This window comes from Calypte anna, chromosome 2 (assembly GCF_003957555.1).
Source record: "Calypte anna isolate BGI_N300 chromosome 2, bCalAnn1_v1.p, whole genome shotgun sequence".
NCBI classification, from domain to species: Eukaryota; Metazoa; Chordata; class Aves; order Apodiformes; family Trochilidae; genus Calypte; species Calypte anna.
This window is the reverse complement of record NC_044245.1, coordinates 53,920,820-53,992,480: the sequence shown is the minus strand read 5'-3', so window position 1 is coordinate 53,992,480 and position 71,661 is coordinate 53,920,820. Positions and strand designations below refer to the sequence as shown.

The window sequence follows — 71,661 nt, the reverse complement described above, 5'->3', positions numbered from 1 at the left end:
AGGCACAAGGGCAAGCCAGCTTCAGTTACAGATAGCATTGCCCATGAGACCCATCCATAGGTCACAGAAAGTCCAACTTCCTGCCCAGATATGGTGGCCACAAACACAAGATTAGGTCAGTGGAGGTCTTGTGTGGTAATGTCTCAAACACCTCCACAGATGCCTCTCTGGGCAACTAACCCCCCATGGACTTTTTTTTTTCCTTGATGGCCAGCTTGGATGTCCCCAGACATAACCTGTGCCTGTTGCTTCTTCCTGTTCTGGCCATTTCTATAGACCAGAGTTGGCCTCTGTTGCCTCTTTAATTCCTCTACAACCATGTGTTGGATGCTATCAGGTCAGCCTGAGCCTCCCCCTCTTCAACAAGCACACATCCCTCAGTCTCTCCTCACAGGCCCCTGCCATCTGCTTCTGCCAGACCAGTTTCCCAACACCCCTCTGGGGCTGGGGGATCCAGTGCTGGAAACAATACCCCAAGTACAGCCATTGACTTTGACAAGGCCAAGAGGATACCACTAGGACTGACTGCTCCTGCCCCACCACTGGGGCACCCTGCCCGAGGGCCAGGAACTCGTCTGATTTTACAGAAGTTGCTGACCTTTTTTTTTTTTTTTTTTTTGTGCTGAAGTATCTAGAACCAGACTTGCCTTAGAAAGGGCACTGAAACACCTGGCCCAACAACTACCTTCCACATGATGCTCAAATGTGCTGCTTTATAGTCTAAAATTCTTGTGTTTCTTCCTCAGACCAACCCAGGTCTTTCAATCTTTTCCTTTAAAAAGGAGCATGGCACAGCACACAAAATCACAGAATCATCTGAGTTGGAAAGGACCTCTGGGATCATCAAGTCCAACCCTTTATCCACTGCCACTGTGGTTACCAGACTACAGCACTGAGTGCCACATCAGTCTCTTCTTAAAAACCTCCAGGGATGGAAAATCCACCACCTCCCTGGGCAGCCCATTCCAATGTCTGATCCCCTTCTCTGTAAAGAATTTCTTCCTAATATCTAACATAAACATGCACTCCACACATGATTTTTAGAGGCAAGTTCCTGTGACTCCTAGGAAGGCTTTAACCACTGACTTGAGATTATTCCAGATTTTTATCTGAGACCAAGTGAGCTGCAGGCACCACAGAGTTTGCTATGGATGAGTACCCACCCTGACATAACTCCCCTCTGTAGCTCTCCAAAATGAAGTCTTGCTGCTGCTGTTCTGCAGAAAGTGAGCAGAACACTGGCCACAATGAACATGTCTGGATCAGTACCCACTTATTCATGACTCCATGGTTTTTCTGTGACAGCCAAGATAAGGACCATGGCATCACTCTTCTAGTGGTGAGTCACTATGACTTCCTTTTTTGAAAAAAAACCCACCACTTGCAATATTTTATTTGAATTAGGTGTGCATGTGACACCCTTGCTATGTGATTAATATTTGAGGTCTCTGAAGGGTCAAGACAGGGCAATGAATCAAATCTTTTGGAAATATTAAATATACCAAACTTTGCAGAATCATCTACAAATCTTTTATTGCATCCACTTCTACTACTAATAACCTGGGTAAATATACCATCCTTCAAGTTATTTTGATATACGCTGTGACTAAGACATTGTACAAACCTTCTAAGTTTCAGTGGCTCCTTGTCAATCACAACAGTGACACTTCTCAGGTTTTATGTATAGTTCCCTATCTAATCAGTCAAACTATGCTTGAAGGTTCAACTTCAACAATAATTTTATTTGGCTTTGTTCCTTGTAAAAGTATACAAGATACTATTTATCTTAGAACATAATACTCTTGGACCTTGTTTATACAACAGATTTTTTGCAAAATGCTTCTCACCATTAATTCAAGAATACCTAACTTCTATCTCTATGAGCAACTCTGTGATCCTTGCTATTGATAATGACCATGAACTATTTAAAGCATCACATGGTGTTGTGGTTTAACCCCAGACACCAACTAAGCACCACACAGCTGCTCCCTCACTGCCCCGAGTAGAATGGGGGAGAGAATCAAAAGAGTAAAAGTTTAAAGACTCCTGGGCTGAGATACAGTTTAATAGATAAAAAACCCATAATAGATAAAATAGATAAATTAATAGATAAAAACCATGCACACAAGCAAAATAAAACAAGGAATTAATCCACTTTTACTAACTTCCTCGGCCTATCTTCAAAGGAGGTGCTGGGCTGAGGAAATTGGCATCATTTAGCCTGGAGGAGGCTCTGAGGTGACCTTATAGCAGCTTTGCAATACCTCAAGGGGGCTACACATCATAATAAGGTGATAAACAGACCAGCAAGCAGTGAAAGCAAAAAGCAGCCACTAACAAGCATTTGGTCCTCATATACAGTAAGACAAACAAGGCTCGTGGCAAGCACAGGAGCCTGCCAGCTAATAGCTAAACAGCAGTAGCAGCCATAAATTTCATCTAGCACATTTCAATCAATTCAGTTGTTATCTTGGACTTTTTGAGCCCCATGCTGGGCACCAAAAAGGACTCTTGTGGTTTAATCCCAGCCAGCAACAAAGCAACACACAGCTGCTTGCTCACTGCCTCTAGTGGGATGGGGGAGATTTGAAGAGTAAAAGTGAGAAAACTCCTGGGCTGCCTAGCTAGTTAGTAGGTAATGAAAAAACTGTGTGCACAAGCAAGGCACACCAAGGAATTCATTCACCACTTCCCATCATCAGGCAGGTGTTTGGGCACCCCCAGGAAAGCAGTATAAGTTACCATCATGTGTAAGTTACCTGAAAAGATGAACACCACCATTCTTGACTGTTCTCTACTTTCTTCTTCTTCCCTCGGCTTCATATTGCCAAATCCACACCATAGCCCTGTACTGGCTACTATGAAGAAAATTAACTCTGTTACAGCCCAAATCAACGCATGGCTTAGCCCTGCCTGAGGAAAATCTGATGAACAAGATGTTGAAAAAATAGGATTGTGTTTGAGAGAGAGCAAAAGGTACAGGAAAGACTCATTACAGCCAATGCCTGGGAGATATGCAAATAAAAGTGTATTTTGCTGGAATTTGAGCAGAAGTGTGTGCCCAAGACTCTTCTGTAAAAATACACCAGTTGAAGTGTGCAGCAACTCCACACAAGCGCATTACTGTAGTTTCAGCATGAGGATAACCCCTCTTCCTCCCTGGTAAACCAAGGCATTGATCTTCAGTCACCTTGCAAGGTCTACCACATTTGAAATATCCATTCTTCACACATGTAAATCTCACATAAGTTTGGGTATTTGTGTGTGTATGTCTTAAAATACCTGTAAACAATAAATTTCAGCCACTGAGCTCTGAATTGGTTTAATTTGGAAATACCAGCACCACTTTCTGAGATCACCTCCAGCCACATTTTGGATGACCACACATGAAGCACTTACCAGCAGTGCACCACTTTGCTGTAAGTCAATTGCAGTCTTCCCTGCAGCCCTGGCCCCAAGCTGACAGGCAATGCTGGCAGATCTGGGCCAAACCCTGCGTACATAGAGGAGAGGGATTCTGCCAAAAAATGCAGCCTGCTCAGCTATCTTTTCCTCCCACAAGAACTGGAGGAAAACTCATTACTGTTCCCACCTTCAAGTAGTTATGACAGCAAAATTTACAGACATGGTTTACCTTCTTCCACCTTAAAAGTGAGAATCACCAAGTAAATTGCTGCCCGCACTTCCTGCACCTGTGTAAACATCTCCTAGACTTTGATCTCCAACAATGACTGCAATGAAGAAAGGTCAGTTTTGAGACAGTCCATGTTAAAAAACTTTCCAAAAGTCTTGTTAGAAGGAGGGGAAACAGCCAAATTAACCAGAGTAGAGAGTTCTGCTGTTCACACAAAGGCAGCCACAGCTTACAGCTGTCTGAGAGCTAATTACAAGAGCAAACCAATCAGGCTTGCAGCCTTCATTATTTCTCCATCAAGTGCAAAGGTCTAGGGAAATTTGATGTACTTAGAAATGCTAATTCCTGGCTGGTCATGCCCTACTCATTTTTAGCTTTGCTGCTACCCAAAATGCTGCCCAGATGCAAAGATCCATGTTGGTAAGAAGGGAAGGCACTCAGAATGCTCTGTCTTCTTCCCACCACATATGCAGCTCCTCTTTTTTGGAGGGGAAGACCCATAAGCACATTGATGGTAGAGGCAAAAGCTTTGCCTCTTTGGGGACAAGACTGCCAGATGTGATGAGTTAGGATGCTCTCCTGAAGCAGGGGACTTGGAGGTCAGTTCAGTTCCTGGCCTCCTCTGGGGACACTGACTTTTTTTCTGATACAAAGAAGTAAGAGGCACGAACCCAACTCCAGTGGCATTTCCACCCCAAGCCTAATTTTATACTTCTGCTGAACATGGTGCAGCTCTGCCAGTCATGACAAACCTGACAGGTTCTGATATGGAGGCTCACAGAAATGTGTCCTTACGTTTTCTGCACATGCCACCACCGTGACTCATTTTCAGTGGTTAGAAGAAGACAGAGACAACCTGGCAAGCCCCAGAGCAAACAAGTGATATCACCACATGACACATACATTTATTACAGACATCATTATATTTCTTGATCAGGACTGCAACCAAAAAATTTCAAAGTGAAATGAGAGACGTGGGAATGGGAAGGAAATCGATACCTTAGAAATTATGATTCTTGACAGACTGACCATGCTGACAGGTGTCTCACCCTGACCACAGAACAATCACTGACTCAAAATTTAGCACAGGTGTGGATACCAGTGATCTGTCTGATCACATTCCATAACTAGGAATCAGCAACATCCAGAAGTGTTAAAAAAAAAAAGAAAAAAAAAAGTTGCTTGAGAAACTCCATTTTACCAATAGCTAATGCAACTACAGAATCACAGAACTTTCCTGGTTGCAAAAGACCTCCAAGATCACGGTGTCCACAATCGACATCCCCCCCACCTCGTAAAATAAAATGTAACTATCTAATTGCCAACTTAAGTGGGGCCAGGGGATGCACTGAACATGGACATGCAGTGCAAGCAGCTGCCTGTTCACCTACAGCCTGTTTTCTCCCAAAATTACAATTCAACCTAAATAAAGCGGGAATAGTGATCAAAACCCCATTCTGGTTAAGAGTTTAAAGGAAAGAGGAGCAACCTTATAGTGAGTAACACATCAGGAATAGGCGAATGGAAATTACAAGCCTCAGATATAAATGGCAAATTAAGAGGTGCATATGACTGACAGATGAAGCTAAAGGAATTAACGAAGGGCTTGGGCAGGCACAGCGCCATTTCAACAGGCGGAGAGGAAAGTCAGGAACAGCAGAGCACAAACATCAGCTGCCTTCAGCATTTACTTCTGATTGCTCTTCTATTTTGGTACAGCTCCTCTTATGGAAAAGTACTGATGCACAGGCACCTTCCCCAGCCACCATGTTTACTTCCAGCTTTCCCCAAACTGGGAAAGCTCTGGGGCCACAAGGTGTGAAGAAGAGGCGTGGCTGATAAGCCTCTGGCTCTGATTTCCACAACACTGACTCAGAGGGGACCAGCTCCCTCCCAGGCTGTCACTGCCACCACGCCACCGCCAGCCTGCCAGGAAAGATGTGACCAGTGTGACTTTGCAAGTTCAGCAGGTGAGCAGAGGTCAGCGGGTCTGTGGCCAGAAGCAGCCCAGCTCAGGGCGAGGGGTGGCACGGCACTGTGTTTCTTCCCAATCATCATGCTTCCTTCTTCTCTGCTGGCAGCCATGCCGGCTGGGGGACAGCTGTGTGCAGCAACACAAGGCCGCAGAGTATCATGGAGAGGCCGATCCACCACAGAGGTGTCCATGTCTCCCCAAACAGAAGCTTGCCCAGGATGGCCTGAAGGAAAAAACAGAGACAAAAGATCTGCTGGGCTGAGCCACCTCAAGGCCTCTGGTGCTGCCAGAGCCACGGGGACTCCTGCTGGGAGATGATTTCCACCTGACAGGAAAAAATCTACCCGAGAAAATTCCTGTTGGGATGACCAAGAGGAACAGCTGCTGTGGGTGACACCGGAGATGACCTACTCTATCTATCACCCAGCATGAAAGCTCAGCCGTGTCACGGTCCCAGAGCAGGAATTTGGCAGACACGTGTGTGCTTTGATGCCTTCCCAGGTCAGTCACCTGGGTGACTCCCGTCAATAAAACAGAGCCACACTGACTTTATTTTTGGACACCACCATGTGCCAGCTGCAAGTTTCTGAAGCACAGAAACAAGGTGGGGAGCTTCTGAGAAAAAATAGGCAAGTCAAAAATGATCCTGCTGTCACTACAGGTTATCTTCTCACCCAGCTAAGGGTGGCACTGGCCTGCACAGGTGAGGTGTTGCAAAGGAAAAGCAGAACAAAACAAAGGAAATGTCCCATCTCCAACCCTCACTGGAAATCAGAAAAGTTCAGCAAATTGTACAAGCTGCTGCAAGGCACTGCACCCTTCCTCCTGTACCACCCAGAGAAGTCCTGCAGCCTCTGCTGTGAACAACAGGCAGAGCAGCTGGGGTCTGACACAACTACCTCATGCCTGACTGTAGCTCTCCCACCGGCCAGTGATGGCAGTCGTGGTGGCAGATGAGCTACATCCAGTGCAACTGTTCCCTCCTGGCTGTGCTCCTCCAGGGACCTACTCACCGAAGAGATGAAGTTGGAGGCTGTTGTGGTCACTGAGGCAGCGGCTGAAGAGGAGGATAGCCGCAGGGCTTTCGCAAAGATTGTCCACATGACAGCATTGCAGGCAAACACCAAGCCAACACAGCTGACACGAAGCAGCACGGGCAGCTGCGGGATGAAAGGGAAGAACTCAGGTATTTTCACCCTCACCAATTCATGAACACTTTGGAACAAAACCCAACTGCCTGGACTCAACGCTGAATTACAGCTGGTATTAAGACGAAGACGAATCTATTAAATCCCAGAAGGTAACAAAAGCAAGGAGACAGGCCTGGATGGAGTGTGACCCTGTCATGTCTTGGCATGAAATGTTCAATCTTAGACTGCAAGCTGGGAAGTGCTGGGACAGTGCACGGCACCCGCCATGCCTGAAGACAAACTCCAGAAAGCTCTCCCAACTTATGATGAGGTGCACACACAGCATAGTGAAATGCCCCTCACTCATCACCAGATGCATGGAAAAAGGTCAAATTCAGCCTTGCCAGAAACCAATACCAAAGATGTACATCCTGGTGCTGTGTGTAGTGCACGATCTACCTATTGTGAATCTGGGTTGAGACCAGTGTAATCCCAAACCACTGGTCTCACCACCTGCCATGACCTGGTCTGCCTTACTGCTGCAGCAAGGACAGAAAAGGGTCCTCTTGGAGGAAAGTCAGAGCTGAGGAGCTTTGTGCCTTATTCTGCACACTCACTGTGTGTATGCTGAGCTGCTGCACTGGAGCCCCTGCCATCTGCCCGAATCCATGCGCATCACCAACTGTGCTCTGCTCCCACTCAGAAGAAGAAATTAACAACAAGCTAGGGATTTAAGGCCACAAAAATTATAAAAGGGAAGGAACACCTCTCCTGAGAAGACAAGCTGAGAGTTGGGGTTGTTCAGCCTGCAGAAAGCTCCAGTGGCCTTTCAATACTTAAAGAGGGCTTATAAGACAGATGGGGAGAAACATTTTAGCAGGGCCTGTAGTGATAGGACAAGGAGTAATGGTTTTAAAATGTAAGAGGGTAGATTTAAGCTAGGTATTAGAAAGAAATTTTTTTCATAATGAAGGAGACACTGGAACTGGTTGCTCAGAGCCCTGTCCAGCCTCATCTTGAATGTTTCCAGGGAACAGGGAGTTTACCATCTTTCTGGGCAACCAGTTCCAGTTTAAGATGGATCTAGTTTAAGATGTTCCTGCTCACTGCCAGGGGACAGAGTGGGGGTGGGTGTTGGACTAGATGACCTCTGAAGGCCCCTTCCAACTCAAACCATTCTATGACTTCTGAAGCAACTGATGTAGCAAGGACAAAGTCAAAAGGTTCTGAGACATATCAAACAAACAGTAACAGAAGGGTTGGACCAGATCACCTTTGAGGTCCCTTCCAACCTGACATTCTATGATTCTAGGGAAAGACTGTAGAGCAAATCCCTGCTAGATGGCTGGCACAAGCTCTCTGAGGATAACCTTGAGAGAGATGGCTCAAGAGTCCAGCCTCACTTTGCCCTGTTCCTAGCAATGGTCTCCAATTCTATCAGGGCAATAGTAAATGATGCCAAATGATTCCCACCTGTGAAGTATTTTGCTTTTCTACTGCTGCTATGGCAAACTCTGCAGAGAGGGATGAGACAGACAACCATGCCCAGCTGCTACTGGGTTTCTGAGGAAGAAATGTGCTGCTGCTGTGTCACAGCTCACCACCTCATCATTGGGTTTGCCTCCCAGTTTCACCCTCAGCCTGTGTAGCCAGACACTTCTACCTTGCTCAGGGCAGTTGTGTACCTCCATGTATGTCTCTTGTGGATAGGGAGAAAAGAAATGACAGGGGAAAACAATTCTGTATTTTACCTAAATTTGGTATGTTCTTTTCTGGATCAGAAAGAGCATGCCAAGGTAGGCTTCTGGAAAAAACAAAACAACCTTCAGACATCTTGTTACTGTCTTCAAACACACAGCAGAGGGTGTAAGAGAGGATGGAGCCCAGGCTCTTCTCCTAGGTGCATTGGGATATGACAATAGGCAGCAAGTAACGCTGGAAAAACTGACATTTTGATCTGATAAAAGGAAAACCAAAGATGATCAAACACAGGAACAGAGGTCGTGCTCTCTGACCTTAAGAGATATTAAAAACTTGACTGAAGAAGTTCATGAGCAACCTGCTGCAGAGCAGGCTGTGGACTAGAGACCTTTGAAAGTCCTGCCTGACCAAAATCAGTCCATGAGCCTACCATTGCTGGAGCAAAGGTGGTTCCCATGCTATCTTTAAAACTGACCCTGAATCCATGGGTTCCTCTCCCCATCTCCTCCTGCTGCGGAGCCAAGAAAATCAGCTGCAGTCTGCTCTGAAGGTGGCAATTACCCAGAGGAAGATTTTTCCCAAGAAAAGTCAAGTCCCTCTTTATCCTGGGCAGAGGAATGGTCATCGCAATGGCATGCAGGCAGAGAGACAGGAATATCCCCAGGTGTTCCCCACAAGGAAGGAGGCACAAATTCCTCCCCTGTCAAAGGCTCAGCCAAGCCAGCCCAGTGAGTCAAGGATTAGTGTTCTGATTGCTTTTCTTAAAGGAGATTAATTATAGTGTACATTTCAGATAATCCAGAATCACTCCTGAAATGGCAGAAGTAATTTTAGATGACGTTTGACAAGGGAGAGGGGAAAGTAAAGGAAAACTTTTCTTCAAGTGAAATGACCCTTCCTGGTCAGGCTACTCTAGGGCTGGGCCGTAACAACACATCCTTCTGGCCAGGAAATCCATTTCTGTGCTGTCGTAGAGTATCCTGCTAACCCATGTCATAAACCTCTTAGAAGATTCAATACACTTTTAATGTTTGTTGCTGCTTTCCATGCTGCACAAGTGATGATGGCTGCCCTCCTGAGATTTATTTTCAACTTTCTGTAGCTCTTCCTCAAACACTAAGTCCCCGAATTTCTGTCACCCTGTGGCAGCTCTGTAGAAACTTCTTTGTAGCATGCATGCAGGATTTAAACAGCAAGCCCTCTGAAACACTTGTGCAATTCAAGCTACAAGGAAGATTACAGCATCTACTTAAAACTCATTTAGTTTTACTGCTAAACTAATTAATTTAGTTCATAATTATCACCTAAAATGGACCCTGAAAAACTAACTGAAGGTACCACTTTATCAAAAAAAAAAAAAAAAAAAAGCAAATACAAAGACAGCAGCTCAGTATGGTTGAGGATGGAAGGGACTTCTGGAGATCATCTGGTCCACAGCTCCTTCTCCTAGAACCAGCAGCTCAGGTTCATGTCCAGACATCTTTTGAGTATCTACAGGGATGGAGAATCCACAGCCTCTCTGGGTAACCTGTGCAAGTGCTTGGTCAGCCTCACAGTGAAAAGGTGACATTCAGAGGGAACTGTGTTTCAGCTGATGGCCATCACCTTCTGCTTGTGTCACTGGGCACAAGTGAAAAGAGCCTGGATCCATCCTCTCTCCCCTCCCTTCAAGTATTTAAAAACACTGAGCCTTCTCTTCTCCAGGCTGAACCACCCCAGCTTGTTCAACCTCTCCTCACAGGAGGGATGCTCTGGTACCTCCATTATATGGAGTCTCTCTCCAGCAGCTTCATCTCAGTTTTGTACTGGGAACCTCAGCACTGGACATGGTGCTCCAGGTGTGATCTCACCCAGGCTAAGTAGAGGGGAAGGATTATCTCCTTCAACCTGCTTGCAACACTCTACTTCAATGACACGACATGTTGTCATTGCACCTTCAAAAATACCCAACAAGTGGACAATATTTCTACCAATTTCGAAGGAACAAAATACTCAAAATAAATGCTGTCAACTTTTTCAGTAATTTCACGCTCTGATTTTCTGTCGGTGTAAAAATATGATCTTTTTTAGTGGGGAACAGGAAGAGTATCAGGATGTGAAGTTGATTCTCCTTCCTACCATCCTTTCTGATACACTGAAAAGGATCAACAGGACTACTGAGTATCCTGGTTTTGCTTTTTAAACCATCTGTGACTAGCACATAAGTTGATTTTCTTTTGTCCTAAATGCAAGACCATTTGTTTGTTTGTTTTCAGATCTAGTTTCTCTTGTGGGTTGTCCTTTGTATTTCAAGTCCAAATGTGTACTTGCCACAAGAATAACAACCCCTGCTGTATGCCTGAATTGGTCTCCCCACTGTGTTTTTCTAAGACAGGTGCATGCTGCTGACCTCAGGATCACTCCCTTCATGATGCCTGTGTAGGAGTTCACCTCTGCTCGTAAGGACACCATATGCTTGAGGTGAAAGACCAGCAGTCCCATGTAACCTGAAGGACAAGGAGGCCTGATGGAAGATAAAGATCATCCCTTATAAAAGGCAAAAAGAACTCACGAGGTGAACGAGGTGAACACATCGTCTAGAACAGCACAATGGAAATCAACTACTCCACCTCTCCTCTCTTGCCACCAGTGAAATCATAGAATTGTTTTGGTTTCATAGAATCGTTTTGGTTGGACAATATTTTGAAGTTCGAGTCCAAGAGTTAGCAAAGGGCTGAGAACAAAGGTTTAATACACAAGCATACTAACACCCTGCCTTTAAAGTAAAACTGACATAAAACTGCTGTCAATGGGGTTTCACAACAGGATTTGTTTTCAGGCATGCCCATACCGTGCCTGGTTTCTTCTCCTTGGCAATAGCAGCAGCCTTGCTTCCCTCTGCTTGCTGCCTGGTGACATGACTACCACGCACCAAGCCAAGCAGCCCTGCAGCAGCTGCCAGGCCCGGCTCCCGGCTCTCCCAGACGAGGTCGCCGGGGTCAGGCCACCCTCTGGAAGCGCACAAGGAAGAACCACCGTCCCGTTTCCCCGTGACGGAGGCGGCAAGAAGCCAAGCCCTGAGGGCCGCATAACGCCGGTCGGGGAGGCCTCAGACAGAGCCAACACACGGGTTACCTCCCTGCTCCGATTTCCTCCTTCCTTACCCAGCCTCCGGCCGCCTCCCCGCCCGGCCACACCGCCAACTTCGCGGCGGCCGCAGCCAAGGCCCCCAGCAACCCTGCGGCCGCCGCCGCCCCGCCGCCCGCCCGCATCTCGGCGACGGCCCGGTTCGGTTCGGCCCTCCCTTCCCAGCCCGCCACCACCGCCTTCCGGGGAGCGCCCCGCCACAGCACCGCCCCTGGGCGGGGGATGGAGGGAGGAGGGAGGGTGGTGATGTTGGTGAGAGGGGGAAGAAAAATAGTCCTCTGCAATGTTCTTTTATGTACAAAAGATTTATTTAAAAAACAAACAAACAAACAACATCATCAACAACAAAATGAACAAAACCAACAGGATGGAGTAGGAGAACAGTGTAGAAATACAGCACGGAGAAAGGTTCAGGAATAAGCAGCACGCAGCAGGGGCTGTGCCTCCCCCCATCCAGAGCAAGGCAGAAGGCACTGCATGGACTGCATGGGAACGGTCCAGAAACTGTCACACAAGAGACAGGGGCTCTGAGGAACATTTGCAAACGCAGAAGATGGTAATAACAACGTCAAAAAGGCTCATGGAAGACAACGGCTTTGTGGCCAAAGACTTGGTTGGCTCTTAATCACTGTTAATTACTTCTGATCTCTACTGAAAAAAACCCCAAAGCAAAACTGCCAGGTTAGGGTGAAGTGTTTTAACTTTTATACTCCACATCAAACCTCCAGGATTAGGCAACTTTACCCTAGATAAGATGGGGGAAATTCTTTCTCTCAGCCACATACTGAGGAGATTCATTAGAAATCCTGCCTTTTATTTGACATACATCTTCATTCCCTTTTGCCCCCCCACTTGTGGGCACAGGTAGCAAAAACCAGAAAAATTATATCAACAGGAGAAAAAAAAAGAGCTGAACACAAATATTTGATATTGGCATATAAATCAATGTAAGTTTCAGCTATTTGCAATAAATCTTTATGATTAAATGAACTTAAGCTATACTCCTAAAATGTTCTGCATATTTTCAGATCTTGTTTCTTAACATTTCTACTTTTGTATGATAAGAAAATGGTTGCAAAATACTGCAAAAGAATTTCCTACAATGTTAATACACAAATCTGCTGTAAGCTTTTATTTGAGAAAAAGGCTTAAAAAGATTTTGAAATTTTAAATAAAATTGAGAAAATAAAGAAAAAACAGAAAAAGAAAAAGGAAGCAAATCTGTAAGACATAATACTATTTACAAGTATAGTATTACTAATAAGTTCACATTTGTTTTATTGAAGAAAATTCAGTATGAAAATTAAGTAACTCATAAGTATTTTCAGTTAATAAATCTGACAAATTAATTTTAGCCCAATTTTAGTTCATTAAAAAAAAAAAGTCACATAGAAATGTTACTTTTAAAAAGCTAGTTCTGGTGGAATATGTATCATTTCAGAAGAGGTAGGAACCAGAATATAAATCCAGGTGTGTTCCCAGTGAGAAAGCTTTTCCTTGGCAAGATGGAAAAGTTAGAAGGAAGTATCTTCCAGTACCTATACAAAGTAAGTTTTTGAAAAATTATAGGAAGTGTTACTATGTCACTGAAAGCTGCCCACTTAGCTGGATGTCTTCACTAAAAGGTATTACCAGCACAAAATCCAGGAACTAAACTATTTAATTATTATGGAACCACAGCAGAAGTCAGTTTGACAACTGGCTTTTGCTTATTCTGTAGACTTTGAAAACATGGCTCTGCAGTTTTATTTGTGTCATTATAGCTGATCATGATGTCTACATGTGTCACATCTTTTTGATTCTTTCAAAAAAGCATTTTCGACTCGTAGTTTTTCAGTCTCCTGTAAAAAACCAAAAAAATGGGACTATTAAAGAATTAATACTCACTTTCGTATTTCTAAAGAAGTGGTATCTACACTTGAACAAGCATTTGATACACTATGTACTTGAGGAAATAAAACAAAAAATTCTTGTCCGGGGCCTGTGAGGACACAGACCAGCCATGACCTATACAGCTGCATGGAATCAGAGGGTTCTCTTACTCCCCAACATCAGAGCAAGAATTTAATTTTTTTCTCAAACTTTACCTCTATACTATGTCAGGCTATTATTTCATCTGTATTCTACTCTGCAACTTACCTCAGTAAGTTTAGCGTAATCTTTCTTCAGTTTCACAAGATACTGAATCTTCTGGTTTAGGTTTTGATGACCAAGTAACTTCCCATTCTCCTCTGCAAGAGAGTCAACTTGCTTCCTCAGCAAGTCCATTTCCTGTAATTATAAATACATTGTGTACCTCTTAACTGTAGCCCCTCCCTCTCTTTTCCAAAGAAATAACTTCTTTACAGCTCTTAATAAGCTAACATTTCAGTCTGTTGTAACATATGATGCAAGAGCTGGTTCACTCAGGAAATACGTATTTGTCTTGTGCCTCTTTAGGTATTATATTAGATCCCTCTAAAGGGCAAAAGCATAATTTGATTCCTATTACAAATTGCAATATTAATTTCCATAACCAGAGTTCCACTGCTGGAGGAAACAGCATTACAAATATAACTAACTGCAAACCAAAACATTTTCAGAGGAAGTTTTTGAGTGCTAAATAATTCAGAATGTTGTCCAATTACCAATAGCTCTACTTTCGCTGAATAAAATTTTACTGTAAAGACAACAAAAAAATTTATACATATCAAACCTTTCCAATTCTGTCTCTCTCTTCATATGTTTCCTCCAGTTTTGATCTAATTTCTTCTTTTTCATTAAATGCTTTCAATTCCAAAGCTCTTGTTCGCTCCATCTCCAGAGTAATTTCAAAACAAGTATTTTCTTTGATTTTGAGGGTATTTTTGGTCTCTTCTAATCTGCCAACATGAAAGCATCATATAATATTAAAAAACTCAACATAAATGGCATACAACTGAATTAGTAAGTCATCCTTGGACATCTAGGCAGCCTCCTCTAAAAATATCCTTTTAAACAATTTATTTTCCCTAGAACTCACTGCTAAGAGGAGGAAAAATTACATTCTGCTTTACAGCCCTGGAGTTTGATACAATCTGTTAATTAGTCAGTATTTTGGAGTTGCTCTTATTTTTGAGAAATATGCTGTTTCCATGAAAGTCACCTTGCTTCACCTACAAGAACACTAAGAATTCATTTAAGGCCTGCAAATTTGCTAGATGAACTCTGCTGCTCTTCAAGTTTCCCCTAAATTGCTTGTTTATATATGGCTTTTCTCCAATAGCCTTGTTGTCTTAGAAGCATCTCTGAACTTGTTGGGCCTGGTAACAAAAGGACCACTTTACTTTGGACAGACATCTTATTTGCTGATAATGTTTTAGCTCTATCAGGCTCACTGAATATTAGAACACAGCATCAAACTCAGCAGCCTGAATACTGGTTATATGAACTTCAGTAATTTTGCATGTCTGTTCAAAGACTGCATCAAATTAAAATATTATTGTCTCAGTTTTGTTTCACTGAAGACCTACTGTATAAAAAGAATATTCACTTGCTGCATTTGCCGAGACATAGTCTTGATGACAAAAGGATCTTTTTCCTCTGTGTATATTTTTTGTTTGAGACATGGTAGCACTGCTACAAAGTGTATTTCAGAGACCAAACAGGTATGAAAAAACAATGCACCTGACAGCAAAATAACCCCTAATCAAGACTAGGATTTCTGGAAAACTTAATATAAACTATTTTTTAAATGACTGTGTGCATAAAAACCATCTTCATCCTTAAAAGAAGTTACTTATGTAGAAAGCATTTTATTAAATGTATCCAGCTATTTAGCCATTATCAGTCCTGAACAGAGGTTAAGAGAGTATAACAGGAGCAACATTTTCAAACTAATTATCATCTACTAATTTAGTGTATTATTTATTAACTACTATTTGCCCAAGGTGCAACACACTTGAATTTTGAAGACTTACTTGCACAATAGTACAAATACAATCTAGGAATTCTCTAACAATTTGCTCTGAATTTTAAAATTTATATTTTCATTATTCAAGCTGAAGTGCAAAAATTTTAAATAGAGCAAGAAAGCAAAGAATTAGATTGTTTTAAATTATAAAATATTAAAGATACTAAGGCGTGAACAGTGTTTTCCTTTAATTTGAGAAGGAATGTGCTTAGAACTCAATGCATATAATTCAAAATATAGATAATTTTAAACAATTGAAAATGTCCATTCCAATTTAATTTTTTCTATAGTTTTACCTATTTCAGAGTATTTCCCTGATACAGTGCTACACTTCTAGAAAATGTAGCTATAGGTGCTACTACCACCTACTGATGAGAAGAAGTAAGAACAAACTCAATGTATGTTGCAGAAGCGTAAAAAACATTTTCAAAGTACATCCCTTACAGCTTCAGATCTTGCACTTCTATTGCTAAAGTATACCTTTTTTGGTATTAGTTAATTTTAATACAAGTCTCCAGTTCAAGGAGCAATATTTAAACTTACTCTGCTTTGATTTTCAGCATCTCTTCTATTGCTTTATTCTGTAAAAGTTAAAAACAAATTGGTTACATGCTTAATATTTAATCCACATACAGATATTTAAAATTACTTGTCACTTACCTGATGCTATGTATCTCATCCCAGGTCCTACCAAAATCATCCTACTACTCAGTAACTCATAACTCTTTAAATTCACTCTAAGTCCATCTCTTTACCATATGCACATATTTCCAATTTCATGCCAGCAGGAATGACCCACAGCAATATCTCTGTCCATTCATACACAGCAGAGGTCAAACTGAGGGTTTCCTGTCTGGGGGATCCGTGGCAACCACTGCTGCCAGCAGTAACTTCCCTTTGGCAGAGCCATGCCATTAGCAAGTGACACAATCCTCTCTTTCCAGCTCTGTGGAGATGAGTCAGACTCAGTGATCTGAATCTGGTTTTGTTTATTGTGCAATCTGACACCCAGTCCTTTGGTATCAGAGCAAGACAGAAACCTCAAGAAATAAGTACAAGTCTCTGTATCTGTTAGAATTCACTGGAAATCACTGCTTGTTTCACTGCCATGAACAGAAGAAAACATGCAAACACTACAGCAGGGGAAATGGGGGCTGAACATGAGAAGGGTAATATACCTTGGCAAGTCGTTCTTCAGCAATCTCCTCCTCTTTCTCTTTAAGGTACTGAACATCAGGATGTTTCTGATCACTAGGATATCCAAGAATGAGGAAAGTCACTCACAAACAGTGGAAACCAATTGTAAAAACACCAGATTAAACCACTACATGTGCATAGCTTAGCACATGTACTCAAATACTGAAACACCATGGAACAACTCTGAAAGGTTTTAAACTTTCACATTCCAAGAACATCTTCCTTTGTTAGAATATGGAGAAACTAATTTTTAATGGAAAAAATTTAAAATGCCTTGCATGTAGTTCTATAGTTATGACAACTTCGGCATTGAGCTAAATGTTCTATTAATTCATGATGCTCCCACGCATATAGACTGCAGAAAGCAGCTCCTTTCTAAAAGTGTGCTGGTCTTGCCAAGGTTAAAAGGTAAAAGATTTTTGTATACAGAAGATAAGGGTACTTTTTATTTTGTTAGTTTTTAATAAACATGACACTGGATGGCAGGAAGCAAACACCATCAAGAAACCTTCAAGCCAACACACAATTGGAACCACTTCATTCTTGTAGTGTGCCACAAGGGAAGTACCTCACTGACCAGCTGGTATTGTAATTTGATGCAATTATAAAAGACTGCTATTTTCAGTATCTTAATATTTGCCAAGATACCTAGAAAGGGTGATTTATTTTCCACATCTGGTATAAACAGCCTCAGTCAGAGACTAAGTGTGTGTGTGTTCTGGTTTTTTTTTGGTTAATGCTAATTAAATGCCACCTTTAAAAGTCTGATAACTTCTGGGAACTAAAATTAAAAAATCACATCTTTTCCTTTTTAAATTTTGGTACTACCCACTTCCACATCTCAGGGTATCTCCAGTGTGAAGTAAATAGCAGCATGTCACCTTTTCAGAGAAAGTTCATTGCTCAAAACAGGATGAAGAACTGGTTCCATTTATGTGTATGTGAAAAATTGTGTTGAATTCATTAGGACATTTCCTCCTGTCTATTGAATCAACAACTGCACAAATCATATGGCAATATATATAATGCATAGCAATGGCTATACATGTAATTCTTCTACATCCTGTTAATATTTCCTTTATAAAACTTCGCTGTATTTAAGAATTTGTGACTTAAAGACCATAGAGTGAAACAAGCCAGTAAACAATTTTCACAGAAAAGGCTGAATCAAATGCTAATTATGCAAACAATGAGATGGTATTTAATACAAAACTTGTAAATTTATCTGTCTTAATTACTACTAATTGTCATATTTTATTTACCTGTTCTTGTTTGGTCTTTGAGCTTCTACAAGGCTCTGTAAATTCCTGTTGTTCTCCATCAATATCTGCATTTCTGAACGCAAGTTCTCCAACTCATGTAATTGTTCCTAAACAAGTGAAATTTGAAACATTTTATTTGAAAAGCAAATGGTAATTTCTGTTTTCATTTCTAGTTCAACTTGCTTTTGAGTAAGAAAGAAGACAAAAAAACACTCCCAAAACCAGTTCTCTGGCAAAGACCTATATCACTCTTCCCTTTACAGTTTCATTAGAAACTTGAACTAGAATAAGTTAGAACAGTTTCATCAGCAAAAATGTTATAATTTGATATTCATGAATATGAAAAAACTCAGTCCTTGGAAAAACTAAACACACACAGTACACTTCATACAAATTGTCACCATTTGTTACCAGCCTAACTGAAGAGAAGAACAAGAACTGCCTTCCTGGATTCATGGACAGACTACTAAGTCAAGAGCTCATTAAAAATCTGGACTCTTCTCAGTCTTACTGTAATCTTACAAGTTGCCTGTAGAGTTTAACTTTCAGTACCTTCAGCCTTAGAATTTCATCATTTTTAGCTCTTCGTTCTTCATTCAACTCATGGACAAGATGCTCCAGATTTATTGCAGAAGCTCTCCGATCAGCTATTTCTTGCTCATGAGTTTCCAAGAGCTTTGCCAAATTGACATCAAAATTAGGGGGAGTTTTTGGACACTGGCAAGTTGAAAAAAACCACAAAACAAAGCCCACAGATTATTAGTAAAGAACTGTTTCCCCTATGTATTGGTTACATGTTTTAATACGTAGTTAATTTATTTAATAAATTCCTGGCAGACAAATAATCAATAACAGATTTAAGTTACAAACTAGGTGACTGGGATTTGACCATTCTGGACATTGTTATTGCTGCTCCCAATCTGAAGCTATGCTGTAAAGTTTTACTCCTCTTCAACGAGTTCTGACAGAAAATGATTCTCTCACAAATGCCATACCTGAGGAAATGTCACTGATGCTGAGTCCACAAAGCAATCAATCTGCTTCATTTTTAGCTCATATTCATTCTTCCTCTTCTCCATTTCTTCTGTCATTTTGTCCAACTATTAAGAAAGCCCAAAGAGAATTAAGTTAAGAATTAATAGACAAAATATTTAAGAAAACAGAAGCCAGATCTCCGTTTCCAGCAAGCTTCGGTACACCACAAATGATTTTAGATTACTTTAGACTTCACTTTCTTAAATGTGTTCTACATTTATCTAGTAACTTTTACTAATGTAAAATTTGCACATAATAAGCCTTTTAAAAAAACATCCTACCCTCTATACTGTATAGTTAATCTAAACTGTGTTCTTGTTGGTATTTGATTCTTTTGCCTTGCTAATACAATTTACCTTTCAAAGAGCTTGCTAGCACAGAAAAATTGTTATGAACTCTGTTGACAAGCATTGCTGCTCAAAATATGATTTGATACAAACGATTTTACTGGTATAGACCAGTTTCCTCACAGATTATGCTAACATGACAAAAGGACTCTTCTTTCCAAAATAACTGGAGTTTTTACTAACACAAATACATTATTTAGCACTATGACTAATAATTGTAATTATTGTAATAACTAAAGCTTAAATTTGAACGAAGTCTTAACAGTAGCTATTTGGTCTGCAAAACCTCCAAATCACTCTCACACTACATAATTTATAGAGATCAACAATTATCTCAATCACCTAAAGATATAGTTTGTGGGTAAGTGTTAAGCAAAGCAAAAAGTAATTCTGTAGGTTCCATTGTGTATAACAACTCAGGTTGCTGTGGTATTATAAGCACTGATATTTTGAAAGCAGAGGGAAATTAAGTATTTTCATTATCTCTAGATACCACCTCCAAACTATTCTAAAGTTATCTAGCCTTTTTCCAGAAGCTTTTGAACTAGTACTTTGCTTTTATAGGAAGGAGCATTGGTGTTCCCCAAGAGTACTGCATACAAGATGCTCTAGAATTTATTACAAGTAAAACATTTTCTGGAAGCTACAATTAACCATAGCTTCATCCCAAGAATTTCCTTGTTTTACCTGTTCCCTGAGTTCCTGGATTAGAGCTTCTTTCTTTATTATGTCTTCTTGTGCACACTGAAGTAAAGAGTTATGTTTCTTGGAAGCCTCTGTCAGTCTCATCAGCTGATCAGTGGTGTGATGTAAGTCTTCACACAGCAGGTCTCTCTATTTTATTAGATGAGTAAAGAAAGAAACATTAAAGTTATTACTCTAAAGCAGTTGATTCAAGATGTTTTGTTGTTTCTGAGATTGTTAACAGCTACAAGCATATCCTTTTTCACTCCACTTTTTCATCACGAATTTTAGCAAGTATTCATCTATAGATTCCTTATCTTAGCACACTTTCTGTCCCTTGTCTTGGTGGCAGAACAAAAATAAGGACTTTCATACAGTGTAGTTACAGTTAGATACTTATAGGAGATATTTGGAATCAACAACTGTTTTAAAGTATATCTAAAACCAAATCCAATTCTTGAAGAATCCAGAGAGGAATGTCTAGATTTTAATCCATGCTAAGACAGTGATTCCAGTTTTTTAGTGCACTGCTACTCTGTAGATACCTCTGGATTTATTCTAGGATCTAGACTCCCACTGTGATAGGGCATCATACCTACAACAAGGTGTGTGAACCTAGAAGAAGAAACAGTGCTTAGTACTTTAAATGCCACCTTGGCCTAGTTCTTCTTCTCCAGTCAAGAAAGCATTAAGGAAACTAATAACTGATGTACAAAGTCAAAGAGGGAGAAACACTATGATTTTATCAGGAATCAGATACACCCAAGGACAAAAACAATGAGAATTGTTACTTTAGCTGAAAAATCCAGCAAAAACTAACACCAAAACACGGGCGCAATCCCCTTGGCAAGCAGCTCAGTTTAGGATTTCAGAATATCAAATTCAGATGTGATTATTAATTAAGATAGTTTATTAAACAGTGGAAATCTATTTAAGCTTGTTTTTGAGACTACTCTGAAAGACTTAATTGGTGCTATATGATTGGAATAGACATAGTAATATGACAGATGATCTTCTAGAAATTACTTGTAATTGAAGAGGCTGGTGGTTTGAACTAATGGACATATTCATCAATGTAAGAGCAGTAACAGGGAAAACAAAGTTTAAAAAGATACAATTTTATAAAGCAAAACCACAGCTGAATCAACCATGCATCCTAGATCTGTTTCCAGCAGGTGGAGCTTTTAGTTAAAATTATGAGTAAAGATGTTACTGAATATAATAGCAGTGGGGAAAGAGATAATATTGAACATAATATATTCTTCTGCCTATTTTAATTTCTTAGCAGCATCATCTAATTTGCCATTAAATTCAGCTGATGACTCCTTAGTGGCCTTAGTGAAATTAAACCAGGCTTTTAGCATAGGTTTTTATGAAGTAGCTTATAAAATATTTATGACAAGTAATGTGATAATTTAACAGAATTTGTCAGGTATCTCATGAAAAATTCTTTTAAGAACAGCATAATTAGCTCTAGTTTGAACTAAAATGAGGTTAAGTTCTACACCAATATTTTAAGCAAAACCACATCCAATTGATCTGTTGAGCAAATAATTATAAAATACCAACATTAATGTTTTTACCTCAATGTTATCAGCTATTTGTCTTCTCTCCAATGTTTCCCTCAGTTCTTCAATCTTTTTTTCCTGATCCTCTATGATTCTTTTGCTTTCTTCTTTTGCAGCCAGAACTAAATTATACTTGCACTACAAGAAGTATTAAATAAAATTTTCAAATATGTCAGGAAAATGCATTAAAGAAAGTTGTCAAATATAAGACAAATACATGTGTATCACTAATCTTATGATGACAACTACAAATATTTAAAATCTCCGTGTCAATGACTAAGATCAGAATCATACTTGCTAAATTGCACCATGTTATTAGAAATGAGTGGTCAGAACAATGTAAGATTTAATATGTATTAGCCAGCACAATACATGTTAACTGTAAAATTATTATTGAAAAAAAAAAAGAAGCCCACAGATACCCATCCAAAGAAATCTATCTCATGAACATTTTGTCTGTAGGACCTTTTGAATTCATAGTTCATACATATATATTATCTAAAGTCTTCTGTGGCTTGCTCTATCAGTTTGCAAATCAGACCCATTTTGATAAATGGGATGCATCATATTTATCTACAGTTATTCAAAGACAGTTTGGTTCTTTGTTTTTATGTTTTCAGATGTAGAACATAGTATCAGAAACACAAAAAATTCACTCCCTCAAAAATGAATTTACAATTCATCTTCAACCGCTGAAGTTTTAAATTGCCAATTTGAGAAAATCTAAATGTGTCTGTCAGCTGAATGTAGTTTACAGGATGTGAATAGGTCCCTTTAGAGACACTGCTCTTTACCCACCACATGGAAATAGTTCAGTTTTCGAGACAGCCTTAGGCATAAAATGTTCAGAAGATTTCAACATGTCAAAACAAAGAAGTTTCCTTCTAAAATGCTACAGCAAGTTACGCCGTCTGAGACAGATGATAAGACATGTCATTGCCTTCAATTTCTGAAAAACTATACCACGTCCTTCAAAATGACAGTACATACATTTATATCCTCAAGCTCTCTTGTCAGCCCATCTATGGACTCAGTTTTATGATTAATTGAAGACCTCAGTTCCTGGATCTGCCTCATCAAATCAGTTACAACTTCCTGCAACATAAAAAAGTTAATCATGATGTATTATTTTTATAACACATGTAAATAAATATATATATATATTTAATGCATAAATAAATAAAACCACACACATATATAATACACATTTTCTTACTGGCCTTTCTTTGGTGAGTAATAAGTAATCTCAAATATCAAACAGCCATTTGAAAACGATGTCTTGATACACACGTGAAAAGGAGTAATAGGAAATTTGTTGTTTTGTCATTTGGCTTTTGTTCCAAGCACTTACACAAATTAAATAACCTGCTTTGTTCATTAGCAGGGAAAACTAACTGATTTAGACTTAGGCTGTGATAGGTTTCTAATAAGAGTACAGAAGGACTATAGTTTAAGGTTACATTTATTTGTAATGGAAAAAGGTACATTCAAAAACACCAATGCACTGAGAAAACCAGATTCTTCTGTCCTTATGTGTGTCAAATTTTTTGTTCTAGCATGGAAAAAAGAAAGACTGATCAATGCAGCATGCTGAACAGTAAACATACTATGTGATTTCTTATGCTTGTTTAACAAACAGCATAAATACTTTTGTTATGGGAAGTGATGCTACTGAAGATTTTAGAACACTGGAGCAGTCCTTTCAAGTATAAGTGCTTTGATTTTATTAATAAAGGTACCTACAATGACATTCTTGCATCACCTTTCTCATCTGTTCTATTAGCTCATTACAACATGACACTGACTGGAAGGGCCTATTAATCATCATGGAAATTATGCATCCTTTATGAATTTAATGTTTTGTCCAGTAGACAGCTTTACCTTGATTTCCCCCCAACCTTCTGTTATCTTGTGAAAGAATAATCTATGTGAAAAGAAATTCTATCTCTATGTGAAAGAATTCTATCTCTGAAAGAATACCAGTTTCCTACTATCTGACAAACTCCATGCCAGTAAGACATAGTATTTATTTTACCTAGATATACATTCAGGATTGTCTAAAAACATAGAATTACCAAGTATCTTAGAAAGGCTCTGGGCTTTCAACTCTAATACAAACCATAGTTACCCACAAAGCGAGGTATCAGTAACAGAAATAAACCCAAACCTTATCTGCATCATTTGTCTTCTTTAAAGAAACAATAATCTCTTCAGCTGCAGCCAGCTCCTGTTCCAATTTCTGCAGTTTTGCTTCCTAGAAGAAATAATAATTGTGAAGGAGACCTAATTACTTTTGAAGTATGTTTTCTAAAGCACAAAGCCAGGAGTAAAACTGGAAGGAATGAAGTTCTTTATCTTACCAGAAAAATAAAGCAGTGGCTTAAAAAAAAATCTGAAACTTTACAAGCAAAATAAATCTAGAGTTCTAATCTACAGAACAGTCAGTCCAGCAATAAAATTGCTATTAATGCACAAGGAAACCCATGAATACACAATTTAGTCATTCAGTTCTGCTGTTGTACCTGCTGCTCACACCGTGTCACCATTTCAGAGGATGGTTTCTCCACCTGTGCTTTTTCAAGTAGTTTCAAGAGCTCCCTGGAGAAGAAAACATTTTTAGTGAGAAATATTATCAGAAGATATTAACATGAATCAAGTCATAAAAGTTTGCTCTTATTTACACTTCATTTTTTAAAGAGTTATTTAGCTATCACTATTACTAGTATTGTACAAAATACTAGTAGTTTTGTTACTAGCCATACACTATCAGTAGTGAAACAATCTTTGATGTGAAGATAGACACTTGTAATAAAATCACATTTCATGTTAATTGAAAACATTACAATTAAGTGTTGTTCTAAGTTGGATACAATAAACTAGCCTATTATGTAATTAACTCCACCCAGACAGGGGAAAACATCTTTACAAGCAGGATCCATATCTGAATACAAAATCTAGCATAGGACAAAACCAATGAACTCCGATGACAATAAACCTCATCACTAATTAAAAACTCACTTTGAATTGTTTTCTTTGTCTTCTTGTAATTGTAATGTTAGTTTTTCATTATGTTCTTTTTCTGTTTTCAGGAGTTTCAAAAGGTTCTACGATATCAAAATACATGTTGTTATAACAAGTCACAATACAAGGTATTTAGAATAACTGAAACCAAAATAAATAAATACAAAAATCTTAACAAAACTCCCAAGATGACTAACCCCTCCCTTCCCCTGAACTTTAAATGGAAACAGATCTTTGAACTTTTACAGGACAAAACCAAAAATAAACTCTTGTTTATATTAAGAAATTTGTTCTTTTCATCTGCCAGTTATAATTATTTCAAATAGCTCTGGTGTTCCTCAATATCCAAGCCTTTAAAGGGAGGAATGAGAATTTTCTACTGTAGCTTAATTTGGGGGGATATTTCCAATTCTATCCATCAGTTCAAGATATTACACTATAAGGAATTTAATTAATTTTCAATGTCAGTATTCCTTGAAACACTGAAAAGAAAACTTACATGAAACTTGCTGAGCAGGCACTGCATACACTGCAGAAAAGCAGGCAAAATCATTTGCAAAAGCCCTTGAGCAACCTTACTGCTGTTTTGCAGTCACTGCAGTCTGACAAGCTTTCAAGGACAGCATCATCTAAATTGCAGGACAGTGATGTACCTCAAAAAACCACTCAGATCATTTTAAGGAAATCACATCTGTGATGACATTTTTTTAAGAAACTGCTTTGTAAAGATGGAATAAGTAACCTAGTCTTAGCTAGCACTGAGATAAAAGGTCACCAGCATTTCAGTGCCAAGATTCTTTTCCAAAGCCGTTTCTTATTCCTTTACTAATGAATCTCCCTAGACATTTCTAGAGCAGTTTCTTCCATTGAAAAACCTACTCCTTCACCATGCTCTTGGATATTTCTTGTAGCCTGTGATGCAAAAATCTAAGTTTTTTGAAAAAAATCTGGGTACATCTTCCAAATGAGATAATCAGGAAACATCTTATTACTGTGTGATCGATAATAGAATGCACAAGAACAGGAATTAAACAATATGGCTATGAGTAACTGAATAATAAAAGTCCTATAAAAGCCTTGACTGCCTTACACAAAGCTCAGTTTTCATTGCTTCTGCTTCTTGTTTTCTGTCTTCAAGTTGTTTCTTCAGTTGATCTGTTTCAAACTTTGCTACTTCCTGCAAATTGTCATAGTCATCCTGCAGGCTTGCTTTTTCTTCAAGAATTTTTTCATGTTCTAGCCTTTGTAAAAAAACCACAATTTTAAGACAAAGGTTGTCTCATTATAATACCTCAGTCAATTGTATTTTATAGTATTCAGATAATATACAGAATATAGTTATTTTAGAAAGAAGTCACTGACATAAATGGTAACTTTTTTTTTTAAGTTAGAAACCCCAGATTTGTGAAATGATGGGACACTTGTGATGGGAAAACTGAAGTGTCATTGGCAAAGAAAGCAAATTGCTCTTTCTGATCCCTAGAAATAATTTACTTATTACAAAATTCCACAGAGTTTTCAGTAACAACAGCTTTCACCCATTTAAACTTTTTTTTCAGCCAGTTATTGAACAAGACTTTGCTACCTACATCTGTTCAGATGACACCTGGGGTATTTATACCATTTAAGATATACATATATTCTGGGCAAGTCTGGGTTATTTCCCTCTAAACTGTTGTCCTGAAAACTTACTCATTTGATCTTACACAAAAGTGAAAAGCAAATAGGAGAAAAAACACAACGTTTAATTTCTATTCCAGGTTCCCAGTCTCAGCATGTATCACTCAAAAAATTACTTCAACTAAGACATGAACCACTTTAACGCAGTAACATAGTTAAGCTTTCCAGGAAAAAAAACCCTACAAAACCAAAAGCAAAAGAAAAAACACTACCAAACCTCAACATAATTTAGTTCCCAATTTTAATGTCTCAGTAATAATGGCAATTATTCAATATATTATATTAAATACATTATATTCAAGTTTTTCAGTCTTCAACAGTAAACCCTCAGTTTACTTTTATGGTTTCTTCCTGCTTGTATTTTTAGGGCAGCATCATTATGTTGCCTGCTTCAAATTGACCACACTGAGTGGTAACAATTATTTTTTAAGACTAAATTTGAAAAAACCCACAAAACAACTATGCCTGTTCAGCTACTTAACTTTTGGAGATCCATGAACTTATTAGGTATATCCTAATAAAGGGAAAATGCTAGAGCAAATAAAAATTAAGGAGGACTCATTTCCTTTCTGGTAATTTTACCACGTTCCCTCTCATGGCTCCAAAATAGGCATGGAAAGAATTGAACAACAAATAAACAAAGGATGTAAACACAAAATAACAACTTCTATTAAAGATTTTAAGGGCAAGTTCACATGCAGAAAAGAACAACTAAATCACTGGATGCATACAGAAAGAAGTTTAAGGCATTTTACCAAACTGCCAACATACCTGACGCTGTCCAGCTGGAACTGCACATCCATATGTCTACCAGAAAGCTGACTCATTTCTTTTTCTTGCTTTTCCCTAAAGGCACTGTATTCCAATTTTACAGCAGATAGCTCCTTGTCTGCAGATTGCAGGACGATGCGCAGGTCATAGACTTCACTTTTTAATACTGTCAAAAAATAAATATTTTACGTGCTATTTGGAAAACTGTACTAGATAAAGGACATGCAACATTACAAAACTTCCCACTAAGTCTCAGAAAACTTTACACATTTTAGGTGGAATTAACCTTAAAGGTCATACACAGAAAGGGTTGGTAAATGTAAAAGGTTAATGAAACATCAGCTTTAAGATCTAAAGAGTACCAGCAGAACCAAAACCATTCCAAACAATGCCACTGCATTTTCATTGACCAGAAGATTTTTAAAAAATATTTTATTTTTAAAATACTTCATCCTGTACCCCTTTCACATTCAGAATGAACAGTGAACACTTTTCAATATTGCATACTGTGCAAGACTGGGGAGAGAAGAGCTATTCTGCAAGTATTAAGAGACTTTATTTTGCTTTGAAAAAGATTTAAAAAAAAAAAAAAAAATCAAACCAGCATGACTAATATCTTGAACCCAAACAGTTACTCAGCATTTGCTATTGTTGATTCAAAATATTAAGACACCTCAAAATTTCATAGGGAATTGCAGTGTTACATAGACTTACTATCACTCTTGCTTTGACTGTCTTGAAGTTGCTTTTCAAGTGATTTTATCTGTTCAAGGAGCTCCTGGCGTGCTTTACTCCAGTCATTCCTTTCAGATGAAAGAAGCTTGAGAAGACAAGTAACATTTTTAAATGGAAGGAAAAAGGAGAGGCTATCTCACAGAGCCTAACAATATAATGTATTAGAGAATTCAATCAGCTGATTAGAAATAAGATGGTGGGTTTGTTGTTTTGTTTTTTTTTACATTTGATGTTTAGTAAATCTGAAATGGGCAGAAATTAAAAAAAAAATTGACTGAACACATTACCTAACCTAATAAGTTCATTTAAAAGCAATCCACAGCTTAGGAGCCGAGATCTACTTCAAAACAGAGCTATCAGATACAAGACTGATCTAAGAAGAACACAGCCCTTATTTTTATTTCCCAGCCTAACGATTAAGGAAGACTTATAAATATTTTATAGAGTAAGGACTTTTCAGCTCTGTTCCAGCTCTTAGTATTCCAAAATTTAAAATTCCATTGTGATTATTGATGTTTCCCAGAAATAATGAAGTTAGGCAAATCCAAGCACAGACATCTTGAGTGTCTCTTTGCTTATATTTTAGTTTTAGATCAAGCGGGCTCAGAATCACAGCATTCAAAATAAAACAAAAAAACCCCCAAACTTGCAGTGTTACATTAAATGAAGACCTTGTCTTCCTGCACAGCCTTGAGCTATGATGCTATGTACATTTTTGTAAAGTCAAAATGCAAGTAACACTGCACACCTCCCTAAATGACACTGTAGTATGAGTGGTATATATCACCTTGTCATGCGTACACAGTTACTATATCCCTGTATTATTGTTGTCTCACCTCCTGTATTTGTGCAGAATGATGCTCCAGTTTATTAATATGTTGCTGGAGTTTTATATTCTTGCTTTCCTCTTCATCCAGCTTTGCCTGCATTGTGCTCATTTGCTCCTGTGACACAACAGACACTCAAAATTAGAACACTCATCTTCAGTTAATTCTCTCATGCCATATGGCACTCTGTGCATATTAAATACAAAAATGTCAACTACTTAATTTTTTTATGACCTGACACAAGAGAGAACAGAACATTAAAAAATAAACTTGTATCTTAAGTAGCTGATTTCTCCTATTGCTAACTGAACTGTCAGAACACAAGAAAATCTGTTGGGAAATACAGGGACTAAATCCAATAAACACATGCTGCGGGCCCATGTTTAAGTTGGAAAAACAAGGCTTTAAAAAGAAGTTATTCAAAATACCCACTAGCTGAACTGCTTACAGGACTTCTGCACTATTCTAAGCTTTAAAGAGGGGCTTTGGCTATTGTGCCAAGATTTCACATGCACTGAATTTAGTCCATCTTCTAGAGGGTAGTTCAGATAACTTTGGAGTACTCTTCTATGTGACGAAAGAGCTACCTTGCCCTTTAGGAAAGGTACAAGATAATTAGTGCATAATGGTGGATAAGAATTATTTGACCATTATTTCTTAAAAAAATGCAGTATCATATACTAAGGTTGGATATTGTTTGAAATGTAGCTGTCACCTGAGGCTTATCAAAAACTTTCCTCAAAAACAAGTTATCAGTATGTTAAACTACTTACATAATTTAGCTCTCAAATACCTTTCACTATTTTAATTGTAAATCCTCCTAAGTACAATGTATGATTAGGGAACTGTTCAGTGAAGGCTGAAGCGTTCACCAAGTGCTTCAGTTTCCCATGCAAGTTAAAATATATTTGGTAATGGGGGAAGTCTTTCATGCCAAAACCTGCTTTATTATCAAGTTACATGTACATTTCAGTTTTCACTCAGAACATTCACCTGCGCCACCTTGAGCTCCTCAGCAATGGCCTCGTATGCTTGTTCATTCATTTCCGGGGGAATTGGCTCTTTAGAAATGTCATTCATCATCTCTTCAGAACACTGAAAATCTTCAGAATGAAAATCTAAGATCTCTGGACTTATTCGTGGCACTAGGCGAGATCTTAGCTGGTAAGCTTTTGTTGGAGTGGTTATATTCTGTTGTAAAGATTAGAAAGCAGTCTTTATTTCAACTGTAAAATGGAATTAAGACTGTCTGGCACTGTATTTCATAGTTCTGTAAGCAGAATAAGAAGATAGAGTGCCCAAAGTGGTTAGTTCTAAACCACTACACTGTTTAAGTTTTGTCATCCGATTACAGTAGCAGTCAGTCATTTCAGTATTTCAGAACAAAAAAGCAGTATATATGGTTTATCACATATGGATTACAAGCCAGAAACACTAGTTAGGTTATGGGGCCATACACATGAAAGTGTGTTCTCACACAAATCAGGAGTATGTGTGTTTTAAATAAAGTTACGCTCATACCTTAAGAGTTTCTCTATGTAGCTTATTTAACTGAGAGACTTCTCGGCGCTTGTGTGCTTTGGTTGCCTCCAGAATGTTTTCAAGATGTTGGTTTGCTTTCTGAAGGGATTGAAGCTCTGATTCCAGCTCCATATGCTTTTTTCTGTTTAGGAAGTATTTTACTACTGTTAAAACCACTTCATCAATATAACCTCCTTCAGCAATGGTAAGCTTCAGCATTGCCAAAGAACAAACTGAAGCTGAACTTTTGCCCAAACATTGAAATACATTATTTTGAGTAGAAAACCACCACTGCCGTACTAAACAGTGAAAAAAAAAATATTAAAAAATCTTAAAAAGCTAAGAAGCTTATTTATGCTTGCATAATGAAGCAAGCAGATGGATAACTAAACGTGTCAGAAAAAAATCCATTACACGGTAAGAAATAAGCCGAGAGCTGTGCAATTCCTTTTATGAGAAAGTGATATCACCCATACCAATATGGTTTTAAGCTTTAAAAATGTTATCCAGTTATATGAAGTCTGAACTGGTGCTTCCCAGGATTAAAGCAAATCCTTTAAAGCTTTTTTTTTTTTTTTTTTTTGGAAGTGCAGCTCTGTTAAGATTATTTTGCCCTTTAAGAGTACTTTAACTGAAATCCAGCAGTTGAACAGAAATTTAGGAATAATTTTCATTAGGTATGTTGCAGAGCTACATGCTGTTACTGTGTTAGCTGCCCTTACTGGCATAATTGTAGGGTCAAAGCCTACAGACAAAAGGAAATAGGTTATTTCATCTTTTGGCAGTTTAGTACCATGACTTCCCCTCATGTTTTTAGCATTTGCAGCAAAACTCAGGGAACAGAAAAGAACTTTAGTTCTGACTGCTACCAGACCACAGAAAGATTAGCATACATTGTGTGGCATTGTTAAAGTTTTACTCCACTTATGCATTTACAGCATAGTTGCACTTAAATGCAAAATTAAGCATCCAGTTACTCTCAAACTGGAAACAAGTTTAAAATTTAGTGAAAAACAGCACACTTGTGTTTGACTGTACTCCACTAAAGAACTGATTAAAAAAAGAAATTGAAAAAATCAGTAATTGATAAAAAATACTATCAAGAAAGTGAGACGTGCACAAAATATGGAATACATAAACTAAAAATACACCAAATGGACTGAAAAAAGTAATTAATGTATGGAAATAGAAATAAACCACTGTAACTAATGATACAGGACAATTGATGGATTGCTGAATTGATAAACAGTAGATTGTAACATTATCATTTATAAGCTTCATAGAATTTGCTGCACAAAAATTTAAGACTAAAACCCTCAGATTTGTACAGTTGCCTGAATGAGCAAAAAGGACCTTCCTAAGCTACATTGCAGATGTGCCTTCAGATAGCATTATGGCTGTCTCCTAGTCTGGCAGTTAACCGAGGTCAACAGGAACAGACTCTGTGTGCACATCATTTTTCTTAACCTGGCCTTCTCTTACATGCAAAGAATGCAGAATATTTAAACTGTATATTCAGGATCTGAGAACAACTTACAAAAAAAATAAATATAGGTAACTATTTAAAGACATTTCTATACTATTTTGTCTCACTTGGTTAACTCCTTGAATTCTTCATATTCCTGTTTTGAGCTTGCCAGTTCACTTTGAGTCTGTAGCAGGCGTGATTTCAGCCTTTCAACAGATGCCAGAGAGTTGCCTTCCACTGATAGGGTGGTAGAATTTAAATGATGACCTAAAAAACAAATGTAACCCCCCTGAAATAACAAAGTAGCTCAAATATTGATAATTTTACGAAAATTAAAGCATTTGTAGGCTTTTCAGTAGCATAGCAGAAATTCAGGTTGAAGAAAATGAGCATTAGCAACAGTTCACATGAAAACCAGGAGAATAATTAGTATTATTACACTGTTCATAACAACTAAGGACAGCCAAATGAGATAGTGATGTTCACAAGATGCCAGAGAATCCCAATTCTCTACTGCTGTATTTGCATGAAAGCCAATGTGAGTAAAAGGAAGTAAACCTGTTTTATCAGTCTTCAGGTATCACTTTGAAAAAGGCAAAAATACATTAAGACAGACATTTTCAACATTATGCTGCATACAACAGAAATACATTAAGCTTGCTTAGCTGAATAACAGTAGCATATTTTTACCTCCACTATTTTTCTCTGTGGCTGAAGCTTCCAAAAATGCTTTTTCTAGTTCTGCAATGGTCTGTGCATCAATTTCTTGGGCCTTTTTAACTGACTGTAAAGAGCGAAGTCTTTTATTCTCCTCTCTGAGGTTATGGTTCTCCATGGCATACTTAGCAATTCTTGGGTGTTGTTCCATCTGTAATAAGTGGTATTTTATCCAAGTTTTTATTTTCCCGAAAAAGTTGTAACATAACTAACTGTTATGCTTTAATAAGCATTAAATTGTAATAGAAGAGGAAAAAAGTATTCCCTACAGAGGTTAAAATTGCCCTGTTTTCTTTTTTGTTAGTTTTCTTACTCCCTTGGAATCTACTCTCAAAAGACAGCAGATTTACATTTTGTGTGTTAATTCTTTTACTGGTAATAAAGCAGTAGAAGCTTTTTTCCCTACTCTTTTTGAGTTTCAACATTAAGGTTCAGCTTTCTTAACACCATATCCCTGCAGGTGTCCCCTAAAACCCTAAGGTTTCTAGTTGGGGGTATTGGTTGATGAGAAGCTCAAAATGAGCCAGAAACATGAAATTGCAGCTCAGAAAACCAACTTTATATCCTGGGTTGCATCAAAAGAGGCATGGCAAGGTCAAGGGAAGCAATTCTTCCCCTCTACTCCAATCTCCTAACACACCACCTGGAGCACTGTGTCTAGTTCTGGAGCCCCCAGAACAGGAAGGACATGGAGCTCTTGAAGCAAGTCCAGAGTAGGGCCACAAAAGTGACATGAAGACAGGCTGAGAGTGTTGGGGTTGTTCAGCATGGAGAAGAGAAGGCTCCAGGGAGAACTTATAGCTGTGTTTCAACACCTGAAGAGGGCCTACAGGAAAGCTGAGGAGAGACTTTTTACACTTATCTTAGTGATAAGACAAGGAGTAATGGTTTTAAGATGGAAGAAGGTAGATTTAGGCAAGATATTAGGAAGAAATTCTTTAGTGTGACAATGGAACAGGTTGCCAAAGGAGGTTGTGGATGCCTCATCCCTGGAAGTGTTCAGGACCAGGAAGGATAGGGCTGAGCATCCTGGTGTAGAGTAGGAAGTGTCCCTGCCCATGGCAGGGCAGTTTGAAGCAGATGATTATTAAGATCCATTCCAACCCAGACCATTATATGAATCTATAATATGATTCTATAGTCCATTAACAACTGCCCTGACTTTTGTACTTTTGTTTCCCACCCTTCACTTTGGCCTTCAGCCATGAGCTAGATTCAAGCTGGTCTTCAAATCCATCTCATTTTTCCTTCTTGTGCTCAGAGAAAATTGTTTTTAAAAGTCTACCTTCTCTCTTGAGCTTTCTTGTTCAAAACTGCCTCATAAATGAAACCACAACTCCCAGACACCTGAATAACCTGATGTACCTCACTGCTTGCCTTCCTCACAGCTCCAGGGCAGCATCACCCCTGCTTGGTCCATCCAGTCTCTGTGTTACTAACCTTCAGAAACCTACTGTATTACTAGCATCCTATCTTTCCCTTTCAATGCCATGGAGGTGTAAGTCTCCCCTAAGAATGCTGATTTGTCATTTGGAGTCTTCCTTAAGTTGCTTAAAGGAGACTTAGTCCTCTACCTAACCTAGATCAGATGGCCTATAGCAAGCTCCCATCATGACATCACCTTTACCAGCTTCTCCTCCTATGCAAACTCACAGGCTCCAACCTGCCCACTGCCCCTTCCATTGGGAAACTCCATGCATTTGAGATGCTTCTTCTATAGAGGGAGCCACCACCCATCCACTACTTTCTTGCCTATTTTTCCTAAAAATGTATCCACCCATCACAGAACTCCATTACATGAGCTATTCTCACCCACATAAAAAAATGTTCTAGACAGGAAAAACTAGAGACTTACCTGTTCTCTGAGTGTCTGCAATTCCTCCCTCAATTCACTGAGGAGATCATCTTGCTCTTTTGGCAATAAACTTCCACCAGACTCTTTATGTAATCGTTCCAAGCGAACAATATGATCTTCACGGAATTTAACTATCATTTTATTTGACTGAATAAACTTCTCCTTCTTGGCACAGAGGTCCTCTAGCTGAGCAACTTTTTCCAATAAGTTCTTAGAAGGTACACATACAGGTTGGTGGAAAAGTGACAGTTACATGAGATGAATTTTCAAGGTGCACTTACACACACAAACCATGCAAAACTCAAGTTAATTTTGTGAATGCCACAAGCACTCATTTGGAGCAAATTAGTAGAGGGCAACAGCTCATTCCAGGTAGCCAAATAACACACTTTATTCTAAAAACTTTACTGAGAAGCCCCAGTATGATTCTGTAGATTAAGTATTCAGTTAAGCATATCAGATGCATGGCTAGGTTGCCTCTTTCTGTACATTTTGTTCCAAGAAAAGCCATTTTGGATGATTCTCCACTGTTTCATGGGATGAACCAAAGCACAACAGAATATGGATGACTGCAAGGTTTGCTTCAAAAAGCACACTTCATCAAAACACCCAAAGATGCACTCAAAATTAAGTAAAATATAAGTTTCTGTTAATTTCTTTTATTAGGAAATAAAAATAAAAAAAACCCCACCCCAAACTAAACATACTATGAAAGCTATCCTATGGCTTCTCTGAATCTGGAAGATTTTATTTAAATGTCATTTGACTAGTTCACTTATTACCAAAGCTCATTATCTCTGGACAGAATATTTTTATTCAAACCAAAGAAAAATCATTAAGAGACCAGGCTCAATATGCTCTCATCAGATAGTACACAGAATAGGCTCAGAAATATTAGTGCTTTCTTACCTTCTTTTCACTTTCTGATTTCTCCCAGAACAGCATTGCTTCAAGAAAGTTGTTCATGTAATTCATGTTGTTCTTCCCTTTTTCAACACCACCTGTAGATTAAGTCAAAGAAACAAACACCAGATTTATTAAAATACCAGTTAACCAGAATTTCCTAGACATGGCATTTGTTTAAAGAAAATTTTATTTAAATTATTTGAGCAATATAATTTCTCTAAGATCATGTGCTGTACCCAGGGCAAAGACATGTAGTCACCTGCAAGTGCTGATAAAGAACCGTCAATATACATAATTGTATAATTAACAAAGTTCTTCAAGCATTAAATGGCTTTGCAATGAACTTTATTAAAATTAAAGAATCACTTTGTTCAGATGAGTGTATCTAAAAAATGCAAAACCCCTCTGAAATTAATTTGATAACGTGAAGCCATTATTTGTATTATTATTACAGTTTACACATATTAAAAGTGAACTAAATGGTTCATAAAAATTCAGGAAAATAAGCATTTATTAAGTGGACAATTAGTGGATTAATCTGGAAAGAAATTGTCCACACAGGGGATTAAAAAGGGCTTAACTAATCCACTTCAGAAATTAATTCCAAATAGATTTCCTTAATATTCTTATGCAGACTACTTATTTATAGAGTACTAATCACCACAGTATCTAGGTACAAAATAAATGCTTTATTGTTGCTTAATATATTTAAAAACATTATGGCATTTAAAAAAAGTAGCTAGTAAGCAGATTTCATATTTGTGTGATCCAATGTTACAAACATTACTAACTGCATAAACACAGCTCTAATGCACTAGGTCCTGCATAAAATCTCTGTCCAGCATTTAACCAACATTTGCTTTCCCTCAGAGCTCTATCACCAGTCCAACATTTTTGGGCCTTCTGCTAATACTTTTGTATTCACTGACAGCAATTCAGTGTTCCACATAATCACCAACTTGGTTTTACTGGTTAAATTATGTAAGCTCACAGAGAAGTAATTTTCCCTTAGAAAAATTCAACCACAGATGCTTTATATTAGACTAGCCCCTTATCTTCTCTTATGGTTCCTATGGTTGTATCTTCTATTTCTTGGTGAGGTCAGGAAAGATTTGACCTCAGGATCATACTAATGAGTTACAAGACAAAGTTTACTACCTTGTAATCAAGCATTATAAGGCAGCATATTTTGGTGAGAAATATACATAGTGGAAAGCAATGCTAGGATGCATATTGCAGATGGAATGGTGCAGTGAAAAGGCTCTGGAATAAAAAAATTACATATTGATAAAAACTCCATTACCATCTTACATTGAAAATTATCTTTTACTGAAAGGCAAGCATTCTTTGGACCCTTCTGAACAAGAAAAAGGAGAAGGAGGATGAAAAAAGTATCCAGTCCTGAGCTTAAAAAGAATGTGGATTCAGTGGGCACTATCAACATTTTAGTGCCCTCCTTCCATCCTAAATATACAAGCAATCACACATAAGCCTTTGGTTACTTTGATCAGACATTGGAATGGGCTGCCCAGGGAAGTACTGTACTGTACTCAGTGCTGGTGAGGCCACACCTCAAGTACTGTGTCCAGTTCTGGGCCCCTCAGTTAAGGAAGGAGATTGAGGTCCTGGAGCAGGTCCAAAGGAGGGCAACTAAGCTGGTGAAGGGACTCGAGCACAGATCCTATGAGGAGAGGCTGAGGGAGCTGGGGGTGTTCAGCCTGGAGAAGAGGAGGCTCAGAGGAGACCTCATCACTCTCTACAACTCCCTGAAAGGAGGGTGTAGCCAGGTGGGGGTTGGTCTCTTTTCCCAGGCAACTCTCAGCAAGACAAGAGGGCATGGTCTTAAGTTGTGCTGGGGGAAGCTTAGGTTGGACATTAGAAAGAATTTCTTTACAGAGAGAGTGATCAAGCATTGGAATGGGCTGCCCAGGGAAGTAGTGGATTCTCCGTCCCTGGAGATATTTAAAAAGAGACTGGATGTGGCACTCAGTGCCATGGGCTGGTAACTGCAGCAGTAGTGGATCAAGGGTTGGACTTGATATCTGATGTCCCTTCCAACCCAGCTGATTCTATGAAGGCAGCATAACTCTTATGAATTGGAAGAACATTTTAGATATTCTATAAAAAAAACCATAGCCCTATACACAAACTTATGGGAGGAAGAAGATAAGATCACATTAACAATTTCTGCAAAATATTAGATACAAATACAGGAAAAGGGATCAACAAGACAAATGCTACCTCTGGAGGTCAATCCCTACATTAGTCATTGAGAAACTTAATGAACTACATAAGGCTCCAACACTCTAGGCTAAAACAAGCAGCAAGGTCTCTCTCCTCACACTCCAAACTCTTACCTTGTGATACAGAAATATCATGCATAGACGGCACTGAAGTAAGTTGAGCAAGCTGCTCTTTCAACTTCTTGACTTCAGCTTGCAGTTGGCTCACATTTCCTTGTGTGTCTTCATTTACCACAGCCTTTCATAAAAATATTGAGAAAATCAGGAAGTACAAATGAAAAAAAACTTGTAAGATAAAAAGTCAAACTTCAAAACAACAAAAGTAATGAGAAGTTTCTATTTTAGGAAAGGAAGAACTCATGAGAAAAAAGTCTGGTTTACTGAGAAACCAGGAAGTCAAAGTTTAGCTAAAAATATTGCTTAAAAAATATTCAATATTTTTTCCAGAATTTTCTTTAAAGCTTTTTGACCAAAGTTGAAGCAAAGAAGAGGACAACATCTCAAAATACACGCATTAGAAATAATGTTTTTGGAATTAGCACATAAAAAAACTAACACAACTGAAATACTATTGAATATAATTTTTAAAATAACAATTACACATTTAGTACAGATTTACTTAACTCTTTCCACTGAAGTGCTCAGAGAAAAAGCAATGAGTAAACACTACTATCAGCCAGTATTTAGTCTCCAACTGTTATACTCTACTCATAATCAAAAGCAAACAAGTTCTTTTCAGATATCATTTGTCATAACATTTAGGAAAGCAAATTTAGGATTTTAAAATAAGTTATAGTAATTTGAATCAGTGAAAGCACAAAAGTATCCCAATGAAGCTATCTGGTTTGCACATGTGTAATTTAAATTAGAAATTGTTGCCACGATGAAGACATTGAATTCTCTTACCTTATTCTTAATCAACTTCGCTCGCTGGGCAAAATTAAGGGTGGATAGTGTTTCACCAAAACACCTGGATCCTGGATGAACATTTGCAATTATACAGGTTTTTGCATTACCGCCAAGGGAATCCTATTTAAAAAAATAGGAATTATCTTCATTTGCATGGTTTTGGCTACAGCAGGAAGCCTATCACCTAGGAGCTACTCTGCATCATTTTGAACAAACTGCAGAAGGGATTTTATTCAAAAAATTTTCATTCTACTTGAGCTTCTGCAATTTTTATTTCAAATGTGGGTAGAAAGGATGTGACTGCAAATAAAGACTTTATTTGGGTTTCCAAAACCTTGGTTATATATTACTAATCCACAGTTTGAGATACTTGTTACACCTGAACAGAAAAAGAGGGGAAAAAATAATTCAGGGAATAAAGTAGATCTCTGGAGTAGATAATAGGTATATTTAAGATTCTAAAAGCCTAATACTACAAAATAGCCCAAAATAGCTCAATTGCATTCTCTCTGGCTAATAGAGATCACCATGTTTGTAGACTTCTTTGCAGTACATTCACCTTAGAAAAGCAACCAAACAAAACCACTTAGGAAAGTAACAGCTCATACAGCTGCATCTATTCCAATCTGTATAAATTTTGGGTTGCATTAGAATAACAACTCTTCAGAGGTTCACAGTTCTAATCTATACATGGGACAGAGATGGAATGGATTGGGAAATTTTGACTAGATCACAACAATACTGAGTTGTAAATACTATACTATGTACAAGTACTGTATTACAATAAATATTTTACAGATATTAGTCATTACTGTTTACAGAATCTTGGTGAAGGCTGGCTTCCAATGAATCTTTAGCTGCTTTCATCTTTGTTTTCTGTGCACCTTAAAACCAGAAACTTTTAGATAGGAAAGTAAGTTTACTGAATTCCTAGCATCACACCCACACTTAGCACACATAGGCTAATTCTGGAAATCCTGTCCAATGTTCCAACATATTCTAATCATTATACAGTGATACACAGTATGTCCCAAATTTCAGGGATGAAAAATCATGCTTCTTTTCCTTTAAAACTTGCAAATATGTGAAAAGAGACTATGAGCCTAAAAAAATTTGCCTGCAGTAATCAACTGGAAGTCTGCTTGGTTAAGGAAGATATTTTTCAAACTTTGTTTCAGCTGCCCAATACTAAAAGAATTTTTTTAACATACCTGAGTTCAGCTTTTTAGAGTAAAAAAACCCCAGCCCAAATATATTTTCTACACCTCAAGTAGCATATAATATTCAGAATATCTTACCCGTAACAGAAAAGTGAGCTTGGAATCCCGGTAACAAACGTGCCTCTGTTTTCCATTACCCACATCAACAAGTGCTGTAATCACTTGGCCCAGGCAACTCAGTGATCGGTTTATGTTACCTGCTTCCTAAAAAAAAAAATTAAAAATAAAAAAAGAGAACAAAGGTGAACAGATTTAGTGGATGCAACAGAGCAGTGCACCTGAAACAAGATGTCACAGACATTACAGAACTAACCTTCAGCCTCAGCCCTTCTGTATGTGTATCCTTCTGTCTCTCAGATCCTGCCAAGTCTACCAGGTTGAGCATTGAAGAGCGAATGTTAACAATGTCATTGTTTTTCTCCATGGATTCCACTGTGATGGTGAAAACTGCATGTGACCTTGAGGATTCTCTGTTCATTGAGGTCGATGCTACACGACGGTTTCTCCAGCCCATAGTTAATACCTAAGCATGAAAAAAAATCAGATAATATCAAATATCTCAGACTATACCCATTGAGGTCCCTTCCAACCCAATTTATACTATGACTCTATTTTACTTTCAGCTGGCATAGTCAATGACAAGTGCAACAGCTTTCAAAACTTTCAAGGACAGAGACTTTACTTTATCCAGTTTTAAAACTGAAAAATATAGCTAGTCAAGCTTAAGAAAAACACTATTCCAAGAGTGCCACTGCCATTTGAAAGCCCGACATATCATTAATGGTATGCTAAAAGCACACAAAGAAAAATATTTTAAGACACAGAAGTATACATGTATGCACCTCTACCAGAGAGAAAGAAATCTTTCTAGATCTAAATCTAAATTACGGAACACCCATGCTACCCGATTAGCAGGAGATGTAGTTCTCTGTTATTCTTTAAAAGGTGTATAGGGCAAGCATTAGAGAAAGATTAAACTGCAATTCATATATTCCAAACTCCAGAACTACATGATTTCTTACATGTGAGGGATATGCAGGAGCACTGCCTAGAAACAGCTTTTTACACTGTTTTTTTGATGTGCTTTAATCAAACAGGAACATTTACCAAATAAGCATCAAGACAAACAGTCCAAGCATTAAAAAGTGACAAAAAGTACCTGATATGCTTCAGCAGCAGATGTCAGCACTTGTTCTATAGCACCATCAACAAAGACTCCCTTTTTTATGTGTTCTCTGAGAAAGAGTCCAGCTGAAGCAGAATCGAGCAAGTCAAATATCTGTTCATTGTATATTTCAATAAACGAACATTTGCAGAGAAAACTCTTTCCGCTGCCAGCCTGAAAAACATTTATATTATAAACAGACTGATTTGGTAAAGTCTACTGTTGTATAGCAGTGCTTTGCTTCTTACATGTTTAAAGTTAGTAGGTTGCATATGCATGACACCCTGTACATTTCTGATGACCAAATGAGAAGCAACATCCAGAAACCTAAATGCATTTTTAGACTCAAAATACAAGCACATTTGTGTCTGAAAAAATAGTAATACGGTAGAGTACTAGATGGAAGCATTTCTTAATGCAGGATAACAATAATCCTGGAAATTTGACTGCTACAGAGTCATCTTACCAAACAGCCTTAGCTTATCTTAATGCAAGACATTGCTTTCACTGCAATAATAAGTATTAACGTACCTTTTCTTTTTCACGTTCAATTAGAAAAAATAAGTATTCAAAGCTCCGTGGAATTACCCCTCTCAGGCTGTGAGTGAAATTATCAGAATCCGATGGTCCTAAAGAGATTTTAATTTAAATAACAATTAATTAGTACTACTCAGTAGTAATGGTTGACCTCATCAAGACACCCTTATAGAAGACTGCAGCAACCAGGTTTTAGTCAGTTCATGACAAAACCCAAGAAGAAATGCAATACCACAATCTTTCAAGATCTAAGATAACATCCCATAAAAAAACTTATGTGTAGTCTAAATGATGTTTGTGAAAGTTTTTTTACCTGTCCATAGGTTACCCAAGTCCAAAATAGTATAAACTACATGGACTACCACAGAAAACACATACAATGTTCAAGTATGTTAACACAGCTAACTTAACCCTGATTTGAAGAACCAGAAAGATGGGGTGGATTTACGCACACGTTTTGTGTAGTCTACAGTTTCTATGTGGTCCTCAAAAGCACGTTGGCCAAACTGGTTTTGGTTATTTCAGTAACTTTCTAATGTCAAATACAATTTTAACACATTTAAAATCACCACTGTATGAAGAAACAGGTCACAAAGGGATGCTTTCATATACAAAGAGGCCTCAAATTTCTAGCTGGCTAGGAAACAGTTATTTGGAAAACTTTGCTATATTTTAATACAAAAAACTGTTGCATACCCTGGTGTTTGAGCAAGATGACATTTCAACTCAAGACAAAGAAACATTAAGAAAGCATCTTAAGATTAAGCTCTCTCTGCACTTACCCATCATAGTGAAGGTTTTTCCTGACCCAGTCTGACCACTAGCAACAACAACAAAAAAAGTCAGATAAAACTTAATTTTGACTCTGAATTTTTCATTAATCTGCATCTTTTAAGGAGAATTAACAGATGACAATGAAAATTCTTCTAAACTGAAGATAAAGAGAGGCAAGCTAAGAAATGAGTCAGATAAAAAGGTATAAAAAAGAACAGCAACTTTGACGATAAAATCATCTTTTCTCTCCCTCTCTCCCCCCCCTCCCATTTTATTCCTTAATTCTGTTTTTCGACAGAGAAATAAAACTTAGCACTATAATAAAGGCTTTCAAATATATACATTAAACTAATTTTTGGCTCAGTCTTTCGAGTTTTGTGTCACTCAGAAGCACACAAACCCAAAATGAGTAAAGCACTTTTAAGTCACATATTATTTGACTACAGTTTTTAATCATGCTAGAGAAACTTCAGGGCAATTTAACGTAATTTTTCCACATTTTGTATTTCCACATTTCCATATGGCAGTGAAGTAGACTTCCTTTCACAGTTCTGCAAATGCTGTGCTAGGATAAAAACCCAACAAGGTTTTCATTAATCAGTCTTTCAAGTTAGCATTTTTGACAAAAGTGCTTACTCAGTTTTCTTAATGAAAAAAATCTGGGAGTTCATATAATGATGTTCATGCTGCTAGTCATGGATTTATTTCTATATTGGAAGCATTTTAAAAGTTAAAATCATCATTCATGAGTTCTTCTACAGGCAGCTAAGACTGACCAAAGAGTTGAGCTGGACAAATATCAAGACCAAGTTGTAGTGTAACAAGGCAACCAGGTGTCCCTAATTAGGCACAGGTGGGCTTAATACAAGCTCATGCCCACTCCCTGGCAATTAGGGGCACCTGGTTGCCTTGGTACACTACATCAAGTGATTTTCACTCCATTTTACTATGGGAATATTGCTAACAACTAGCTTTCTCTTTAATAGTACCATAACTTTTTAGACAAACAATAGTAAAATTGAAATGAGTTTATAATCCACATTATTGGCCTAAAGTATTAGAGGCACAACACCTACAGAGATTTCAGTGAAAGAGGCATTAGACATTCACTTCAATATTGCAGGAACATTCCTTAGGTTGTGCACTAAGCAAGCATTTCCAAAGCTTACTGTATTTAGAAGGCTCTGGCACTTAAAACCACAACTACGCATTAACACAATCCCCTCAAGTGTTGCCACTGCTATGAAATGCCATCAAAAGGACTTACTATGCAAAGATGGTTCCATTGTAGCCATTCATGCAAGATTCAACAATACTTCTGGCCACACTTGAGAACACAGACTCCTGGGGACAAGGGAAAGAGAAAGCACTTGGAACCAGTCATTTAAGTATATCATTTTTTTCATAACTTCATAAAGTAGAAGCAGTCTTTAAGGTTAGACATGGATCATAACCCCTGGAGTTCTCACACCAAAATAATATATATATTATAAGAGTCTGTGACACAAATCATTCTCTCTGAAAGTTACTCCTTGTTGATAACTGTAGGAGAAATGGTAAAACTCAACATCTTAGTAATGGCTTTCAAGTCAATATTACATTCATTTTTATTATGTTATGTGGTTCATATCATCAGTAGGTCAAAGTTGAGCCTATGACTCTCAAAACCTACTTAATTTGCAACATATATTATATAAACATATATTGTTTATTTTCACGAAGTTCGCTGAGGCCTGCAAAAAGAGCCTAGCGACAAAAAACAGCTTACAGTAGATGGAGCTCTTTGGGGATTTTGGTTTTTAAATGCAAAATAAATAGAATTCAAGTCTTAAAGGAATTAAAATTATGTTCAGAATTTAAAAAACACAATATTATAAATAAAAATAGAAGGGTTTGCCATCTGCTGTTACCTGTCCAAGAGGAAAAATGTTTTAAAAGTAAACATATACAAAGGAAATACAATAAATAGGATACAAACTGTTAGAGTTCCTAAGATACAAAATACATCCTTAATATCAGCTACTGACTGCTAGCTATTTTTATATTTTCATCTCAATGGGGGAGATTTATTTTTCTGTCCATAGCATTACTGTAACATTTACCAATAGAACCTTTACTTCTAATGCAAACTTTAATTACATAAATTAATGGTTAAAAACTTACATTAAAACCATTAGAGAGCAGAATACAGTGCAACATTTCTAGGTGATAACATTTCTATATATTACCTGCCTGACCACCGAGAAAAATAAGGCCTAAGGCATTACATCTTTAGAAAGGTTTACTGAAGTAGTTTCATAGAATCATAGAATTGGCTGGGTTGGAAGGGACCTCAGAGATCATCGAGTCCAACCCTTGAACCACCACCACAGTTGCTAGACCATGGCACTGAGTGCCACATCCAGTCTCTTTTTAAATATCTCCAGGGATGGAGAATCCACTACTTCCCTGGGCAGCCCATTCCAATGCCTGATCACTCTTTCCGTAAAGAAATTCTTTCTAATATCTAACCTAAATTTCCCCTGGCACAACTTAAGACCATGCCCTCTTGTCTGGTTGAAAGTCGTCTGGCAAAAGAGGCCAACATTTGGGAAAACTGCAATGCTGTTATGAGATTCTGGAAGTTATTACCTGTGTTGTCTCCATATTTGCAACGTAATCAAAAGTGAAGATCTTTGGCTCAGGCTTTGAATGCAGACGGATGGTATTTGATGAAAGAACAGATAAACACAAGCCCTGATCTCCATCGGTTAACGCAGTTCCCTCCGAAGGGGGACGTACCCTGACGTACACTTTGATAGCATCACCTTCAACACTGAATTAATAATTATGCATTAGATTATTTAAAAAATAGATCAGCTGTTTGATAAAAACCAAACCAAAAAAATCAGGCCAAGCAAGGTCTCTCCTGAAAATATGCTAATTGATGCTGTATGCATCTGTTCATTACAAGTCACAAATTTATTAAAGGAAACAATATGGTTTTAAAAACAAAGAATATGTAATTACTGGCATTTATTGCTGTAGTGTGAAACTTCAGTTCTAAAAAAATCACATTTAACAGTCAACTTGAGATATATAAAAGCAATGCTATTAATAATAACATTTTGAGTAATTGCTATGACAATGGGTTTCAAGCATCCTTCTTACCACTGGAAGTTATAAAAGACATTACAAATGGAGCAGATGATGCAATATTAGAGCAAGAAAGTTACTTGCATTTTTCTCTGTGACTTGCAAGAAAGAACAGCCAACTTTTTACTTATGAGTCTAATAAACTCTACATGTACCTACGTTCCCTAATCTATTTCATCACATTTATCAGTGGATGCACCAGTAATTTTTGCTTAAACAAGTAACTGCATGACTATTAAAGCTTTGAGGAGTCCTTGGCATCAACACCAATATACTGATATAATATTAGAGAACTGAATTCTTACATAGCGTCAGTAAACTTGTATTTACTTTATTTCATTCTTTCCCCAAAAGCACTTATTGCACAAGAGTGTTATATCTGTTACTAATTTTTACTTTTGGTAAACAAGAGAAAGGAACAGAAAAGTGAGGGAAACACTTTCATGACTGCAATGTGGGGTGGGGGGAATGGCAGAGGAATAGAGGTAAAAACAGAGGAAGCAGATGAGAAAGGAAAGACATTACACTGGGCTTAAAACATACCATACTAACTTGCTGAATATTTTTTTAATAGATAATATTATTCTGTGCCAGAAATTGTTTATATTTGGACAGGAGGTTTTTGTTTTAGCTTAGGACTTTCTCACACAATTAACGTTCCTTGTGGAATAACTCTTTAGAGAAACTCTAGAATCCAGATGCAGAGCTAGTAGACAAATGAGAACTTGCCACATGGCAGCATTCCAAGAGGAATCTGATGCCTCAGAACAACACATTTATTAAGAGAACTTTAAAAACCCAAAACTATAAGGAAATTTAGAGAGAAAGGCAATAACGTGGAGGAATATGTTGAAAGAGAAAAAAACTATTTTACAGAGTTATACTAAGCTTTGATTGCACTTTGCAGTGTGATTATTCATACATAGAAACTGGCCCATCCTACTTTACCTAGGTGAGTTAAACGAAGGTACTGCAGCATCACGTAAGTCTCCTATAAAAGCAAAACAAAAATTAAACAAGATAAATTACTGCTCAAAAAATTCAATTTAAATAGAAAATACTGTAAGCAGTGCTGTGGGAGATGGAGAACCTTGGAGTTTATTGCAAAGGTCTAGTACTGCAACGTAAGCATGCAAAATGCATGTGCAGTAAGTAAATGTGTGAAGGGTTTTCCATGCGTTTTGGAGAACTAGGAACGTGTTAATAGTATTATATATTAGCATTATGTTTAAAAAAATTGCTAACTCACTGTAAATAAAACAAAAATACAGCATGAAATAGTTTTACTGATGTGACTGCAAAAAGTGAATTTCCTAAACCTTGGCAACTGAGTAGCTCTTTTACTCCCACTTAAATGAAGTAATATTAAGCACTGCCATGCATAAAATTACCCTTCTATCTATGAGCCTCATGAGCCTCATTTAACATTTCAGAGTGGTGGCACTTAGTATATCCCCTAAGTACCCAACCCGCCTGATTTTTCCTTAAGGGTGAATCTGATATAAAATTATTTCACATAGATTAGACAAAATACCAAGAACCAAATTTATAAAATAAGTAAATAAATAAAAATAAGTAAATAAATAAAAATAAGTAAATAAATAAAAATAAGTAAATAAATAAAAATAAGTAAATAAATAAAAATAAGTAAATAAATAAAAATAAGTAAATAAATAAAAATAAGTAAATAAATAAAAATAAGTAAATAAATAAAAATAAGTAAATAAATAAAAATAAGTAAATAAATAAAAATAAGTAAAATTACAACGAAAGGTGATTTACCAAAATATTCAAGTAATAAAGAATTTACAGGCTCTACTATAGGGCGATCCCTTTAAATGTAGAATTAATGATATGCAGAGGCCCTGGCTTTCTCATTAACATTCATACTCCATAGATATCCTGCCGTTGCCATGCAAGCCTACCTATTTTGATTCACACAAACACGCTAATTTCTAATTCGGCTATTTATTCTTCCAAACACACGGTAACAAAACGAGGTGGGACAAGAAAAGCAGCGTATTTTAAAACTGAAATCACAGTGATAGATACTTGCACAATCTGTACCTACAGCCGACTCGCAGGTAACCCTTCTTAGCGCTCACCTTAAAGGGCTGCTTTGCCTTGATCATTTGCAAGAGACCACAGTTACATGCATCACACTTAATAAAAACCCGGTAAAATTACAGGTGACGGAAGTGATCGAGGCTGCAAGCAACAAGGCTTACAACGTCTTCCGACTTGGGAGGGCTGCTCAGCCTCATCAACCCCTGGCATCCGAGAGGGTTCCAGTGCCAGAAGCTCTGGGGGTCACCCTCCTACACCCCTCTCCCCCCCCCCACCGCCCTTCCCCGACACCACCGAGGGCAGCGCTGCAACCTGGCGTCGCAGCCCCAGACTATGGGCTCCCCCTTCGGGCACCGGGCCCAGCCGACACGGACATACTTCTACCTGACCCTGTTAAATCCTACACCCGGCCGCCACCCGCACTGGAAGGCAGTCGGCCCTCACCGCACCGGGGAGAATGCCGGCAATGCAGCCGCCCTCGCCGGGCCTCCCCCGACCCGCGCTGCTCCCCGCATAGCGGGGAAAAGACCCCTCAGCCTCTTCAGACCCACAGTCTGGCGGGTCCCGCCTCACCTCTCACGCCGGGCGCCATGATCCTCACCGGGCCCTACCGTCCTCAGCACCTCCCCTCTTCCCGACCCCCGCTCCAAAATGGCGGAAGGTTTGAATTTGGCGCTCGGCGCGGCGCGGCCCCGCCCCTTCCTCGAAGCCACGGCGGGTGCGGCCATTTCGCTTTACGTCCGCTGAGGCATCGCTCTCGCCATTGGCTGAGACTCCCTGCGCACCCTGTCGCCTGAGGGGGAGAGAGTTCTGTCCCACCAGGGCTGCCGTCCTCTCGAGTTCCACAGGACCGGAAGCGGAGGCGGCCGTCATGAGCAAAAGGAATCAGGTCTCCTACGTGCGGCCGGCCGAGCCCGCTTTCCTCAGCCGCTTCAAGCGGCAGGTCGGGTATCGGGAGGGGCCCACGGTGGAAACCAAGGTAACAGCCTGGCACTTGCGCTCGGGCAGCGCGGCCCTCCCTTCCCCTGGGCTTGTGTTGGGGCCTTGCATCCATTCCCACTGCGGCGGCGGCCCCCCGCCTTCCACGCTGCCCCCCCGCCTTCCACGCTGCCCCCCCGCCTTCCACGGTGCTCCTCGCCTTCCACGCACCCCCCCCCCCCCCCCCCCCTCCCCCTCGGGCCTTAAATGGAGCTGAGGGAGAGGTACTTGAGGCGTTGCCCCCTGTAGGGTAAGGGGTACCGATAGCTTCCCGCTCAGAATTAAATGAGGCGGCCCTTGTAACTTGCTTCTGTCTTGGAGATTCAATACAGCAATACCATAAAAAAACCAGTTCCCCTCCCTGCTGCTGTTTTTAATAACTGGTGGTGTAATGATGCGGCCCTTTGCAGAGCTGGCAGTGCCCAAGTGGTGTGGGTGCAATGGGGGAAACTGCAATGATGTCCTAAGTTCATCTGGCCTTACAAAGCCCAGGCAAGATTTAAAAATAAAAATAGTTTAAAAAAAGTTTTAAAGATTATAGTAAAAGTACCCATGGGAAAGAGTTTGACATCATTGTAACATCAGGTCAGCAGGCACAAAGTCTGGTGTGGTGGCCAGAGGAGCAAGGGGCAGGTTTTGAGCCAGCGTGATAAAAAAGCAGCCTTTTCTAAGGCCATTATTTTTCCCCCCTGTGTTTTTAATTTGCTTTTATGTGTGTGTCGTGTTAATGGTAAGATTTTATGAGATACCTTAAGAAAGAGGCTCGTAATTATTTGTGATGAGCTAGAATTGGAGGTAAAGTATGCCTTCGGTAAATGAGTATGAACTGTTTTGGTCCTGAGAAAACCTGCATTTTGCCCATCTGTTGGTAACTTCAGTAGATGGTGGTAATACTGTCTATACTTTTGCCTCTAAGATGAAGTTTTCCTATATGTAGTAGTGCCACACTTCATGTTGTCACAGTGAGGTTTCCATGTCAATGAGTATATATATATATATATATATATAAAATTTTATTCCAAGTGATTCATCTGTCTCAGAGCACAAGTAATGAACAAAACGAATTAATTTATTAACTTCCTGCTGTTTTGGTCTTTCATTAAAAGATCCCATACTGTTTGTCTGTAGGGCATGCTATGTCTCAGTGATAGAACTGGAGTGCCATTTAGACAAAACATGTTGGGAGGGCCTGACACTGACAGCTGTGCCAGGCCTCTCTAATCTTACTGCAAAAGTCCCACCCTTGGCTGATGTGATTTAATGTAGTGATCACAATTGCTTCTGTGTCCTGTCTAGAGAGAGCAGCTTCCACTTGCAGATGATGATAGTGAAAATGGCAGTGACAATGAAGATGAGCAGCCTCAAGTGGTAGCACTGAAAAAAGGGGACCTGACTGCTGAAGAAGCAATGAAAATTAAGAAGCAGATTAAAGAGGCCTTGAAGTCAAATGAATCAGGTGAATTTCAGACTACTCATTTCTTGCTTACTAAAGCAAATGGGAGATAACCCATAAAAGGGAGCTTGACATTTGCTCAGTTCTCTACCATTTAATACTATGTTTGATTAATTGTTTTTAATTTTTCAATTTTTTTCATAATTTGGATTTGTGATTCCTGATCTGAAGTTGTTGAGTACTTATCCAAGCTGTCTGGCTTTTTATACTGTTGCCTTTCTGTGCTTCTTTGCTTGTGCATCATCCTACCTCCAAAAACTACCTGAATTTTAGTTCTATTAGAGGTGGTTTTTTTTTGCTATGCTTGGTCATTGTTCTGTGATGTCTTTTGACATCACTTGTGATCAGTTTTCAACTCATTAATTCGGCCAAATTTACCATGGAGCTGATGTCTTAAAGGTAATCAGTGAGTTCATGAAGGAGTGTATGGGCAGAAGGAGCAAGCTCAGGTTAGTGCTTCAGTAGGGAAAATGGCAGGTGTGCAAGCTCAGGAACACATTCACTTAACTGACTCTTACATGTTACTACTTGCTTAAAATCATCCCTCATATATATTATGACTTGCCAGCTATATTTAACAAAGCTAAATGGTTTACTGGAAAAGAGCAGATGATAAAGTAGTTACAAGAAGCAGCAAGGTACAGCAAAGAATGTTTCTTTGATGCAAAGAATTAGAAAGCTTTGTCTTGAGTTATTTAACAGGCTTTTCAAGAATGGAAGGGTGGAAGTGCCGTGGGAGAGTTGCAGTTAGACAATAAAGATGTGAAACTGCAGCTGATGTATGTAGTTATGCTAAGAATTTCTGTCAGTATTCATCATTCAGTTATGGTTGACATGAATGCTTTGAGAGTCCAAACCCTTCTATCATCACATAGGGTGTGATGAAATGTAGCTTTATTTTTATTTTTGCTGACGAAAGACAGATTAAATGTAGATGTTACTGTCTCTAGTGGAAATGTCTTGATAATTGGGAATACAGAACTGGAACCTCAGAAGTATAAAACAGAAAGGTGATTTGTAGGAGCTGTGGAACTTTTCCTCAGGTAGCTATTGTGGCTACTTACAAAGCTGTAAAATTGGAGCAGATTAAGAGACTGGCACGTGGCTATCAATGTGGCATCTTTAGCTTCCATCTTTTTCTGCCATTTGGATTAAAAAATCAGATTTGTGCCATGCCTCTGTTAGGAGTGTGGGTTAAAATTTAACTGGTAGAAATGGTATACATGGAGAATTCAAATGTCAGTACTGGGGGAAATACGTTGAGAATCTTACATTTTTGAAAAGCAGATTGATGAAAAATTCCTAATTTTATAGTGCAGGCTAGCTTGAAACTAAATAAAACTACACCTGGTTTGTTTTGGCAGATGGATATATATAATAAATATAGTGGATATATAAGGTATAACCAGATAGTGAACTGAGGGCTGTGTTTATATAGTTTGAACTCCTCTGAGAAAATGCTTTTGACTTCTGGCTAACTTCCTGGTCTCTTGTTATTGAAGTCTAACTCATGTGCTTGGTGTTGCAGTTTGTAAAGCTGTCACGAGATTTCTCTTTAAAAGTGGGATCACCCTCTTACTAGGAGAAATTTCAACCTACTGGAAAGAAATGGCATGACTCTTTCTAAGCATTGGTTTCCTTTTCATATAAGCAACTTGAATGTTGAATGATCACAGTAGGAGAAAAAATGATTTTGTAAGTCTGGGCAAAAAGAAGTAGTTGTCCATGAGAATCTATTGAGGTGGAGTCCATGCTGTGAAGAAAGTCCAAAAGAACTACCAAGTTGAATACACAGTATGAAATGGAAGTGTGTTTGAATGAGGAACTGAATGACTTTGGTGGAAAAAGACACTCCTAAGTTAGAATTGTATGGAGTGAGGATGGTAGTACTGAGTCCCTGTAGGACTTTGTCACCTCTACTTATTACCCCTTCAGCCCTTGAGTAATAACTTGCATTTGTAGGAAAAAATCCACAGTATTAGGTTAGCAGGAGTGTTGAATCACTATACTCTAGGGACTGCTGCCCTCCCTTTACATTATTGTGTTACTGTTCATTCATCTGCCTTTGCTGTCTATACAAGGTCTTAGCCTCCTTTTCCTTTTTTATTTTTTTGCCTTATGGGAATAAATGGTGCTGCTATGTTCATCTGCTGTGGAGAGGACCTGGTGTGAAATTTTCAGTGAAAGTGTGAGTGACTGTGCTACAGTTTACTAAAGGCTTTTTTTTGAGTCTTTGTCCACCTTTGCACTGTCAGTCTGACCTGATTTCTAGTCAGAGGCAAGTATTTAGACAGCTGGTTACTTTTAGTTTAATAGAGAGAGCTTTGAATAACATGTTAATTTCTTTTCTTTTTTCTTCTTACAGTTGCCAATTCTGGAAATTGGAAACTCTAAAGAACGTTTTATGCTGTGTGATGTGATTACATTTCTTCTTGTTTTGATTTTTATTTCAGAGTTGAAAATGAAATTATTTCAATGGGTGCTAAACCACAATATATAGTCCCAGATCAGACCATTAGTGAAATTATGTGAAGCTGGAAAGGTAGCAAGGAAGTCAGCTTCCCAACTGAGAAGCTTCCTTTCCACCATGCATCAGTGCTGAGACACTTTGACAGATCAGATGTAAAGTGCTGCTAATTTTCTGTTGTGAAGAAAATTGTTAGTTTTTCAAAACGTGGAAAGTACTCAGTTTTGAGGTTCCTCTGTATCTGTTGTGATTTGTCTTCATTTGAAGGTCCCTGTGTTCAGGCTCTGGTTTGGAATACCATTACAGGATTTTGCATGTCTCATTTTCATCCTCCTTCATTTTCTTCTGCAAACAGTTTGACACAGCTACAGATTTTGGTTTTGTGGTTTCTTTATTTCAGGCACGAGCAGTTCCTGTGACATTTTCTTATACAGCTGTGTAATGCTTTTCCATTAATTGGGCAAAAAAAGCTGATTAATGTCCTAGATGCACTCAGTTGCCTCCTAAGGCAGAAAAAAAATAGTGAAACTTGTACATTGGCTCTTGCAAGTATAGTTAGAATCATAGAATCATCACGGTTGGAAAGGACCAACCATCAGTCCTGCACCACCTTGAAGTTACAGGCACTTTTTTTTTTTTAGGACTGAACCTTTCCTATACGAGGAACACCCTTCCATAATGAAATACGGAATTTTTTTTCCATGGAGGACTGACTTAGAGGCTTTTTAAAAATAAGTAATTTGCTTATCAGTAGTCATTTTTCTAATATTTCTGTGCAGCATTTTTATAAATCAGTACTGTTGGTTCAGAGACAAGGGGTTTTACATGAAATTAGATTTCCACAAAGGAAAAGGTGGCAATTAGTGCAACATACTTTATCCCAGCATTCATTATAGCCCAAGGAATTGATTTTTCTACTGCTTTTGTAGTTCATCTGGCCTCTGGGACCCTCAGATACATGCAGATGACCAAATCTGGCAGGAGGTGTCCTTACTTATTCAAAGTCCTATAATATTATTCTTGTCTCAGTTCTATATGCTGAGGTTTGGGGAGGACAGGAGAGAGGAGAGGCAAGGAGAATACAGTCCCTGATGTCTTGGGTTTTGGAGCTCTTTTCTTAGCATAAGCAGCTGTTTTATCAGATACATCACAGGGTTCATGCTGCTCTTCATCATGTGAACAGCAAGAATCTAAACCAAAGCAAATTTTACAGTATTTAAGTAACAAAAAAAATTAAATTTCCAATTTTCCTCATAAATGATTGAGAGTGAATATCTGAGCAAGACTGGCTATTTATCTTCATGACATCAGTGTGTGAAATTCCTGTAGTAAATGGTTCTCAAGACACGCCTAGAGTTGGGTGGCCAGAAAGCACTAGAAGGAGCATTGGAAATGGCTGAGCTGAACTTCCAACCTCAGAAGCTGTTGAGAAACTTGCCAGGTTATAATAATTTTTTTCACCCTTGTCATTGAATAGACATATATATTGAAATATTGTTTGTGCTGCTCCTCCTGTTCTTGCCAGTTTAGTAGCATGTGTTTCCTGTTGTTGCCTCCTTGACCCATGCAGACAGATACTCCTTAAAAATTATGCAAATGACTACTGAATAAAAAAGTACAGTAAACTGAAGAGCAGTGTTTCTTTTTCAGACCTTCATTATTCCAAACCCTTTTAATGGTATACATTACTCCCAATTAGAAGGAAAACAATTCTTCATTTGTGGATTCTTGAATTGATGTAATTTATGAGTTTTCAGCTCAGCATCTTGAGCTGCTACATCAAATTCTTTAAAAAAACTCAGTCTCTCTGTTATCTTTCTTTCTACAAGTTGCTTAGGTAAGGCTGGGCCTGCTGTGTAACTTCAACTGCTTCATTCTTTGTCAAACACTGCAACACATCATAGTCCTCAGAAGCTGGCCTAGGCTTCTTGCTGAAAGGAATGTACTTCAGCATACAGTGAATTTTGACAGTGTTTAAACAGGCTAAGAGCTAAAATCTTTTCCTTTCATAAGAATGATCTGCAAATAATACTGAGGCCCTGGGAGTCAGAGCTAAGCTAGCTGCTGTTTTGGTGGAATATTTAGCTTTGCTCTCTTCATGCACTTTGCTTAATAATAGTTTAAATTCATATTGCAAAGATTCCAATTAGTTTCTTCATCTGGTTGAGAAGACAAAATGATTTTGTGCAGTTCACCCTATGGTGAACTATGAACTATGAAGTTTCTGACTTCCATTTTTAAATTGATTATGAATACATAGTTGTTTGATTTATTTTGTGGACATGCTTTCATCAAGTTTTTAGGGTTTTTGTTTTTTGATTTACCATTCTAAGGAAGGGTAGTGATTGCTCTTTAGAAGAGTGTCCAGTTAGAATTTTTTATTTGTTCCTCATGCAATAGCTGGTTGTTTTCAGGTCCTATTTCCATAGCTGTACTACTACTGCATACAGCCTGTGTGCTGAATGACAGGCCTGCTTATAGGTGAAATGTCTCTTATGGATGCTGCTTTTTTTTTTCCCTTCCCTTTTTTGTTTCCAGAATTTGACTTATATTATTTTCCTCAGGTCTTGTATAAGTTAGAAGATCTCAGTTTCCAAGTAAACTTTGTAGTTAACCAAACATTAGTAAAGGGAGTTATTTTATATTTAACTTCAGAGCCCCAAAATGGAGGCAGTTATATGGAAAAATATTTTTAATTTTTCATCCAGCTTCTGAAGAAAATGGCACATAGGCCATTTTGTTTGGTTGAGTGGGATATGTTTTCAGAAATAGTTGTTTTTCTCTGCCAGAATTTACCATAGGCATGTCCTAAGACTTTGTATCCCATGTGCAGCATCTGAACACCTGAGCTTTCCATGCAAAATTTACAATGGATCCAGTGACAAGCATGCTTGTCATATCTACATTTTATCATTGCTGGTAATTCCTGGTAACTGCAATGCATTTCAATTGCACCAGTACTGAAATATTTCCCCAAAAACCTAGTTAGTTATTTTCTGCATAGTAGTATTCTTCCATAAGCTACCAGAAGCGTGCATTCTATAGAAGTCATTGACAGAATTGGTGCTTAGTTTTTAGGGCTAGATTCCTTTAAAAGGGCCTGTAAAACTTAAGGATTTATAAGTGAAGTTTCTTTATGGGGTTGATTGTCCTTATTTGTACTGCATTACCTTAAAGACAGCAGATTTAATAGTTGTTTTGTTTGAGTATGTACTGAAGAGTTTCAGCCAGTGCTGTGCATGATAACACTGAATTGTTTTTTGCCATAGTGATTATGAATTGAGGAAAGAATTCATGCTAAAGACAAAACATATGTATTGGTTATAATTAATAGCACATAATCTTGTCAAACACATGCGTGTTGTTAGGAAATTCCTGTTGAATAATGAAATTCGATAAAGTATTTTTGGAAAAATGTCTTGCACTGAACCTATGGTTCCTTAACATCCTGTCACGTATACATTATAAAAATTGCAAATTACTGCAGCATGAGCCTTTGTGTCTGATTCATGACTTTACACATACATTTTTCCCCAGAAATACTGCCTCAGTGCTGTAACTTGTACAGTAGCTTTCCTGCTCTGCTTGATAATCCTAGAAGGGACTTCTCTTGTTTATAATTTTTTTTTTTTGCTCTAATACATATAGAGGAGCAGAATTAGTCAGTTGGAATAGCTTGGTTATTTTGCTGATAAAAAGAAAGCCTAAAACTTTCATCCTATATGACAATAAAAAGCAGGTTTATGACCATGTAGTCTTTTTAGCTGTCTCAGCAGAAGAGAGTATATTAGAAGAAAAAAAAAAGCTTTGTCTTGTAAATGTGCCATCTAATTCTGAAATAAGGGCATTTGTTGTAATGGATTTTACAAATAGTGAAGTGAAATTAGAAGATCCTCTAAAGCTGTCCTTTCCATTTTGGTAATTGGATGGGGCTGGATGGTGTGGGTTAAAGCTCTAATGTTCACAATTTCTTCCAAGTTAAAGCTCTGGTTAGTGGGAACCTATGTCTGGTAGGACACAGGAGAATTGCCTTCAAGGGCCAGTGGCCATGCAGCAAATGTGTGGGCATGAAGGACATTCACTGATACAGACTTTGTGGCCAAAAAATACATTTCCAATATGTTGTATAATATCTCAGGATCTTGGGAGAAGGAAGAGGTAATTGTGAGGATTCTGTATGTATGTGAGAACAATGCAAGTTGTTATTTTAATCTCTTTCTTACAGATGGTGAGCCAGAGCCTGCTGATGGAAAAATTATGTTCAGGAAACCTTCCAAACGTTCATCAGAGAAGACTTTGGACTTCAATGTAAGTTCAAGTAAGAAGATGAAAGAGGCAAAGAAAACTAAGAGAGAAGCAACTGCTTCTCAGAGTACAGCTAAGCAAATAAAAAATAGCAGTCTTCTCTCGTTTGATGATGAGGAAAATGATGATTAGGGGTTGTATTTTTTATATTTAGCTTAACTCTTCAAGGAATCTGAGTAAGATTGAATGTTTTCCTACATATTGATGCATGGTATCTGAGTCTTCTCTTACTTTGTTATAGTCCAACTAGAGAAACGTAGTATAAATGTAGGAAGAGCTAAGTCTTTGCAGTTCAGATGGAACTGTATGAGCAGTCTGTTGTGTCTATATTTTAGAAGATAATTTAACCATGTATGTAAAAGCTATTTGAGGTCACAAAATGAGTAGCAAAATGTACCTGTACATAGCCAGCTTATGCAAATTTGTAATCAGTACTTTTAAAGTGTCCTCCATTACTAAAAATGTGATTCCTATCAATGTACTGGCCTGATAATTGTGTGGGTTTTATCTATTATTGCTGACTTCACATTCAAAAGAGAAAGACTTCATTGCTGTGGATTAGACACTGAAGTTTTCTTTCTCATGGCTTAACAAAAATTGGCATGTGTGGTTTGACAAGCTCTTTGCAGAGCCCTTGCAGTAAGTGAGCCTGCAGTTGCTAGAATCTTACAGTCTTCATCCTGTCTTTGGTGACTGCTGTCTAAGAAGCATCAAATTACTTTGACTCAGTTGTGCTAGCAAGATAAAAAAAATTGATGTAGTTGATGGTATCAACTAATGTAAAAGAAAGATGTCTGAACCCTTGGAGAATGTGCAGTTCTGCTGTCATGCTGATGGGCTGTTCTTTTGGTGGTGGCTTTTTTTGGTCAAGTATATTTGTTCCAGTCAGCTATATATGTGTTCATAATTATTTGGGATCTCAAACAGCTTATTTAAAAGAATTTATTTCATCTTTAAACAGTGGAAAAGTAGTATTTGGGTTGTCTTCAAGTAGGAAATTGTAAACAGGAAATTTAAGTAAAAAAAATGTTACAACTGTGATACGAAGTTTTAGCATTTTGCAGTTGTCCTTGTACAGTACACTGACCATTTCTGCAGCACTTATGTACCAGGTTATGCTGAAATTCAAAGGTGTTGGAGCTGGGGAGAAGAAGGTGCTAGAAACGGGACTAGTGAATTTGAAATTATGTGGAAATACTTTATGTTCTGCAACAATATTTAAGCAAGACCTGAAACTGCTGCAGAGTGACAGTGTATAAGGCAATGAAACCAGTTCTGCTGTGTAACAGGACATTCAAAATTATTCAGGCTGTAAAGCTTCATTGAGGAGCAAATTTGACATTGCTGTATGAAACAGCTGGTTTTAGTTTGTTAATCTGGTGTTAAACAATAAATTATGTTTTCTATAAGTGGTCCTAAGATATTTTAATTTCAGTGCATAAAATGGGATTTTTTTTGTCACCTGATAATGAAGCCTCTTATTGACTGCTGCCTCTCTGTACATACCAGCTTCTGGCCACATAAGATCAGATACAAGCCTATTTCACACCAATTGTGTGAGTGCATGTTACTCCAATTTTGTACATGAATAGATTTGTTGTCCTTTCAGAAAACTGAAACCAGAGGTATGAATAGAAAATAAAGTCTTGGTTTTGCACTGGTCTGATATAAACACTGCCAGAGAGGTGCAGTGTGACAACCTGATTATTCCCATGTGGACATGTTACATTTGTAAATGCATAATTTGTGTGTGTTCTGAATATATGAAAAAGAAAATCAAATGTCAGAAGAAGAAATACAGAATGAAAAGTTCCCAGGAACTTTTTCATTTATATTGAATATTTAAAAAGTGTTTGAATCCATTAAAAACTAAATACATATATATATATATATATATATACACACACCCATGAGAAATCTTGTAGCATTACAGTATACTGAAGGAATATTTGGGCATATTTCAACAACTGACTAAGTACTCTGACTTGCTGAAACTCATGTGAAAAAATGAATTAACCATTGACTGCTTACTTAAACTTTTCTGGTTCTGTTTGTCAGCACAAAAATATACTGGCTTAGGTTTTTCTTGCACAGCCTAAAAGCGCTTCACTTTAGCCATGAGGCAGTTTAGGAGACATGGCTATCAAGAGATAAATGTTTGCCAAAGATCAGAGGGAATTTGGATTTACCTGAAAATCAGAGAAGGCCTCTTGCAGCTGATTTGGCATGTTCAAAATAAGATTGAGGTCTTGTTTGAATCTGGCTGGTAAATGCATTTAAACAGAAATTACTGTTTTCTACTGAAAGACTGGAGAAACAGAAGTTGAGTAAAAAGAGGGGCATCTAAAAATTTTGGGTGCAGTACTTTTGCTTAATCATACTCTTTGCCCTGCAACTTCATGACGGATGTCTGAAGTACAAATAAATTAATTTGGTTTACTTGGAAATAGTATTATGAAAAGCATGTTGTTCTTCAGGCAACACAGCAGGGGGAAGAAAGGTGGATAGGGAAACCCAGTTTCTTTTCTTTATTCTGACTGTGATTTGTAGTGCACTGACCAGGAGGAGACCTTTGTATTCGTTGTATTTCACTCCCAGTTCACCTAACAGTAACTAATTAAATGTATTTATTAAGAGGTGTGAGTGATGCACAAAAGCATTTTAGCCAAGTAATCATGTGAAAATTCAGTGGTTTTAATGTGACACACCAGGAAAATTACACACGCCATCAACTCCCCACGAAACCTGTGACTAAAGAGAACAATTACTTGTTCATTTAGGAAAGAAATGTAAAACTGTCTTAAGCAATCACCTGTCTTAAGCAATGGGTCATGGAAAAATAATCATCACAAGAACTTTCTAATAAAAGGGAAGCCAAAGTGAGCACATGGAACATGGGGTTAGGACTGGAATGGGCTTTTGCTTGCTTCCTTGCTTCCTTGCTTTCTCTCTCTTCCCTGCCCCCATCTCCAGTCCTTTTCCCCTCATGTAGTGGGGAATGTCTATTCTTTCTTGTGGAGCTTGCTCAGCTAAGTGTGAGAGAAGCATTGTGAAGGACCAAAGTGAAGGTAGCTGTGGCCTCTTACCTAATATGGGACTCTTGCATAGTTGTTATTAATGAAATACTGGAAATTACCTAGTTCCTTAAGATTCCAGAACATCTACTGATGGTGCTGTTAGTTTTCACCTTAGCTTAGCCAGAGCAAACCCAGGGAACTGCAGGAGCATTGCAGCAATGGATGCTTTTAGTGGAGGCTTTCTGTGTCAGAGGTGTTTGGATGTCATCAGGAAAGGTGAGATGCTCTGTCACCTTTCTTTTGAAGTACCCAGATCTTTATTTAAATGATAGGAGTCAAGTGAATCATCAAGAATGATGCATTATTGCAATGAAATGGGACAGAATAAGCAAGAAAATGCATGTGTGGGCAGGTGGTCCAGGAGTTCCTAGCCTTGGTTATATTTCTAGTCTGTCTGATAAGGTTATTTTTTTTCAAATAAAAACATATTTGTTGGATTGCAAGTAGTAATTTCATTGGCCTAAACAGGAAGGAATGAGTCAGAATTCTATTTTTGTCTAGTTTTTGTGTCCAGCACTTTTCCAGGAAATATCATTTGGAGGATCAAAGGCTGTTTTGGCAAACACTGAATGCAAGAAGCCTGTATTTAGCTGGTTTAATTACACTTTTTAAAACTTTCCTCACAGAACTTAATGTCTTTTTTTACAGTGCTCCAGTATATAATCCTGTTAGGAAGCTGCAGATTGGTAATGAAGCAGGAAGTAGCAATGTCATCCTTTCAACTGATTGTTTCCCTTGTGCTGTAGTGTATTAACTAAGTAATGCTTCACTTGGCTGTTTGGAGCCAATTGCATTGTCAAGGACATCAGGCATGCCTGAAGATGAGTCATTACCTTTGGTACAGAATAAGAGGTACGATATGCAATCTCAGCAAGTGTTTGTCCATTGAAGTTGGTTAATAACCTGTAGCCCTCCTATGGCAAGATGCCATAAATCATTGCTTTGTGTGTTCAGCAAACAGAAAGGATCAACTGCCTCTTCAGTATCATCCAACTGCCTCTTCAGTATCATCCCTTTGTTCCCATTCCTTTCCAACCCAAACCATTCTGTGATTCCTAGAGTTAGGTGTCAATCTACAAAGAGATTATTCATGCCGTAGACCATCCCTTTCCCCCCTACTTCCTTGAGAGCATTCCAGAGAGAGTAGTCACAAGGATAGCCATGAAAACCAGGGAAGAAACACTACAGGGTTTTACCTGAGTGGCTGCAACCTCCTGTAGACTTCCTTAAGATTTAGAAAACCTATACAGTTTCAGAGCCAGCCCCTGGAAAGTAACATTCTCATGGGGAAAATGGATGGGACCAGTCAGGGAAACTACAAAAGATTCAATTCTGCGGTGGTTTCGCCTTTATGACTTCTTATTTTTTGATGGAGGTAAAGCAGCAGCTGGCAAAACCAGTTTTTCCCCTATCAGGAGATTTAAAGTGGCTTTGGTGCCATTCCAATCCATATGGCAAAGGATTCCTTTTCCTTGACTCCTGTGGCAGTCCTCAGTGCAATACCTGATTAGTTAAGGCCATGAGCAAGAGGGAGCAACCTTGTAGTAGGCAGAAGTTATTAGAAGAAGGTGTTGTCAAACCTCTGTGGGGTAACGGTGATCACTGCACACTCTTAGTTTTGATATCATGAAAGAGTTGTTCCCTTAGGGACAGCACAGTAACAACGAACTTTAAAAGGGCAGATTACAAAACTATGAGGAAAATGGTTAACAGCAGGCTGAAGGGCAAAGAGAAGTACTTAAAAACCATAGAGATCTGCCTGGAGGCTATTTAAGAACATTGTATTAGAGGCACAGATGGTTTGTATACCTCTGAGCAAAAACATAGTGTATGAGGAAGAACGAAACTCACAGGGTTACGTGGGAGAAAAGCATGAGTATAGAAAGGTTGAAAATGCATCCCTTAAAAATGATGACTGTCTGAATGACAAACTAGGAAATGTTATCAGGAGAGTGGAAAGAGCTGCAGAGTGTCAGTTCTAAGGAAAAGACTACAGCAGCTTCTGACTTTGGATCCCCAGGATGAAACACCATAAAGAGTTATTCTAATAATGACCTGAATACTTAGCATTTGAAAACTGGGCTGCTTTAGATGAGACTTCACCAAAGAAACAATATGCTCTTAATCTGAGCTAGCTAGCACAAACCAAAAGCTAACACAGAATCTCAATAAAAAACCAAAGCAGTCTGCAGTGTTAATATAACTAGTTTAAAATAACCAAATTTAAGAATAAAGAGGCCAAATTTAAGAGTAAAGGAGCCCATTCAAATATAGTTTATTAATATGAGGACTTCATTTTCACCTTGTACTAGATTCAGTGAAAAAAAAAATATGGGTTTAATCTTTGCCAAAGAAGGCAGAGATAAAAATAAACACTCATAAAAACTAGTAAAAGGAAGAATCCTACATTTGTTCTGTTGTAGCTTTGGGCTGAGAGGGAGACTATCTGGTAAGGATGTAGTGATGTCTGCACAAGTTTTTGCACCGATTTATAATTGGGCAGATGCAGCATGTTGTTATATCTGAGAACTGTAACACACTGGTTATAAATTAGAAAGGGTACGTCTCACGTATCACAGACCTGATGATGTGTGCAAAAAAGTGTCCTTGTGAAATCAGTGGAAGTTATTTTCTGATTTTAAAGCAAGGAAAGGCAGGGGAAGATTAGAACAACTGTTTTGGCAATAAAAGCTTGGTGCACACAGTCTCAGTGGGACTAGAGCCCTGGCATCTAAGCTGTTTTATTCTGCCCTGTTAAATTGAAACAAACAATTCAGCTGCCCAAGTCTCTTCTTTTCTCCTCTGACATGCCAACTATCTCAAGAGAAGAGATTAAGCATTGTTCTGATCAATGCCACTGCAGCAGCAGAGGTTTTCTAATTTAAGGGCTGCATAAAATTTATGGAGCACTGAGAAGAGCTTAAATCAATTTTATGATTTTCATAAATTACTGAAGGCAGATGATGTTTGTGTAGAAAGCCAGTAATGTTTTGAGCTGTTTATCCAACAGATAACAATATTCAGAATAGGGATTTTCAATGATACCTGTGGGAATTATGTGTTCGAGTTTGATGGGAGTTAGAAGGTTTGTTCCTTTGAGCTAGCTAGTATTTATTTATTAATTGCTAATCATGCCAAATTGTTTCAAATACTTGGTAAAAAAACAAAATTAGAGAGTAAGCTCAAATTCAGTAAAAATTAAAAATTTAATTACTGTTATGCTTAATGTGCTCATAAACAATTGGGGAGGATAACTTGTACTTCCATTTTAGGTGAAGAAACACGTTGTCACTTGAAGGGTTAGCACTTACCATAGTGTAGGTTTGGATTGTTTTTTAGGCCCCTGTGTGGAACCTTATTCTCTCTGCTTAAGCTGCTACAGAGATGGATCTGCCTGTAGAGCAGGAGAAGCTATACCTCGTTCCTTGTCATACATTTCAAGATTATATGAGACAATTATAATTCCTTACATTACAGATATGAATAGAGGTTTGACTTCTGCACAACCAGACAAGGTGAGCTGATAAGATTCAGTTCCCATTTCATCCTGTTTCTGGGTATAATTGGTTCTCGAAAGAGCCTTCCCTTCACTGGGCATTTGGTCTATTAGGATACAGATACAAGCTGAGGAGCTTTCATCACATCAGGATACCTCTGAGCTGCAATGTTTTGTGCTTTATTTTATGTAATTTAAACTTCTCCAACTCCTCTAAAAAGAAGTTATGTTTCAGATTACTGACAATATGCTAAACATGGTATTATTGGAAAGAATAATTGCTGAATTCCCCTGTGCTGGACAGACACAGTGGAATTGGGCTAAATTATTTTCTGGTATTACTCCAATGCTCTTCATACTGATGCTCCTTACTAAGCCTGAACAAGTCAGTCAAAGGTGAATGGGCTTAAATTCAAGGAATTGAAGCATTGGACATTCCAGGATCTTGCCACTGAATTCCTATAGCCAACATACATAAATGATGGGAGCAACTGACTCAGTGGTCATTCTGCAGGAAGGATCTGTGACTGCTGGGAGTTAAAAACTGAACACAGGCCACAGTGTGAGGAAAGCTAATGCAATTTCTGCTCTATAAATAATGTGTCATGGAGAAGAAATATGAAGTAATCCTACCCTACTTATTCTCTGCTTCAGACCTCAGCTGGAGTAATGTGTCTGCTTTTGTGCACTATGCTTCAAAAAAAAAAGAAAAATGTAGACCAATTGGAAAGTCCAGCAGAAAATAGTGTTATTGATCAAAAGTCTAGAAAACACGACCTCTGAGGACAGACTGTAAGAAGTGTGTTTATACATCTAGAGAAAGGAGATACAGGGAAAGGAGTAAGAATGTGCTACCAGTCTTCAGATATGTACAGTTTGCTGCATAGAGGAGAGTAGTAAATTGTTCTCTTTGTCTACTGGGAATACAAAAAGAACTAATGGATTTAAATTGCAGCAAAAGAGATTTTAGGAAGACATTAGGACAGGCTTTCTAGCTGTAACAGTAGTGAAGTACTGAAACAGATTGCCTGGGGAGGTTATGGGATCTTCATTGCCAGACATTTTTAAGAACAGGTTAGACAAACATCTGTCAGGAATGATATGGGTATAATTGATCCTGCCTTAGGGCAGAGGGCTGGACTAGATGACCTTGCGAGGTCCCTTCCAGCCCTATTTGCTAAGGTTCTATCATTAGGAAGGCTGATGGGATGTTCCTAGGACCTCATAATTCCTTTTAAAAGCAAAAACATGCTATAGCGATACCAAGAGTCAGATTTAAACTGACAGTATCTTGAAGAATTCAAAGCTTAAGGTTGATATACCACCCTTAATTATTAACACTTGAATGCATGTGACACTTGTTCAAAGGGTAAATACTTGGAGGTTACACAACTGGGTTTTTTATCACCAGACCGTGAGCTTTTTAATACCGTAGGAATCTGTTTCTTATAATATGCATTAATCTTACATACTGCAACTTTCATCATTTGAGTAAGTAGCAGGCACTGGTCTTGAGCCTGTAACATATCCCAGGTGGGGTCATTTTGCATGCCATCACATATTGGGCCACATGCAGCTCTTCCACTCGCTCCAAAGTTCATTCTTACACTCCAATTTATCGTGATGCTAATGCTCAGCTTCATTAGGTGGCTGTCTTTAAAATCACTAATGCCACTACTAATGCACTTGCCACACTTCTCTTCATCCTCAGACACTGGATACTCTTCCTGCTGCCTTCCACTCACATGTTCTGTTATTCCTGTTGATAAATTTCATTTTCATCTGTCTTTTGCTTCCCTGCTTTCCCTTCAAGCTGTGCCTTACAAGCTGCGGTTCAGCAGTTTAGGAATTGGATTGCATCCAAATGTTACCAAATGCCACATCTTTTAATATCAGGCAGAGCAGCTTGGATTTTCTTCCTCAGAGTGCTGTAAAAGACACACTGGCATGTTTTCTGTGCAAATGGCAAAAAAAAAAAAAAAAAAAAAAAAATTAACAAAAGATGGATGGTGTGAAGCAAGCTGAAATGTCTGTATTCCCAGAAATTTGTTTTCTCTGATTTCAGGTTTAAGTTCATGACCCAGCTGCTGATTTATGTAACTCAGTGGAACTATGCCAGTTTTGAGCAGCCAAGAATTTGGCTCTGTCAGTTTGGTGACTGGTGACTGTGTTCAGTGATGTGACCCCATATGTTTTTTCTCCCCAAAGGCCATGCCTGGCCACTGATGGTCACAGTATCACCAGGTCCTCAGGTTCTAAAAAAAATCCTATGTCTAGCCATGAAGTGGAGTTACAATATGTATGTATACACACACACACACACATGTATAGGTATGTATATATTTATTTGATTTGAATTTGAGTTTTGCCCTTCATCATTTGTAGGTTTTCAGCTTTTCTCTACAGCTATATGGAGAATAGAAACTAAAGTAATAATAAAAACAAAACCAGAATAAAACTGTGTTTTTCACATATACACAGAATGCTTCCAGAAGCTGAGACTGGAAAAAATTCAACATATACCATGAAAGCTCACAACATCATGACTGGCTATTTGGCCATTAAGTTATTTTACTGCATCCAGCAGAGAGAAGGATGCTATCAGTTGTTTTTCATAATGATGAAATGCTTGTCTGGGTGCTGTAAAGACACTCTTTCCACTATGTATCTTCAATATTCCCTTATGATGACTGACCATATTCACTGAAGCTGTGGGTACTGCACAAGGTTTGCCACAGAGGTGGACTTTCCTTCATTACTGTGGGCTTTGGATCACAGTCCAGAGCAGCTTTTGCTCTGGTTGCCCATCTGTTTCACTCAGTACTTGCCTTTCACATGTTTTGGAGACAGATGCACAAACAGTGTAGATATCCCACATTGCATGAAGGTCATGGCTACCTTCCTCATTTTTTTTTTCATGCATTCTTTGTGCTTATTCCCCAGCTTCTGCTGTGGTTATGTATGTAGGGGATAAAGTGGGTCAGTGTTGCAGAACCCATTTGCCCCAGAATTTTAATGTAAGATTCACTGGCTCAGCACAGGTCTTTTTCTAAGGATGGATTCCCCCCCCACCCCCCCCATCATTTGTTTCTACTTTGTTTTGCATTGTTCAAAACATTCATGTGCATTCATGTGCCTCATGTGAGGCAAAGCATCACTTGGCCCTGAAATGTAGTTTCATCCATTTTGCCCATTGGTTAACACTGAGATTAAGATGAAAGTAAACCTTGTTATTCAGACACTGCAACAGGGATCATATCCTGGTCCAGTCATGTGTTTCCTGGATAACACTGGTTCTTAATGCCTTGATACGTTGGCAACTTGCCATATATCACAGCATAAGAAGAAAACTTTTTTCCTACTGCTTTTGTGTCTAACTTGCCTATTCATATGTGGTGACTTTTTTGTTGTCTTTTTTTTTGACTGCGTGTGTCCCAGTGCACTTTTCCTTCCTTTTAGGCCCTTTGCTTTTTAGTTCTTCCTCTAGTTACAGCCCCAGCACTGAAGCTAACACATCACCCAGCAAGTTTTCCCCATGGGGAGGGAAGGGGCTTGTTCACTGCACCTCCTGAGCAGAACCAGAGTGAGCATTTGCCATGCAGGCCTGCTTCTCAGCTTCAGTGAGATAAGGTGTTTGCATCCTGTATCACCTCTGCAAACCTCCTGTGTAGTCCTCTTTGCCCTCAGTTTTGGGTTGGCACAGGTAGAGGCCAAAAGTACCTGTGGGTGATGCTCCACCATTCTCCCAGCTGTTCCACACCTCTAAGGAGTTCAGAGTCCATGGTGGCTGCAACACCAGCTGGATTTGGGTTTTGAGTAAGTTAAGAGACTTTTGTGTCTATTTTAACTTTTTAAAGGCCTTTTCAGTGCTTGTGAGCCTGTGTAGGCTCTAATAAATAAATGCTTTTATCTCAGGTGCTGGCTTAAATGCAGTCAGTCAATACCGTATGTCCAAATACATACTGATGGATCTCGTTGAGCTGTGTGGTTTAGCAAACCAGTTTCTGGATGATGGTTTGAAGGGACACCACTCCTGTATTATGAGTATACACAGCACCTACCCAGAGAAGCGCTAATCTGTGCTACAGACTCTGGAGTGCTACTTTAGTAAAAAAAAATTAATTTGTAAATAAATCAGGAAAAATTTAAAATCAATTTTCTTCAGCAAACAGCAATTACTGAAATGGTTGCTGTTATCACTGAGGACTGAGCATATAAAAACCTTCAAGATACAGAACCAGATTCTATAAACATATAATTCTTTTATCAATAATTCTTACAAGCAGGCTTCTTTCTACACCTTCCCTTTTGCCAAAACTCTTCCCTCTATTGTATACTAAGCTTATTTCCCTCTTGGATATCTGCAGATTTGTTGTTATACAAATTAATTTTGTTATTGACTAGGACAAGCATTTGGAGGATGAGAATGCCATTGCTATTCATACCTAAAGGTAATCAATACAGGTACAGAGGAATAAATATTTTCTAACCAAAAAATCTTTCTCTAGCCTTACTTCCCTTTTTTAGAACCCACAGGAGCATATCCTGGCTGCAGTCCCTGTGAACAAAGCAGTGAGAGGCAATAGTATTTACATCTAGTTCCAAAGAAGGATTTCGAGAGAAACTTCCCTTCTGGTCTTGCCTCTGACCACGCTCCAGCTCAGCTCAGTCATAACCAATGCCTATTCTGTGATTGCAGTGGCAATAGTAATTTGTCTATCATCTGTTTACTAACCCAAAAACGGCACAGAAGAAAAAAATCCCTTATTAAACTCTGCTTGGCAATGGCAGACAGCAGTCCACAGCTACAGCATTGGAGAGGGAGGGAGGATGTGAGCAGTATTGCGATGATGTGGTGTGGTTTTTTACATCAGCCTGCGACCTGTCTGCAAAGTAGTATTATTAGCACATAGAAAGCAAAAGAAAAGGGAAAGAACAGCAAAAAGTGGTGTGCTTTGCCCGGTTCCTGGCCTATTTTAGTGGCCAGCTCCAGCTCACTCCCAGCTGATCCTTGGTGTCATTTGCAGTGGTTCGGGCTTTTCTGGCTCAGAGGCACCCGATTTGCACTCGCTTGTGCAAAGCCAGGTTCTGCTTTAACCTATGCTTCAGATCACTCGGGGGCTGACAGAACGTCAGAGCTAAATTGTGCTTCGCTTCAAGCACCGCTGGTGCCTTCATGGAGAGACGGGGAGGAGGCCGCTGGGTGCCCCTCCAGCACCACGGCTCTGCCGGCGGCGCGGGCCCGATGCCAGGGGCGGGGGAAGGGCTGCGGTGGCCGCAGCCGATGAGCTGCTACAGCGATCTCTGTTTGCCCTCCCAGGAAGGCTTCCTTTGGCAGGCAAGAACCCGGGCGGAGGCCGCTGCGTCTCCTGCTTTCCCCCACCGGCTCGGAGCGGCTCGGAGCGGCCCGGGCGGCGGCGGGGCCCCGCTGCAGCGCGGCGGTGGGACGGCAGGTGGCGGCCGCACCTCAGCCAGCGGTGCCGGGAGGCAGGAGGGGGCCGGGCCAGGCCGGCCCGGCGGGGCCGAGACTGTTGTCCCCGGGGTTACCTCCGGCTCTGCCTTTACCCGCAGCCGCCGGCATCTGGCGCTCGCAGAGCGGGGCTTGGCTGGACCAGCGCTGGAGCCTGAGCTCCGCCGCCGCCCTTCCCCGCCCAAGCTTTCATCGCGGCGGGGGGCCTGGCCGGGAAGCAGCGCAGTTTTCTGTAGGGCTGTCAGCAGAAGAGTTGCGTGGCGCAGGGGTTTAGGTTTTGGGGGGAGTTAAAAAATTATTATTTTTAAAATTTTTTTCTCTGATTTCCCCTCGTCTTCTGTTTTTTTCTCTCTCCCTCCTCCCTCTGCTTACATATCTAAGGTAACACTTATGTTTAGTTGCAGATGAGCAAGGAGCAAAGTGCTTGGGGTGAGGGAGGAAGAAGCAGCAGCAATGGCAGCCCCCGGTTGCCTTGTCTCCTGCCGCCATGAGCACATGGAATGGGGGTCGAGGCCTCGGGTGCCTCGCCGGAGGTGTCGGGGCCTCAAGGCTCTGGGAGGCCCGGGGGGGAGGATGGGGACAGGGATGAGGCACTGACCTCCACCTCCAGGGATTAGCGGCCTGATTGATGCGCAGAGCTGGGTCAAGACCCTGGTGTTGGTAAGGGGCGGGGTGTGGGGATTAACTGCGGGGAGGATGGGGGACTGCCTGTGGAGCACCCGAAGAAAAAAAAGAAAGAAAGAAAAAAAGTCTGAAAATAGGGGTTTAGCCTTAAAATTGAGTGGAGAAAAAAAAACTACAGTGGAAAAGACTCTTTCTGACAGAGGGTACTGGTTATGAGCTATGTCTTGTAATTCTTCTAGAGGTGGAAGCAGAGTCGTGTAGAGTCTTCGCTGGCTTCAGTGGCAGCCTCTGTAACCAGACCCATGGGGTGTGAGGGAGGCATTGCCCAATTCTGTGCCCCAACCATCAAAATCTGAGTACCATCAATGTCTAAATCTTTCAAGTTTGCTTTGGTTTGGCTGGCTGTATTTGCAGTGCCTGACCTGGTATCTATTCGTGTTATTTATGACTTCTCCCCCAGCACAGATATGCCCAAAATTTGATGAAGCAAAACAAACAGGAATTGAATATTTAGGCTGAAGTGCAATCTCTAATGCTAAACAGAAGGCCTTAGTAAAGTGTAATTTCTAATGTCATAAAGTGCAGAAGAGTTCAGGTCAAATAATCAATATTTATGGAATTTGAGTGTAAAATTTCCAACTACTGGATGTTTGATACAGGGATTATTAATCACGAGATCTTGTATACTTACACCAAGCCTGTATGCATTGGTGATGTCTTAGAAAGGCACTTAGGCACTAAGTGCTGAAGACATAAAATCGTTCTGGAAATGAGTTAGGTTTTCTGATGTCTCTGAATCTGGCCTGTTAAAGGAATAGTATCCATGCACACAGTAGGTAATGAAACTTTTGTGATACAATATGGTAATACAGTATCATTTAAATGGATCTACAATTTGGTGGCTGCCTAACTACTCACAGCCTCTCCTCTTGGTGCCAGACCCCTCCTTTCTGTAATGAGGACAGTAAGAGCTTTCTTTTAAAAAACATAATGAAACCTGCTGGTGAGTATTTTCATAGGCAGTTTTCTCTTTGGTTTGTAACTGTATTTTTAAACAGAAGTGGGCAGCAACTGAGATTTTGAGCCAAATGCCTGTGCTAGATATAAGTGGACAGCTAGTCCTATGTCCACAAGGTCCATCTTTCCTTTTTAAACTACCAATTCCATAACCTTGAATCCTTTCCAGAGACCTCTGTAGACTTAACTGAATAAAACCAAAGGGTGAACAAGTAATTATTTCTCATTCAAATATATATGTATGGATTATTAAACATGAACATCTGAAGTTAAGTGTCAGTATTCTTATTTGACATCTGACTGTGTATTCTCAGTATTCTCATCCTTTTTTAGGTGGCAGCTTTTCAGCTTTCTGAGGCAGAGTCTCGTCCTTTGTCCATGACAACTTCAAATATCTCGGCAGTGCACAGGGAAAGGAAACCATCCCAACTTCACTGGGGTTCTTTTGCTGCAGCAGAGCAATTTCAAGCACAATCTCTTGAGCATTTTGAGGCATTGAGCAAAGGTTCCCCAGCCCCACAGTTGGCTACTGTGGTCTTCCTAATGAGGTTCCACCAGGAGAACATTGAGGCACATGCCAGAGAGCAGGGAGAGGGAGAAAGAAATGTGTTGTCTCTGGACACCTTTATTTTATCCTGCCTTCCTTTCCCTGTCACTGGGAGACCTGTTTCTGGGAGGTGATTTCTGGATGGGGTGACTATTCATCTGTGAGGTAAGGAGACAGTGGTAAGTAAGGCAGATGCCAAGGCAGCAGAGACATCACTCCTCATTATTCCTTGAGAAGGACAGGACCTGTGGGAATAGTGATGCCATTGCCACCGAACCAGTTCAGGCCAGGGATCACTGCAGTGACGTCTCACTTAAAGTCACAATTTTACCTTCTCTCATTTCTCTGCCTTCCTGGGCAAGTGCTAACCCTCCTTATGACTCCGGTTGTCCCTGTTTTATACCCTCAGTGATGACAAAGGACTCTTAAGTGAAAATCATTACAAATATATGGCTATAAATATCCATTGAGAGTTACAGAAAGTTAGACTACTAGTAATTCAATTGCCAAACCCATCTGCAGTGCAGCTGACCAGGGTTAGCTTCACTTTACTTCAGCAGCTGTGTCCACACTGTTTTGAGGTGAAACTTAAGTTCCCTTTGCCTGTCAGGCAGGCACTGAGCCTGTAAGTGTAACCCTTTGAAGCCGAGCCTCTTTCTATGGCTAAGCACGTCTAACATGCTCCAGTGCCACCAGGCACACATGGGGAGCTGGGCCACAAACGATCTGTGGGGGCAGCGGAGTTCACCATGTAACTAAAGCCACTCCAGAAGCTGCTCTTTTCAGAAAGGTCCAGATGAAACCAGAGAGGCTGTTTACTCCGTGCAAGATAAAGGCTGAAGAGCTCAGGCATCCTTTCTAATCTATAGTGAGGGGGCTCTGATGGTTGTATCATAGATATTGCTCTATTTTGGGAAGTCTTAATGTGGGGCAGTTGTCCCCCCTCCCAGTGGGAGATCACAAACAGGTGCCAGGGTTTTATGACTATCCAGGCCTTCTCAGGTTGCTAAATGGGTGGGGGAATCCCTTCCAGATCCTGCCCAGCTGAGAAGGGGATTCCAGGGGGTTCCTGCTGTGGAAAAGCTA

At 39.0% G+C, this 71,661-nt stretch overlaps 3 protein-coding genes across 3 annotated transcripts; 1 reads left to right on the top strand and 2 right to left on the bottom strand.

Moving 5' to 3' along the window:
* Nucleotides 1-4,513: 4,513 nt before the first annotated feature.
* Nucleotides 4,514-11,709, bottom strand: TMEM42 (transmembrane protein 42). Its single transcript, XM_030446369.1, has 3 exons — nt 11,584-11,709; nt 6,623-6,769; nt 4,514-5,832 (listed from the first exon to the last, which is right to left on the bottom strand). Exons 1-3 carry the CDS (start codon nt 11,689-11,691, stop codon nt 5,689-5,691), a joined length of 399 nt encoding a protein of 132 aa, XP_030302229.1. The 5' UTR covers nt 11,692-11,709; the 3' UTR covers nt 4,514-5,688.
* Nucleotides 11,710-13,323: 1,614 nt separating this feature from the next.
* On the bottom strand, nt 13,324-47,744 carry KIF15 (kinesin family member 15). The gene is made up of 35 exons (XM_030445380.1): nt 47,715-47,744; nt 46,023-46,065; nt 44,571-44,754; nt 43,207-43,283; nt 41,948-41,985; nt 41,160-41,257; nt 40,623-40,802; nt 39,777-39,986; nt 39,542-39,667; nt 38,241-38,363; nt 37,449-37,572; nt 35,095-35,186; nt 34,186-34,395; nt 32,304-32,481; nt 31,739-31,880; nt 30,146-30,287; nt 29,618-29,815; nt 28,634-28,741; nt 27,777-27,882; nt 27,063-27,228; nt 25,702-25,852; nt 24,609-24,694; nt 24,113-24,188; nt 23,758-23,844; nt 22,581-22,685; nt 21,606-21,728; nt 20,026-20,172; nt 18,952-19,056; nt 18,509-18,673; nt 17,957-18,063; nt 16,676-16,748; nt 16,041-16,078; nt 14,262-14,427; nt 13,706-13,837; nt 13,324-13,407 (listed from the first exon to the last, which is right to left on the bottom strand). Exons 1-35 carry the CDS (start codon nt 47,731-47,733, stop codon nt 13,324-13,326), a joined length of 4,209 nt encoding a protein of 1,402 aa, XP_030301240.1. The 5' UTR covers nt 47,734-47,744.
* Nucleotides 47,745-47,927: 183 nt separating this feature from the next.
* KIAA1143 (KIAA1143 ortholog) lies at nt 47,928-58,024 on the top strand. Its single transcript, XM_030445100.1, has 3 exons — nt 47,928-48,120; nt 49,416-49,575; nt 56,265-58,024. The coding sequence occupies exons 1-3, from the start codon at nt 48,013-48,015 to the stop codon at nt 56,474-56,476; spliced, it is 480 nt and encodes a 159-aa protein (XP_030300960.1). The 5' UTR covers nt 47,928-48,012; the 3' UTR covers nt 56,477-58,024.
* Nucleotides 58,025-71,661: the final 13,637 nt, after the last annotated feature.

Bases quoted from the DNA above. Each gene is read 5' to 3' on its own strand.
- TMEM42 (XM_030446369.1), bottom strand. From the start codon at position 11,691: ATGCGGGCGGGCGGCGGGGCGGCGGCGGCCGCAGGGTTGCTGGGGGCC. The intron at 6,770-11,583 runs GTAAGGAAGGAG...TTCATCCCGCAG, and splicing joins GGGAGGCGGCCGGAGGCTGG to CTGCCCGTGCTGCTTCGTGT. The intron at 5,833-6,622 runs GTGAGTAGGTCC...TTTTTCCTTCAG, and splicing joins CCTCCAACTTCATCTCTTCG to GCCATCCTGGGCAAGCTTCT.
- KIF15 (XM_030445380.1), bottom strand. The intron at 32,482-34,185 runs GTAAGTCTCTAG...CACTTATTACAG, and splicing joins TGCAGACACTCAGAGAACAG to ATGGAACAACACCCAAGAAT. The intron at 14,428-16,040 runs GTAAGTTTAAAT...TCATGTTGGCAG, and splicing joins ATGCTGAAAATCAAAGCAGA to ATTAGAAGAGACCAAAAATA.
- KIAA1143 (XM_030445100.1), top strand. From the start codon at position 48,013: ATGAGCAAAAGGAATCAGGTCTCCTACGTGCGGCCGGCCGAGCCCGCT. The intron at 48,121-49,415 runs GTAACAGCCTGG...TGTCCTGTCTAG, and splicing joins GGCCCACGGTGGAAACCAAG to AGAGAGCAGCTTCCACTTGC. The intron at 49,576-56,264 runs GTGAATTTCAGA...TCTTTCTTACAG, and splicing joins CTTGAAGTCAAATGAATCAG to ATGGTGAGCCAGAGCCTGCT.